The sequence below is a fragment of the Macaca fascicularis genome, chromosome 14, assembly GCF_037993035.2.
Source record: "Macaca fascicularis isolate 582-1 chromosome 14, T2T-MFA8v1.1".
NCBI lineage: Eukaryota > Metazoa > Chordata > Mammalia > Primates > Cercopithecidae > Macaca > Macaca fascicularis.
In genome coordinates, this window is record NC_088388.1 from 111,447,423 (window position 1) to 111,519,511 (window position 72,089).

A 72,089-nucleotide genomic window follows, 5' to 3' on the forward strand; every position below is an offset into this window, starting at 1 on the left:
TGGTCCTAGCTTCCAGCCCTGCGTTGCTAGACTAGACTAGCAGACTTTCCAGAGTGTGTTTTCCTTAGAGTTGATTGAAGCAAAATGCTGGGCACCCATCTAGGATTCACCTAGAAGGAATCAAAGGAGAAAGGTAACAGCGTTTAAAAGTGGGACTTAACCCAGCAATGTAATCTCTTTTAAAAATACCTTCTTCCTGTCATTCTCAGCAAGACGTGGCTCCCACAGAGTCCAGCTTGGGGACTGGGCTATCCAGTGCCTGAAACGGGGGAGGAGGGCGTTTCCAAAAATAAAGCTGACATTTATTGAGTGCCGTGTGTCAGCACTGTATGGAGGGCTTTACACAAATTATCTGAGTTAATCCTCATAGAAATACCATGAAGTATGAGCTATTACTACCCCTGTTTTACAGTTGAGAAAACTCAGGTTTAAAGAGGATAAATAGGCCGGGCGCGGTGGCTCAAGCCTGTAATCCCAGCACTTTGGGAGGCCGAGACGGGCGGATCACGAGGTCAGGAAATTGAGACCATCCTGGCTAACCCGGTGAAACCCCGTCTCTACTAAAAAATACAAAAAACTAGCCGTGCATGGTGGTGGGTGCCTGTAGTCCCAGCTACTTGGGAGGCTGAGGCAGGAGAATGGCATGAACCCGGGAGGCGGAGCTTGCAGTGAGCCGAGATCGCCTCACCGCACTCCAGCCTGGGTGACAGAGCGAGACTCCCTCTCAAAAAAAAAAAAAAAAAAAAAAAAAAAGGAGGATAAATAACTCCAGTAATGGTTAATCAGCCAGTAGCAGAGCTGGGATTTGAATCTTAGCAGCCTGACCTCAAAGTCCATGTTGCTCAATTGTCTCTCTAGGATCTCGAGCTAGAAAGTAACTTGACCTCCCCAACATGAGGCTTACATTCTCCTTGGCTCTTCTAGAGTTCAGTCAAAGTTAGAAAAAGCTATGCTAGGTAGACCTATCTATGCTAGGTCCTGCACACAAATACATAATCTAAACTTCCAGGGGGGCAGCCTCTTCCTTAGTCACACAGCCCATCGTCCTCAGATGCTTCACTCTGAGGTCCAACAAAGTCAGTAAGTGTGAGCAAAGGATGACCAGGGTGTTGAGTTGAGGCTGCAGGCAACACCTCCCTGTAGGGGTGTGAGGCTCTGACTATCTAGAGGAGAAGCAGGAAACTGCCCACATCAGTATGTGGCTCCAGATATCTAGGGAAGAAGGAAAAGAGGGAATCACTGAAAAGGAGATAAATGGAGAACAGAGGGTTGACTGGGAAAGACTGAGGATCCCCCCAGGGATGTCTCAGTGGGTTGGAGGAATGCCCTCAGGCTGGATTAGACTTCTCTCTGGACCCCCTGCCTCCACATGCTTTCTGATTGTGTCTTTGGGTGGTTGCATCCTCTACCGTATGATTGCACATTACACAATAACAAGGGCGAGTTGTGGGATCCTCCCTGTGGTAAGTGCTCAGCACATGTTTGTTTACTGAGATGAATAAATGAGACCTATTCTAGGGACAGCAGGGATTTGGGGAAGTGGAGAGAGATCCAACTTGAGGAAGGAAATCCTTAGAAAAACAAAAGTCTTCTTTGAGATTAGGTTCTGCATCCAGGCTGGGCAGATCTTGGGGAAGTGGAGAGAGATCCAACCTGAGGAAGGAAATCCTTAGAAAAACAAAAGTCCTCTTTGAGATTAGGTTCTGCATCCAGGCTGGGCAGAGGCAGTCCTAGAGAGGTGAACACTTGGCAGGTGGCTATGCTGCCTGCAGGAGGGTCTGCTGCAGAGCCCTTCCCACTCCACGGAGGCTGCTCATGCTCTGTGAGCCCCTGGGTGACAACCTGCCTGGAGCCAGAAGCTGAGACTCTTTCCATTCTTGCTTCCAGGGAAAGAAGTGGGTGAACTCTCTACTCCGGAGTCTGAAAACTGTCAGGAAGGGAGGTATAAGTGGCACCAGGGGTGGAGAAGTATAGAACATCTGGAGTCATCCTGGTATGCTGGAAGAAGCTTCAGTGTCAGAGTCATTCATTCAGCAGATATTTATTGAGCATTTAGGCTATATCAGACACTGTGCTAAGCACAGGGGTGAGTGAGATAGACAGCCCTTGCTTTCATAATGGTTACAACTGGGTGGAGAAGACAACACGTCCACACTTACAATGTAGTCTGAAAGAATTATGTTGGGGTGCTATGGGAGACAGAAGATAGCCACAGAATCCAGATTTGGGGTTGCTGGGTAGTGACATTTAAGCTAAAACTATGAGTAGGAATTGGCTAGGAAAAAGGAAATATTATGGCCTGAATGTGTCTCCCCAAAATTCCTATGTTGAGATCTAACCCTCAATGTGATGGAATTAGGAGGTGGGACTTTTGGGAAGTAATCAAGTCATGAGGGTGGAGCCCTTATAAAAGGGGCCCCAGAGAGCTGCCTTGCCCCCTTCTACCAGGTAAGGTCACTTGAGATGCATGCCCTGTATGAACCGGGAAGTCAAACCTGTTGGCACCTTGATCATCGACTTCCCAGTCTCCAGAACTTGGAGAAATAATTTTCTCCTGTTTATAAGCCACTTGGTTTATGGTCTTATCTCATAGCAGCATGAACTGACTAAGAAAGGCAGCAAGGGAATAGGAAGGTAGTTTCAGACAGAGGGAGTAAAAACCTGACCTATTAAAGGATCCAAAATAGCCCAGTCTAGCTGAATGTGAACTCTCAGTGGTAACAATGGTGAGAGGTGTGTCTGCAAGATCTGGTCAGCCACGATGAGGAGCTTAGGCTGTCTTGATATAAACTGAAAAAAGCTGTGGCTCCATGTTTCTTAGTTTCCGTATAGAGTTGCATTTGGAGAAGAGCAAGCCAATCAACAAATAATTTAAATCTTTATTGAGATCTCTTAAAGAATGCTAAGAAGAATCCATTTCACCCACATACCACTTCTCAGAAATCCCCCCTTTTCCTCCCTAATTGTCTCACTTCCCACAGCTTCCAAATCCCAAACTGTTTCTCAGCCCTCCTTACTTGGTTTCCTTCCTCTCTCTTTTGCCCCTTGCCCCTCGCCCCAGCCCATGCTGTATGAATCTAATGACTGAGTCAGCTTAAAACAACATTAACTCAGAGCTTAAAATGTGAGTTTGATAAACCTTTCTCACCCTAACACCAATTCCTGATTTTATGTGTGTCCAACCAGCCTTGCAAGGGTTGAGTAGGAGGGGCATCTTTGCATTTGGACTTCCTCGAGGCCATCACACACCCTCCTGATGCTTCCACTGTGATCCAGGCAGGGTAGAAATGAAGGTGATCTGGGAAGACATAACTCAAAAGAAACAAAAATCAGAGGCCAGATCCCCTGGTTGAGCCATTAAGCCAAAGGGACTGGGAAGAGACAGTAAATCCAGACATGAGGCCACTGGATAGAAATGGGAAATGACATGAAAGCAAAAAACATTTCAAAATGGAGAAAGGTGGAGCCAGGAAAATCTCCCTGTACGGTGGAGGGTAGCACCAGAATTTTTACAAGGCAACTGCAGCCTCATGACCTGTGATGGAGGGAAAGAAGACTGGTGATGGTAGCCAGTCAGCCAGCCTGCTGAGTGACCCGTGGTTGTACATTTCAATTCCTGCAGACAGAGAAACAAGGGGAGAGAGAAAAGAAGGGGAAAGGAGGTGAAAGAGGGGAAGGGAGGAAGGGAAGAGGGAAGTGGAAGCAGAAGCAGGAATAGAAACCAGGGAACAGAGAGGCAGCTTGTCATTCCAGATTCTACCAGAGTTCCATTACAAACTGATAAAAATCACGAGTTAGGACCTTGGAGAGAGTCCCCCAAACTCAATTGCCTTGGCCACCTTCTCTGATGGCATTTATATGAATACATTGCATTTATTGAGAAGGCCAACTTTTGTTCTACATCATTTCGGGGGGCTTCCCCTCTCCCACTGCCTCCACAAAGGGCTCATAAATGCAAGCCCCAACACCAGCCAGTTTCTCGGTCCTCTCCCCAAGCCCTTGCTGTTGGTGGTCTCCTCGCCTGTTCTTGGCCTCACTGTCCCAGGCTGGGTCTTGGCTCCTGGCTCACTGAGAGCTAGACTTTGCCAACTCCCATCCTTTTTGATTTGGGTGACCCTACTCTTCCTGAGTTTTTAAAGCTCTGGATTCTTGAAGTTTTATGCTCTGACTACTCTTTGGGTTTTGGGAAGCCTCTGTTATTTCAGATGAGAAGACTCCACCATGGCTATGAATCATGGAACCTTCTAGAAATAACCCCTTCTTGGTCCTGTTGGGCCTTATACTTTATACTGGGATGTGCAGATCTGAGCATGGGAAAAATTGGGCTGTAGAAGAAGGCATTTTTTTGGATGAAAAGATCCTTTAAACTTGCTGGCAAGGGGTTGAAACAGTACTTCCACATTCGAACTCAGAGATAACCCTGTGAAGAAGTCATAGTTATCATTCACTGAACACCTACAACAGTCGATTCTTGTTATTTGTAGGAGTTGTGTTCTGTAATGTTTCCGCTAATGGTGAATTAGCCAATAATGAACCATTGCTTCTAGGGGAAGTGCAGACCTGTGAGCCTCTGGTCACATGTTCCTCAACCGATCCATACATAACCTTGTCTTGTGTGTGTTTCTGTTTAAAGTCACCTTATTTGATATACATTGTTGGTTCATTAACATTGAACTCATGACCAATAGCACTAGAACTCACGCCTGAATGAAGTTTACCTAACACACATATATTCTCCCTAAGGCACTTCATAGCCTTCTTGCACATAGGAATTCTAGAAAGTGCCTTAGCATTACACTTGGTGGCCATTTTACATAGTAGAATCAACAACAACAACAACAACAACAACAAAAAAAATTGGTACTAAATAGACCATGAAAAAGATACTTGTTAGGTGAGTGTGGTGGCTCACGTCTGTAACCCCAGCACTTTGGAGAGCTGAGGTGGGTGGATTGCTTGAGCCCTGGACTTTGGGACCAGACTGGGCAACACGATGAGACTTTGTTTCTACAAAAAACTAAACAATTAGCAAGGTGTAGTGGTGAATGCCTGTAGTCCTAGTTATTCAGGATGCTGAGGTAGGAGGATGGCTTTAGCTCAGGAGGTCAAGGCTGCAGTGAGCCATGATTGTGCCACCACTGCACTCTAGCCTGGATGACAGAACCAGACCCTGTCTCAAAAATTAAAAAGGATATTTGTTTACAGTATGAGAGCTGAAACGAGAAGGCAGAGCATCCCCTTGCTCCATCTCAGCTGGGAATGTGCACGTCAGGCTTCTCAAAATTGTCACTGCTCTGTGCATGCTTGCAAATGACCGCAAAAAGTCTTCGGACATTGATTTTGGGGTTATACATAAATGTAAGCGAGGAGGTGAATTTGCAAATATGGAATTGGTGAGTAATGAGGATTGATTTTATGTGCCAGGCGATGCTGGGGAGGTGAGAACCGATGTGACCTGTATTCTGCAGATGTTCTTGGAACTTCTGCATCTGACCCTCCTTTGGGGCTTACTAGGATCCAAGGCCAGAGGGGAGCTTTCTGGCTTCCCAGTCTGTGTTCCAAATGAACCATTTCCAGGGGTTCAGCTCCTCTGAGGGTGGAGGAGTCACCTTCAGCAGGACCCACCTTTGTATTTAAGGTGCAGAACAGCAGCAGCAGCTCTGTTTGTACTGTACAAAGAACAGCCTCTTGTAATTTGGTTCTTTTTGAACAGTTGCTAATAATTTTGCACTCAATTTCCATTTAAATGGAAACATTAACCTCTGGAGCCTGGAAAGGAGCCTAGAAGGGGCTCATAAGTACGGCTCTTATCCCCACGGCTCCGAGTGTCCCAGGGGTCAATCCAAACATACTTATAAATCACTGTCCTCAATAGATGAGGGGTTCACTCCTGTTTTGAAAGACCCTTGCCCTCCCTCCCAGTACAAAGTTCACTTTCTTGTTTACTCACCTTATCCAATGTCTGGAAGTTCTTCCTTAAGTCCAACCTGAAGCTTCTCTGCTGGAACACTCAGCCTTCTTTTTCCTGGATCACGTGCAGAAGAGACATTAGAAACACACCTGAGCTGATAGTGAAGCTCCTAACAAGATGGGCAAGTGACCCTAGGTGGAGGCTGGAACAAAGCCCAGGGATCATCAAAAATAGCATTTTGTCAACCAGCAACAAGGAGAATCCAAATGATCCCACATGAGTCACAAAACATTTTCACAGATATTATTCTGTTTTATTTTTGTAATTCCTCTGTGAAAAAAGTATCTCACTTACCTGATTCTACAGATGAGGCAACTGGGGAATAGAGTTAACCCACATCAATTACAAATTGGCAGGGCTGGGGCCCCAGAGCCCCTAGCCTGCACTCTGCAATGATTGTGAAATTCTGAGAGGCTGGTCAGCTTCTGTGTCAAGAAATAAATGATATTGATGACATAACCTAGAATGCAGTCATTGGGTATCCCTAAATCCTCCAACTTCCTACTCTAAGATATCAATCAAAATTGGTCTTCACTGCCCCCTCACATGTGGCAGAGAACCCATGCTCTTCCCAGTCTTTGTCCTGCATGGCCTGCACCCTAAGACCTTGAATTACTTCTTTTTTTAAAAAAATTATGGGTTCTCGCCTTGCATTTTGTCTCCTGTGTTGGATCTCCCTTTTTGGCAGATATTATCTTCACTTATGGAGAGGACGAGCAGGGGTCTACAGATGTGAAGTGACATCTGCTTGCTGCATGTGGTTGGGTAGCTGGGATGCTGCACAAATGCACTGTTGGGAGAGTGGAAATTCAGCCATGCAGCATTTGCCAAATCAGGAACTATGAGGTGCTACATCCAACCAGAATATTCTCTTATTTATCTGTGCAAAGAGGTGTCTTTTTTTTTTTTTTTTTTTTTTTTTTTTTTTTTTTTTTTTTTTGAGACGGAGTCTTGCTCTGTCACCCAGGCTGGAGTGCAGTGACCGGATCTCGGCTCACTGCAAGCTCCGCCTCCCGGGTTTATGCCATTCTCCTGCCTCAGCCTCCGGAGTAGCTGGGACTACAGGCGCCCGCCACCTCGCCTGGCTAGTTTTTTTGTATTTTTTTTAGTAGAGACGAGGTTTCACCGTGTTAGCCAGGATGGTCTCGATCTCCTGACCTCGTGATCCGCCCGTCTCGGCCTCCCAAAGTGCTGGGATTACAGGCTTGAGCCACTGCGCCCAGCTAGAGGTGTCTTCTATTTGCACAAAGACACCTTTTATAGGCTAGAGGTGGCCCTGAGGAACATATTCAATGTCACACATCCAGAAAGTCTGTAGCCAGAGTGGAAAGCCAGGTCAGCTTCCATCATCTGGTCTCATGTGCCCTTCTTTCTCCTAGTGCTCAGCTCCTGGAATGGGAGAGGAAGACATGGGGAGGTGGAGGTGGAGGGGAGAGGGGAAGGACTGCCTCCCTGTTTTCAACTTTCCAATCACCCTCTTCAGCCTACTTATCTTCTGTTTCCAATAATGAAGCAATCTTTTTGGTCAGCACCCTCCACCCCCATTCTTTTCTACCACTTGCAGTATGGATTCTAAAAATAGCAATAATTAGACAAGTCTGCCCATCATTCCAGGTCTTTCTTGTCTTTGTTTAAATTCTGTTGGTTTTATCTCCTATAATTTCTGACTGATCTGGAGGAGCCTGAGCAGTGTGCAGTGATACGTGTGCAGACTATGATTAAGTGTGGGTGTGTGTGAGCGTGCATGTGTGTATATGTGCATGTGTTCACATATGCATGCTTGTGTGTGTAGATGCATGTATGTATGCATTGTGCACATGTGCAATGTGTGTGCATGTAGTGTGCATGTATATGTGTGTGTGTGTATATATATATATATCTGTGTGTAGTGTGCATGTGTGTGTGGTGCATTTACATGTGTGTAGTGGGTTTTGCAATGAGGAGGAGGCAGAAAGGAGTGTGGACCCATTATCTGTTGTTATGCATTAGTTGTCCCTCTCAGGATCCTTGACACACAGGGACCCTCTCCTGGATGTTGGTGACCCAGTCAGGTACTTTCTGTTTGCTCCTCCAGATTCCCTCTCCAGCCTTCTCAGCTCTACTCCCTTTCCTGGGGCTGACTTGATGGATCACAGCAATGGTTCCTTGCACTCTTGATTTCTATCAAGTATAGCCAAGGAGGAGTGCAGGTGGTCAACTGGAGGAAAAGGGGCATGTAGGGTCAGGGCATTTATTCCCCTGGCCTCTTTCCTGCAGACTTGCCTTGGGCTGGTGGCCTTCCTTGACCATAGCCCCTCTCAAGGAAACCCTCTCTGCAAGCTTATTTCTTTTGGGTTCTGGTCACTGCCCTTTCCTTATTCCTCTGGATTAATGTATTTTCCCTTTCCTCCCATGCCCTGCCTACATTTCTGTAAACAGTCTTTCATTAAAGCCTCCTCAAGTAGTCCTAATTTGAGTGTGCTATGTGTTTTCTGTTGGAATCCGACTGATACAAAATTCTCTTGGTCACTGCCATTGGCTAGTTAGATTGTAACCCATATGATGGTCTCCATTTGTCTCTGTCCTTCAATATCTGTGTCTGGCCCCTACCTCTGTGGAGGAAAAGGTCGGGCAATAAGCTTTACTATTTCTTCAGCTGAGCTCTTTGGTACAGGCTGCTGCTTCTCTGACCAGTGGAGCTGCCATTCTGCTGGGAAGGAGGGCACCCTCTCTCTCCTGCCTGTTGCAAGTATTTCCTCACCTATTTTTCCTAAAGGGTACATCCACTGGATCAGTAAGATGGTTTAAGAAGATTTTTACTCAGGAATCAGGTACTACTACCCTGGTTAATTGTCTACCTCCCGCATTTCCACGCTTAGAGCAAAGCCTTGCTGCCAAGCTCTCTGGAATCTTCCACACCGATGCTGCGGGGCCTTCGGTGGATTTCCAGCCTTGACCACAATGTTACTCCTTTCCTCACTATTTTCTTTTAATCCTTTCTTCCCCTGATGTACTGCTTCCACTTATTTTTCTCCCCAGACATTACCTCTTCCTAAAGAAAGAGCAAAGTCCACGTTCATTTAGCACTTTTTTTTTTTTTGGGTAGGTTTCAGTCTTGGTATTGTAGGGGAGGAAAAGCTTTTTTCTGTACCCTCTTATGTCCTGTACCTGGGGATAGGCAAATTAAACTGACAGAGGACAGATTAGCAAGAGAAAAGAAAGAGCTTATTTATACGCACAAAATGTGTACACATGGACACCCAGTGATGAGTACTCAGTGATGTGTAACTCAAAGGGATGGTTAGAATTTGGAGCTTATATACCTAATTTAGGAGAAAGGGTAGGGAGAGCAAAGGCTTCTATGGGAAGGACAAATGGGTTTCTTTAGGAAAGACAAATGGGTTTTTAGGAGAACAAATAGGAGGTAAAGTTTAAGATAATGTTTGTTTATGCAGGTGTGAGTGGTCTTTCTGTCTTCTTTACGGCCATACAACTCCCCCAGAGAGGAGATTCATGGGAGATTTATTCTTGGTTTCTCTCCTGGGAATAGACTTGCCCCAAAGAGGGAATTTATGGCAGTTCTCATTTCTCAGAAGTATCTCTGTTGAGTCAGATAAGGGGAGTTCTGGGAAGTCTTTCTATATCTGTTGAATCTCAAATATTTTCAGCTTAAAATAATCTTGATGCCAAGTCTGGGATTCTGAGTGGGTTCACACAGTGTACATTGCAGGTTAGTAACTTTTCCCTTTGGCCTGCTTTCTACTGGCTCTGTATGGGAAGGATGGACCCTGGCCTCAGTAGCTACTGGTTCCACAGGCAGATGGGGAAGAAGGGGTGAATTCTGGGCCCATGAATGGAAGTAATGTGGTTGTGGTGGAGGTGCTGGGAGAAGAAGGTCCATTTTGAGTAATGGCTTGTTTTTCCCTGCTAATGTCTTCTAAGTTAAACACGTCTCCCTACAATAGGGATTAACTTCCTTCCACAACCTTCACTTGGGAAATTATATTCTCCTTAGCAACTTAATTTCATCTTTATTTCTTGTGAAAATTTTCCTCCTCCTGTTTTGCATTACGTGGCAAAGCTCCTTTATATTTCATGATAATTAAGGGTGTTGTTCCTGAATCCCTTCTTCCGAATTCTAGAGTGGAGAAATACATTTTACTCCACTATAAGGGCCAGAGGGCAGAGGGCCTGTGAAGTGAGAACACTTTTGTAATGGTCAATTTTATGTGTCAACTTGACTAGGCTCAGTTGTGTAGTCAAACACCAGTCTAGATATTGCTATGAGGGAAGTTTTCAGATGTGAATAACATTTAAATCAGCAGACTTTGAATAAAGCAGATTATCTTCCACAATGTGGGTGGGTGTCATCTCATCAGCTGATAGACAGGCCTTAAGAGCAAAGACTGAAGCTTCTGGAAGAGGAAGCAATTTGGTCTCAAGATTGCAACAAAGAAACCCTTCCTGAGGTTCCAAACTGCTGCTGCCTGGAGGAATTCAGGCTCAGGCTGCAACATCAGCTTTTATCTATGTCTTCAGGCTGCTAACCAGCTCTACAACTTTGGACTTTACAGCCACCAGAATTGTGTGAGTTAATTCCTTAAAATAAATCTCTCTCTCTCTCTATCTATATCCCATTGGTCTGTTTCTCTGGAGAACACTGACTAATATCCTCTTACTGTCCATTGCCTTTCTCAAAAGTGTTCACAGGGTGTGTGTTTCTGCCAAGTCACCTGTCCTAGGAACAGAGAGCTTCAGTTAAGTCTCAAGAGCCCGGGAGAAGACAAAGGGATAAAGTGAGCAGGTATGTGTGGGTAAATTCATAACTAAACTTCATACTCCTAAAGATGTAACAACGGTCACCAAAGTAACTTGGAATACCTGGAGGGCAGAGTCACACCCTGTGTATCCTGTCTTGACTTTCAGGAGTCCTCAAATCAGAGTGAGTGGTGGTAAGGAAGAAAGTGGGTGAAAACAGCAAAGATTAGGGGAGCGTCTGGAGTTGGCTGGAGGCTCGGAGGGGATGCACAGCAGAACACTCAGGGCCTTTCCCTACTGGGAGGAGTGTGACAGACAGGAGCCCTGCAACTGTTGCAACCGCAATCGGAAACAATGAGCAATCTGGGAAAGAGCACTGGAGAGGGAGCTAGTAGTCTGGGTTCCTCACCCAGTCCTCACATGACATTTGGATCTTTTCTCTCTCTCTCTCTCTCTCTCTGCAGGGGCTTGCACAGCTCTGCACACCCAGCAGACACTGACAACTGCTACCCAGCTCCAGCTACTTAGAACAAGGGAATAGAAGCTTTTGATTTGTGCTTTCTTATGTTATCACAGACCAAAGGAACTCAATGTAATTTTTTTTAAAAAAACATCTGATTTAGCAAATCCCAAGCAATAGTCACCAGCTAGCCTTCCTCAGTTGGGATAAGGCCTTACTAGGTTCTGGTCAGAGAAAAAATGAGACCCAGAGGAGAGAGAAGGTTTACAGTATGGCAGTTTGCCCACATCTGCAGCCTGGAAGGAGTTAGGAAAATTCAGCAGGCTGGGAAGACTTGGAGACTATCGATTTTTACAGAGAGTTAGCAAAATGCTGTGCATACTTTATTATTCATGATGACTTTTTCACAAGTTCATGCCTCATTCTGGTGTATCCTCTTCTGTCCTGCTTTCTTCTGCACTCATTGTGGAAATCAGTGGGGGTATGGTTCCAAAGGAATGAAAGAGAGGATCAAAGTAGCTTGAGACACAGCTCTTTGGTTGACTGAGGCTAAGCCAGAACTAAAAAGAGGATGCTTTCCTTGGTCTAATCCTAACAAATCTATGATAACATTTTATTACCAATGGAGGGTGTCCAGGTTCCTGGCGTCTTGAACGAAGAATTGGGCAAAACACACAAAGTAAGGAAAGAATGAAGCAACAAAAGCAGAGATTTATTGAAAATGAAAGTATGCTCCTCAGGGCGGGAGTGGGCCTGAGCATAGGGACTCAAGAGCCCTGTTACAGACTTTTTGGGGGTTTAAATACCCTCTATAGGTTTCCACTGGTTACTTGGTGTATGCCCTATGTAAATGAAGAGGATATTTCCTGTCATAGCTGAAGTATTTCCATTTGATTTAGTTCTAGGAAATCCTTAGGTTTCCTGCCTTCCAGACCCTATCCTATCCTACCTCGATTTGATTTGGATTTGTTCCTCTTTAGGAATTCACCCATGTACATTGAGCACCTAGAACACTGTCAGGCACATGGCAAATGCTCAATAAACATTTGCTGAAGTAATGTCCGAAGTCTGGTGAGGAGTGTAGGAGGAGGCACGGGGAAGATGTGCAGCTTGCTCCCTGTGTGTACCTTGGCCGAGTCTCTGAACTTGCTCAGTCCTCGTTTTCGTTTTCTGTGGGTGTGATGAGAATGACTAGTATCTAAATGCTAGTCATGAAAGATGAGAATGATGATGAGAATGATAGCATCTAAACTATAGAACTCAATCCATGGTAATTCTACTTTCTTTCCCTTTTCTTGGGAAGAGGGTAGAACACTAATATCATAATTGACTTCAAACAAGCTGTTACCCTATCTATACCATAAAATGTAAGCATCAGTAAATGTTAAATGAAATGTGTGAAGGAAAAAATGAGTAGGTGAGAAGGGGCCTTATAAATCTTGTAATGCAAGAGTTTGAAAATATTTTTCTTTTAAAGCAGGAGAAGTCCCTTATTAAACAAAAGCTCACATGGAAGCCCAGGATATAAAACTACCAAAACCACATCTGTTGTGACTGAAGTGGGTGGTGGGGGGGCATGACCTTGGGGCATTTACAGTTCTGTTGTCTCTTTTTAGGGCTTCACTCTCCCCGCCCAACTCCCCCCGCACCCATCACACCCTCTCTGGCCTTGGGCTGTGGTTTGCTAGTAAATGTTTAACAACTGACTCTGGGGTTGGGAGTCCTGATTTGTAGCATTTTCACATTTCCGTGGTGTGAATATTTCCACTGCTTTAAGCTACTATGTGGCAAGACTGAAGGTAGAGTTGGGACTCTGCTCAGAATTATATGCACCATTATATAGTTATTTCACCAAACCTACAATTGCTGTAAACAACCTCAAGGATATTAAGAATTTGATGTAGTAAATTAATTGAGTGGTAAATTCTGAATATTTATTACCTTTGTTTTTAATATAATTTATCTAATTATAAGTTTATATGCCTGTAATTTAATTTTTTATAATGACTTCAATTAAGAACAAGAGAGCAAAATTTTCAAAAATTGAGCAACTGGCTTTTAGGAGCTAGTATCAGCTGGGTCCAGCATACCACTGCCTCTGGGACATCTGTTTTGAAACCTCGGGTTCCAAAGAATATGCTTTAAATGATTGATGTATAACTCCTAACATTAGAGGGCAGGAAAAATGAGAGGTTATGACTTTATGAGGGTCATAGAACTAGTAGTTACTTTACTCTAGAGCTAGACATTATTCCTTTTCCTGTGGTAGAGAACCTACTCTTCTTGCCTTCTGAGATGTGCAATTAAACTACATTTCACAACTCCTCTTGCATCTAGGTGAACTTCTTGGCTGAACTCTGGCAAATGGGTTTTGACTACAAATGATGTGCACCACTTCTAGACTTGTCTAGTTACAAAACATCTTGTGTGATCCTCTGTGCTCTTTCCTGATCCCCAGCCATGTAGAAGAAGCCAAGTGAAGGGCTGTGGGGACCTAGAAGACGGAGTTGTCACACAATGGAAGAATCCCAGATCTCTGAGTCACCATTTGGACAAGAATTTACCAGGACAGGTGCCTGAACAGGAACCCTGGACTTTGTGTGAGTGAGAAACAAACTTTTATTGTGTTAAGCCACTGAGATTTTGGGTTGGTTTTTAGAGCAGCTGGTGTTGCTTACACTGACTAATACATCTTGAAAGTAAATGATGCAAAACAATTCTACTTATTCACAGGGAGTGGTATTTATAAGGGAAAAGAATAATAGGGTGGCATCAATGTGGAGTCCTGATAAGTAAGCAACAACAAGGAAGGAGCCCCACGTAGGGAAGAACAATTGTTCTGAGAGACTGTTAATCACAAACAACCTGCTAGCCCCACATCCTGTTCCCAAATACTTTGCTCAGTATGTAGCCCCAGCAGCATGACTGTCTGCATGTAGACCCTCCAGCATGACCCTATAAAATTTCCCTCCAGCTACGGCCTCTTGGCAGACAGTCCCTTCTCTGCTGTGCTGCCCACTGCTTTCTTACAACGTTATTTTTGTACTTTCTCAAATAAATCTGCCTTTCTTTACCCACAATTGTCTTGAAAAATTATTTTACTGTTCGTGATGCCGGTCCCAGCCAGTTGCACCCACAAGAGTCAGCGGTAGGGGGAGGAATTAAGTCATCCAAAGGATGAAAAACTCTGGAGTGTAATCAAAGAGCACAGGAGAGCAATCGAGCAGACTAATTAGAGTCTGGGGGATCTTGCATGAAATGACTGTGGGCGAGAAAAATAACAATGATATTAACACAGATGATTGTAGTGGTCAGGAATCTTCAGGTACAAATAACAGACACCAATTTGAGTCAGCTTATGCTTGGAAAAGGACTGTTATTTTAGGTACACAGGAGCATCTCACGGAGGCCAATGGCCAGAACACAGCTTCTGAAGGGTCTGGAATCAGGACCTGGGAATCACAGGGACCCTGTCACTGTTTCTTGTCTCCATCTTCATGTCTGCTTTGTTGCAGACCATCTTATCAGTGACCACTTCCCGCCCCATAGTGAGTGAAAGGTGGCTATCTCCCAGCTCCTAGATTCAATGTTAAAAGCTTAGCCAGCCACAGACTGAACTGCATCTCTCTTTGGCCTAATTCCACACACAACAAATTAGCTCTCTTTAGATCAGAATTCCAGAGTCCATAAAGAGACACTCTAGTTGGCCCAGATTGGTCAGGTGTCCACCCTGGTCTAATGTGCTATGGCCAGAAGGTCAAGTATACAGTATGAACATGGCTGCAAGGGGCCTTCCCTCTAGACAAAGGGAGCCAATTCCCCAAGAAAGTGAGATCATTGTTGACTCAAGGTGGCTCCTGAATATTTCTATAGGCAGAAACATCCCACTAGGAAGAGGGAGGAAGGGGCAGGGCTGTATATGCACAGTTCCTCTCCCAAATCCACCAGTCAGGTAACTGACTCCATTTCCTTGTGGAGGGGTCAGGGATGGAGGAAAGAAGGTCAGAGTGTTACTCTGGAGAGCTTCCTCCATCCAGAGGGAACCATCATGAATGGGATAGATGGGTTCCACCTTCTTTCAATAATGTTTAGAAAGTGTCAACCACAGTCCTGACACAGAGTGAAGAGTCAGTGTAGGTCAGATCCCTTTCTCCCCCTGCCCCACCTCCAATATTCTCTCTTCTTATCACTTGATTTCTTGCCACTGACAGTGATAGTGCCATATGGAGCCACATTGAAGCCTGAGGTGAAAGGGAAAATAAATTACAGTAATCTGGTCCTGTCTTGATTTTGTTCTTCATGAAGTACTTGCATTGATTTTGACTCTTAAAATATGGTATTAACATATTCTTTGTCTTGATTACTGAGTATTTGGCACCCTCTTACATTTTGTGCCTAAGTCAAGTGCCTTGCTCACTTCAGCCTGGTACCAGCCCTGCTTGCCAGAGGCAGTTGAAAAGGACCCCAGGATACATTTCCTTCCACAATAACTAGCCCTTCCTGAATCTCTGATTTAAGGTTTAGTTTAATATGGTTTTGAAAAATAAAAAAAATTTTTTCACTTACGTGTACAGGTGATGCAGGATATTTCCCTGACCCCTTTGCAAGACTCGTGACAGGGGTACCTTGTGTACTTAGCCTGCAGCATTCAACTCCTCGTGGGAGGGAGTGGATGAGTGTACAAGGTGGGAACTGGAGTGCACGAGCACTGGAACCAGCTGGCCACTTCCGCACCGGTGGGGGTGAGCTCCACTCACTCAGACCTGCTGTGTTCCCCCCGTCGTGGGAGGGAGCATGCAGATGAGCAGGTGCCGGAGCTTGGGAGAGTGTTTTTGGGCACTGGCAGGACCAAACTCTGTGTGGGCCCAGCAGCAACATCTAGTGGGGTGTTCATGACCCCTAAATCCCCAGAGGGCATGTTACAGTGCTCCTTTAGCTCTGCCATCCACGGACAGCTTAAGTGTTAACAACTCAGTTGGCCCTTTTGTATTTGCACACTTGGCTTCTGAGCTCTTCCAATGTCCGGGAAAAATGAGGTTGCACAAACGAATTGAAGGATGATAAATGTGGGGGATTTTATTGCTGATAAAAGTGGCTCTCAGCTGGAAGGGGAGCTGAAAAGGGGGTGGGGCAGGAAGGAAATCTTCTCCTGAACTCCAGCCATCTTCAGCCAGATTCTTCTCCACTGTTACACCATCAAGCTGTCCCGCTGCAGTCAAGCAGCTTCTCTCTAATGTCCAGCCATAGTCCCCAGTGTCCAGCCATAGTCCCCAGTGTCCAGCTGCTTCTCCTCTCTTCCAGCTGAGTCTGAGGTTTTTATAGGCACAGGATGACGGGGGCAGTGGGGAGTGGTGGGCCATGGGTTTAGGAAAAGGCAACATTCGAGCAGGAAAACAGGGATGTCAGTTCTCACTTTGGGCTGTGGTTTCAGGCTTGAGGGTGGGGTTTTGTTGGGGACCTGCCCTTTTCTGCCTAGAATTTCTCTGCCTCCTGTCCTTATCACATGCATAGTGTCACAGAAGTTATCCAAGTTTCCTTGCTTCTACAAGGGAAAATGGCAATGAGAGGGAGGAAGGGATACATTTTGCTTTAGAAATGTATTTTTAATTTTTTAAGGACAGTCTAATTAAGATGACTTCTTTACTACAAAAGCAATACTTGTTCACTATAAAAAATTAGAAAATACAGATAAAGCAGGAAACAGAAACTATAAACTGTAGGGGAGAAAAAATAATTTCTTTTCTTTATCTTTTTTGGTTCTAAGTTGAGATACTCTCCTGAAAACAAAAGTCAGACTAACAAAAGAAAAACAAGCAGAAGTTTATTAACATGTACTATACTCATCACACAGAAGAGGCCTCAGTTCAAAACTCTTTTTCTCTCTCAAGGCAGTGGCTTTAGAGGCCTTGCTTAAATAGTGTTTTAACAAAGAGCCATAAATTCTATTCAATGACAAGACAAAGAGGAGAGTATCTTCAGGCTTCCAAAAGGCACGAAAATGTGGGAAGGTAGATTTACGGTAAGAGTAAAGTCAGCTCACAGATCCTCTGGCAGCTGCTGTCTCTGAGATCTGCTTCTGAGCTGATAAGCAAATGTAGGGAAGGGGCCTACTTGTGGGTGGGGAAGGCAGGGAGGAGGAGCAAAGCGTGCCCTGCATTTCAACCTTTTTTGGCTCAACAGTCTTCAGCATTTTAGAGAGAAATATTTTGATTTCCTTCAAAACATTAATAACTCACCATTCCATGAATACATACCTTAGCGTTTATCTTTTTGATTGATATATGTAGATTTTACAAAAACAGTATGGTTTTGAATAATATTTGTGGTCTTCTTTTTCCATTTAAAATACATTGCGAATCAATGTCTAAGTTTAAGTAAATACTTCTCTACATCATTATTTTTAGGGGTTCACATTTTGACTGTGTCACACTATTTGACCAACTTCCTATTGCTGGACATGGAATCTGTTTCCAAGTTTTCATGACTATAAACACTGCTGAGCCAAACATCCTAGCTGTGTAATCTTTTGGCACGTGTCTAATTGCTTCCCTAGGATGAATTCCTAGAGCAGGACTTGCTGGGTCCAAGCGAATGCACTCACGTAGAGGTTTTTTTCAAAAATACTTACTGGCAAGGTACCGTCTAAAAACCTGTGCTGATTTATACTCTCACAATGTGTATGAGTCCCAGTGTCCATCAATTTAAAGCCCAAACCAGAGGCCTGAGCAGAAAGTGAGGCAGATATAACTAAACCCATACAACCTGGACATGACTGTAATACTCTCATCTTATGGTAAAATCAGTGGCATCTTTAAAGGTGCCTGTACTGGAATACTGGAAATGCTACAGAGAAGGATTTCAGACAAAGTTTAAGACAAGAAGCCGGAAACCCATAAGTAAAGTTACAAGGAAGATGATCTTCTCTTTCTTTCTCATGATAGCAGTGAGCTCTGATCCACTAAGGGGGACAAAGGGCCCTTCCCCATTTATTCCAACTCTCATCACTGTCCAAGCTTTTTCTAGATTTCTAACCCTTTTTTCAAGTTTTAGACATTCAATTCCCTTGTCTCCCCTAAGGAGCATTTAGACAATGAGAATCATCAAATGGTAATATCTTCTTTTTGTGAGGGTTGAGGAAGACGTTTCTTTTTAGATTTGCTACCTGCTACTTTCCCAAGTCTCAGGTATATACATTCCACAAGTTATCATCACCATTATTGCCAAGAAGCCTCCTGCTGGTGAAGCACCCTTTCAGATGACTTTCCTTTTGTCTCAAAGACTCCTGGGAGGTAGCTTGCTTTTTGTCCCTTTTCAATAGCTGCCACAGCTGATTTTACATCTTGGGGATTTCCTTCTCTGAGTAGAGGATATTTAAAAAAATCTAATTATTGTTGTGATTATCTTACCTTGGCAGTTAAGATGAGCAAAGTGAAGATGTTTCACTTCGTGCATTCTGTGCATGGAGATCTTTTCTGTAGACATCTTTTCCCCCTTGGGAAAAGACAGAAGTGAAGGCCTTTCCATTGTTCAAGGTTCAAGTAATGGCTCCACATGTACTGTGAGCTCAAAACAATGTTCTGTGGATCATGTGACCCAACATATGAATGTTTTGGTCTACTGAGCATCCCAAGAAGTAAAATAATAGTTGGAGTTTGAGGAAGGGGCATAGAAAAGGCCCAGACCCAGGTCAGGTGCTTGGGTGGCTAGACTCACCTGGTGTTAGGCTTGTCCAACCTTGTCAGAATGAGGATGTGGGATCCAGTGCTTCTCTGGTCCTCATCAGCCTCTTACATCAGGTCAGTGTGAGTCTTTTTTTTTTTTTTTTTTTTTTAACTCGGGGGCCCAGAATAGACAGTAGAGCCTGGGAGACTGGTGCCTTTTCCATCTTACTTTTTGGTCCATCCATGCCATAAATGGACTTCTTTTTCAATTGCTTCATGTCTTCACGTTTCAGAGTGTTCAGCTCAGATAAACCATTGGAGAGGACCAAGAGACTGTACATGATTGACATGAGTCCACTGAAGTCATCCTCCACCCAGTAGTACCCTCTAAGATGATCTCAGGAGGATGTGGTCTTTCTGGCTCCCTGTTTCCTTACTGTTTCTGAAGTATATAAATGTTTCTCACTTTAAGATATTATATATATCTTATAATATCTAATAAGATATATATATCTTATTAGATATCTTATTGTAAGATAAGATTTTATAATCTTAAGATTAGATAAGATTAGATATATATAGTAAGATAGATATCATATATTATATATTATACATTATAATAACTATATTATGTATCTTATAATAATAAATATTATATATATTATATATATTATAATAAATATATATATATATATATATATATATATATATATATATATATATATATATATTTTGAGACAGAGTCTCGCTCTGTCCCCAGGCTGGAGTGCAGTGGTGTGATCTCAGCTCACTGCAGCCTCTGACTCCCTGGTTCAAGTGATTCTTCTGCCTCAGCCTCCTGAGTAGCTGGGACTACAGGCATGCACCACCACACCCAGCTAATTTTTGTATTTTTAGTAGAGACAGGGTTTCACCATGTTGGCCAGGATAGTCTCGATCTACTTTAAGATATTTTAAAACCACTAGTTAACAGAAAGAAAGAAGCTGTGTAATAAAATTAGCAAACATGTGCCAGGTAAGATGAGGCAATTACCTGAAGTTCTCATGTGATCTATCTAGAAGTGTTGATGGGGCTGGCTTGTTGTTCAGAACCCCTCCTTTGATTCACTTCCTAGAGCGCCAAGAGCAAGAAGCTCTAGCTCCATTTATTTCCAGGTCTCTGGGTGTGGAGCCCCTCAGTTCCCCCTTTCCTAGGCCAGGAGTCCCTCCCCTTCCTCTCAGAGCCCTGGAGACCCATTTAGGCAGAGCATCAGGTATACATCATTCTCAAGGGAAGAATAAGAGACAGGGGATGGCTGTCTTTTTCCTAGTACTCGGAAAACAGTGAGTGAGTGGATAGAATTTCTCTACTTTAATTCATTCTCTTAAGCCTTTGATACCAGATATGCCACTTATGGAAGCTAAAATCTAGTTTTAGATGGTGTCTGATATTGTAAAACAATTTTATGTTGAGCTATTTTAAGTTTAATATGTCCATATTTCATGATGCTCCATAAAGAGTACCATGCCTGAGAGTTGTTCAGCCATAAAGAACAAGTTTGAGTAATGCTGAAACAGGTCATATGGACGCTTCTTATCTCAAGTGAGGCATTTACATCTTGGAAAGATGGCGGATTCATGTGAAGGTATGTACACATCTTCCACTTGCCTCTAACAGAGCATAAGCTAAGCAGAGGGATGAGCCATTCAACACCTGGGCCCCTCTTCTTGATCTTCTTAAGTCCAGCCATGCTTTTTTTCTGTTTTTTTTTTTCTGTGGTCCTCCTCATTCCTATGACCATACTCTGCCTTGCAGGCAATAGAAACTATACCACTTTGCAAATCTCAATTTCAAACACATTATTTTCCAACCTACCAATTGTTCTACCTTCCTTGCACCGATACCTCCTCTTTTACAAATCTTTGCCTTCTTGGAGATCCTTAATCCTTTGACCCCACTCATTCCTCATTTCCACCAGCACCTGCTTAGCTTTACTTCCTAGTCCAGCCCAAATTCTATAGTTTTTCATGACAGTTCCTTACCAAATACCTTCAGTTCCTGTGCTCTTCTCTCCTTTCATTAAACTTTTGTCTTGTGAAACTCCTGTAGGGCTTCTAAGTGCAACTTTCCTTCTCCATGCCTGTTTCTGAGCAGCAGAGCACTAATGGAGAAAGCCACAAAACAAAGTTTTTTTTAAAAGAAATTAATTCATGATGACACATTTCAGTTGGGGAATCATAGCTGCCTAGCAACTCTACTGTGTTCTAATAGACTTATTCATCATTTTCCAACATAATCATTTCACATCTTTTCCTCCCTCTTCAAATTCCATATTCCCTTATCAGCACTCATTCTCCATGGGTGACCTCAATCCTTTCCGAAGAAATAGAAGCTACTGGATGCTAATTCCCTATTGATCCTACAAATCCACCTGCATCAGCAACCATTTCCTCCTTCTCTCTCTTATAATGGAGAAATTATTAATTTCTTCCCTATTAAAAGTCAATTCTCAGATGCTCTGGTTCTGCCTCCTTCTACATTCTTAAAGATTGTGTTTCTTGGTTATGCCCTGTCTCTACTGTGTCATTAATTTCTTCCACTCTACTGAATCATTTGCATCATACAAACGTGTTCTAGCATCTCCTGACTTATGAAACATCAAGAATATAGTAACCTTCCCTCAACCCTGTGCAATTCACCCAGTGTTTCCTTTTTGTTTTTCCTTCTTCTTTTTTTTTTTGGTGGGTAGGGGAGGGAGTTGTTTGTCTTGGTCTCATACCTCATATTTACAACTCAATTCGTTCCCATCTGGCTGCTTCCACACTCTACTGAGACTGCTTTTCTAAAGGTCACTGATGACTTTCCAGTGGCCAAATCAGTCCTCCTCTTGACCTCTCAGCAGAATTTGACACTGTTGTTTATATTTCCTTCTTGAAACATGAAACTCTTTGTGAATGCTGTGACTTCTTGGCTCCTGTGTTTGTTTTCTTTTTCTACCCCGTGATCCACTCCTAGTTTTGTTTGCTGGGTTCTCCTCCTCTAAACGCTGGACTTCCTTGAGGCTAGATCATGAGACCTCCTTTCCCTTATCTACATTCTCTTTCTAGATATTCTCATTCCTGTGACTTTAAAATGCCACATAGGTACTGACAATTGTCAGATTTGTCTCTCCAGCCCAGCCCTATCATCTGAACTCCAGACTTTCATATCCAAATATCTACTTCACATCTCCTCCGGAATGTCCCACTGACATCTTGAGTTAACAAGTCCAAAAGAGAACTCTTCACTCCCACCTCTTCACTCAAAACCTCTCTTGCCTTGCCTGCTCTGTCTCAATAAATGTCACTGCCACTCATCCAATTACCTAAATTAGAACTCTAGAAATTGTTCTTGATTCTTTCCTTTCTCTAACTCCTACCTTTCTAATCCAACAGCAAATTCTGTCAATTATACCTCCAAAATAGATTCTGCATTCATTTCCCATTTTCTACTGCCTTCACCAATCCACACTGCCATCACTTTCCAACAGAATGATTGAAATACTCTTCTAACTAGGCTTCCTGTTTCAACTTTACCCCTTGTATTCCCCAAACAGCAATACAAATGACCTTCCTAAAATATCTGTTAGATCATGCCACCTACCTGTATAAAATCCTTTAATGCAGTGTGAGTAAACCCAGCTCTTTCCCCTGCCTAACACAATACTATACCATCTGCCCTTACTTTCACCTCTTTAGGAATGGGATTCCCAATTCTGTTTGTTCCAGTGAATCTGACTTTATTTAAATACTCTATAGATTCTTCGTTCTCTGGGTGTGGCCCACTGTTCCAGATGGTCAGCCTGAAATGATCTTCCATGATTTCTTTCCAATGAGAGCTTCTCACAGAGGCCTTCTTTAACTATAGTATCTAAAGAACATACCCTCTTTCCTTCCATTGTCTACCTTACTTAGTCTTTTATTTCTTTGTTTCATTAGCATAATGCAGAAGGGTATTTTTGGTTGTTTGTTTTCTATAATTTTTACTAGAATTTATATTCTATGAGGACAGGAGTCATGTCTTCTGTGTTTTCATTGTGCCCCTATGCCTGGGGTAGTACCTAACTTTCAGGTATATAATTGTAGAATGTATGGATGAATAAATAGTGAATGTTAAATAAAGATATAACACCCAGCCCATTCAATAGACTTAATGGATCTTAGTTTACCTTCTCCTCAGTTCATGTGTACCTCCTCCTTTCTGGGATATAACAGGGTAACCCATTATGAAACTAAACATATTAAACAAACTATTTCTGTGCAAGATGAGCGACCAGTTAAGGTTCTTATTTTCTAGGATTGGTCTTGCCTTTCTTCAAATCCAACAGTCACTGTAGAGTAGGCAACAGGGTTTAATAAAGAAAAAAGGGCTATGAAGAGAGGAGCCCAGGAATGAATCCCTGCAGTCCTACTCTTGAGCTGTGCAACCTTGGGCAAGACATAGTCCTCTCTGATCATTCGTTTTTTGTTTTTTTTTTTCCATTTGTAAAATGCGGAGAGTGATATCTCTTTTGTCTACTTCAAAGGGTTATAGTGGCAACTAGGTGGGATAATGTAAGTAAAAGACCTTGTCAATTGTAAAGTGTTGAACTAATGATTTCTAAGAGTTTCACCAAACTCTTTTTGTCAGGAAGTCAACCATGACTTTCAGATCCCTCCAAGGAATGATTTAAAGGTGCCTTTCTATAGTGCTTGACCTCTGCTAGGCTAGGGCTAGCTTAAGTCCTGTGAGCTCTTCCCACCCCACCTCCAGTTCCTACTTGTACCTTTCCCATAGAGAACATGTCAGTTGCTCTTTCTCCATAAAGCACAGTTCTGTCTGGTGGGACAGATAGCACGTGGGGCTCACCAGCCATTGCTGCAGAACCAATGGATGATATTTCCTGTTTGGGTCGGTCAAGGCTGATGGTCTGGAGCAGCCAGCCAAACCTGCTGTTCAGCATGCCCCTGCCACCCACAGCCCCTGCTGGAGGGGAACTGGAGCTGTGAAAACTTAGCTCCCACTTCCACCCGTCTTGCCCTTTGTGATAGCTGAACAGGTACTCCAGCTGGCTTGGCTACTACCAATCTTAGCTTCCACAAGAAGAGAGTCTTTCGGCTCTTACGGAGCCCACTGCTCAGGAGTGAGCTGGGTCACGATGCTGTACAAAGCAGTTTCTCCAGTTCCCCAGCTTGGGAGTGTTTGGCCCCAGGGTGCATTCTGGTGATCCCCTCTCACCTGTAGGTTTTCAGACAGCTTCATGGCCATGGGTGTCCCCCAGCCTTCCCCAGGTCTCAGGACTTGGCTTATGTCATCTTTCTGCTTTCAGTCCCACCCTGTCCTTCTCTCTCCTCTCTTGTCTTTCTCTGTCTTAACCTTCTGTCACCCAGACGGTGGGGATTGTTAATGGGTCCTCTTATTCACGAGTCTCCACATTCTGTCTGATAGACTACTGCAGTGGCTGCTCAGTGTGGGTGTTGAGTGCCGGGAAGGTTGTGTCTCCCAGGTGGGGCAAGAGCTCTTTGCTCCCCGTGCTGTGATTCAGTCGTGCCCCTATATTCTCTCAGCTGAAGGCTCTTCTGCATTGCCCAAGAGATCAATTTTATATTCCTTATCCAAGCACTCAAGGTTTCCTTCCTAATGTGGCTCTAAGTGTTCTCCCTAGGCTTTCTTCCTCCCATGCCCCAAGTCCCTGCTGGGGCCTCTCTGCTCTACTCTGTTCACTAGATACATTTTCTTTTCCCGCCTCAGTCCTCCCATGCTCCAAGGCTTACTCAAAAGTTTCTTCATTAATTTGACCCATGACGCTCTCTCTTTGCTCTCAAGGCCAAGCATCTCTCATCTGCACAGCACAGAGTAGCATCTTCTTTGCTGTTTTGCTTCATTATCCTTGTGTTCCTTGTGCACTATGTTTTTTCATTCCTATTAGATTTTAGGCTCCTTAAGGTTGGGATGGTATCTTTGCTTAGTGGTCAGGAGCGTATTTTGAGACCAAGACAAATTTGAGTGCAAATTGCATCTCTTCCTCTTATCAGTTATGTCATCATTAGCAAGTTACTTAACTTCTCTGGGCCTCTGTTTCTTTATAAAATGGAGATGATAATAGACCTTACCTTTTAAGGTAAAAAAAAAATGAGAAAGGAAGAGGTAATGTATGTAATGTATTTAGCACAATACCTGGCATATAATAAGTGTTCAATAAATGATACTAATAATAGTTATTTTTAAAAAGTCTTCTTTATCCCACAGCACCCATCCCAGAGCCAAGTGTAGAGCTGATGCTCATCCAACAATTGTGGATTATCTAGCAATCTATATAGATTAATTCATACCAAGGGTTAAGAAGGAAGGAGCAGAACCGTGAACAGGCTTGCCCAGGGTGCCACACAGTGTAGCTGGTGTCAGTGCCCAGGTCTAAGAGTGCTCATGAGCTGTGGAATGGGTCATTTATCCCTGGTTTGGCCTGGAGGAGGGTCTGGCATCTGCTTCAGGCCTTTGCTATCCTAGTTCCTGGTACTAGGAGGACTACGTGCAACTGTATCTCTGCATCCATTAATTGTAGCCATTTTACACCTACACAAGATGATCCCCTAAGACACCAAATTATGCCATCCCCTTGTCTTAAAAATGATCACAAGGCCAGGCACAGTGGCTCACACCTGTAATCCTAGCACTTTGGGAGGCCGAGGTGGGTGGATTACCTGAGGTCAGGAGTTTGAGATCAGCCTGGCCAACAGGTTGAAACCCCGTTTCTACTAAAAATACAAAAAATTAGCTGGGCATGGTGGCAGGTGCCTGTAATCCCGGCCACTTGGGAGGCTGAGGCGGAAGAATCACTTGAACCCGGGAGGCGGAGGTAGCAGTGAGCCGAGATCGCGCCATTGCACTCCAGCCTGGGCAACAAAAGTGAAACTCTATCTCAAAACAAACAAAATGACCATAGCATGAGGCCTCGAGATGATGGAGAGCTGACCCTTTTCTCACCTCGTGTGCACCGTCTGTCTCTGTGGGTGTCCTCAAAGCTCCCAGGACCGTGCCATGCTAGTAGCAGCTTCCGTCGCTCTGGGCCCAGCTCTAGAGGTGCTCTCAGGTCAGAGTACTGCAGACAGAACTCAGAAAACTTTGCAAAAGCAGCAGGGAAGAGGGGACGGGCAGCTTCTGGGAGAGAGGGAGTTGGAGCCTGACAAATGGAGATACCTTGTGTGAGATCAGCAAAAGAGAAGACACAGACACTTGACCTGGTTTGGAATTATTGCAAATCCATCAGGCTCTGTGCAAATTGAGACCATAATTCAGATTGTTCATATCATCACCAGCATCCCCATTTCCATTAAGCCCTGCCGTTCGTCTCTCCTGGGCCTGGCTCTGTCCAGCAGCTAATTGAAGGGGTCAAGCTAGCACTAAATCAACAAGCCAGTCCAGAGAGGTCAGCCCCCACCCCAGTCCTTCCAACTCAGAGGCTGTGGTTAACCTTGAACGGAATCTTATCTCCTCCTCAGCCTCAGAAGCAGCTTCAGTGGAAAGATGCTTGTTAACAGGGTGTGGTGAAAAGGGTACTGGACTAGAGGCTGGAAGAAGTGGGTTTGAACCCCAACTCTGCATCTCACTAGCTCTGTGACCTTCAGCAAGTTATAGAAACTGCTGAAACCTTGGGTTTCTCATCTGTAAAACGAGAAAGATAAAAGGCATACCTGCTCTATCTACCTCAAAGAGTGATATTAGGCAAATGCTGAAACATAGGCAAAGATGCTTTGAGGTTTATAGAAGACTATGCAAATGTAGGTGCTTGTGGGTGCTTTCCTACATGGCCTCCAGGGTGTGTGCCCAGTGGATACCCAGCATCTGTCCAGCTTCTGTTCAGGCTGGCCTTGTCCCAGGTTTGGGGCTCTGTCTCCCTGTGCATCATGTCCCTTCAAGTAGGAGACTCAGAAAAAGCATTAGGTACCAATAGGGCTGGCAGCCAATGATGCGAGGCTGAGCTCTGGGCCCTCTCCCTTGGCCCTACTCACATGGAAAGGGAAGCAGAAAAGGACTTTTATTGAGCACTTACTTGACAGGCCCCTCCCTGGCTATTCTTCCTGCACACATACACTCTCCTTAGAAAATACCTCCAGGTAGCTATCATTATCTCCAGCTTTCAGAGGAAGAAAGTAGGTCATAAAGAAATTAACTCACTTGCCCATGGTCACCTAGCCAGTGAGTGGGGGATCTGAATTGGATTCATTCTGTCTGCCTCAAAGCCTACCTCTTCCGACCTCACCTGCTGACTCTCAACAGACCTTTCTGTACTTTGTCCTGGGGCAGAGTCAGGGCCGGGGACCAAGTGGTCACCCTCAGGGAGCAGGATTCCTTGCCGCAGAGGTAGGGGAATGCTAAGCACAGGTGAGGATTTCCACCTCTTTTGGAGACAGAGGGCAGCAAGACATCCTGGGGATTGTCCTGCACCTGTAAGCTCAGGTCTCGGTCCTGCCTGGGGTCAGCCCCCATGCTCGCCCTCTCCCACCTCAGCCCCCTCTCTGTGGGTATACCCATCTTGTTCCCCCCACACACAGCCCACCCGGGCTCTGACCCAACAAAGAGCTAGGTGCAGGGCACTGTGCTCCAGCCCTTGTTCTCTAGCCCCGGACCACAGGGTGTGTCCCCATCACTCACCAGGGAGCCAGTGCCAGCCTCATGGCCTCAGAGCAACACAAACCACCCACTGTGGCTGGGGCTCCTCTCCCAAGCCGGGATAATTATTTCAATGGAATATTTTAAAGAGTCCTTTTCTAAATTAAACTACTAATAAATGGGATAGTAGCCGAGAGGGAAGAAAGGTCTCTGCTTAACATTGAAATAGAAATTAACCAGAAGGGGGAAAATAATGTCCTGAGAGGTTATCAGGAGGCAATTTGAATCCTGTTCCCCTGTGGATGGAGTCATCTGAAGTCTAGCTGGGTCTGCCTGCTGTGAGGACCTCAGATGCTAAGGGGAAAATGAAGTCAGCTGCCACAGAGGCCCCAACTCCCAGCTATGAGAAAAACGCTGGAAGGTGGACTTCATTTTCCATGTTTTATTCAAGACTTTTTTTTCCAGATATGCCTCGTGCTCAGGCTCTGAGTTACCACAAAAGCATCCAAACCCAGCCTGTGACATTCACCCCCGTTCCTACCACCTCCCTTGCTGAGGAAGGTCCTTTGACTCCTCCTCCAGAGGGAAAGAATAAAAAATCAGAACCCAAATGGCTATGGAAAGGGCCCTCTCCACTCTTTCAGCTGGGATGGGTCATGGCCCACTGTGGGGGCTCTGGTTCCAGGACTGACTCAGGGCTTCTTCAGCTTCCATCTGGCCATCTGACCGGGGTGGCATTCCAGGGGAAGTGACATAGCCTCCTGCCACTAGCGGGGAAGGGCCATCTGGTGAACAGCTGCCTCTGGTTGTCTGAGACACCTCGTTAAGGTGGCATTGGCAGCCGCCTGCAGAGGCACAATTTGTAGTGTAGCTTGCCCTGGTCTTGCTTCTGCCCATCCAGGGTGCTGGCTACTTCCTCTGCTCCTGGGGAGTTGGCCCCAGTCCACCAGGACCTCCTTTCAGCGGAATGTTCTCCTCCAGTTCCCCTTCCACGTGCTGACTAAGTGTGTGCCTCACCCTCAGCATACAAAGGTTTGCTGGCTGGTAGGCCAGACTCTCAGGGCCCCTCAACCTTCTGGCTGCTCAGGTGTGACCCCTGCTGGTGGGAGTTGAGCTGGCCTGGGGGGGAACTTTTCTGGGCCTGGTCGCTGTAGCTTTCAGAGTCTGTTTCCGGCAGGAGCTGGCTCTGCTGTGTTTGTGTACATTTGTTCTTTTTTTTTTTTTAAAGCTTGAATATTTTATTTCAACTGAGCAGTATGTGACTTTTTTTTTTTTAAATTTATTTATTATTATTATACTTTAAGTTGTAGGGTACATGTGCATAACGTGCAGGTTTGTTACATATGTATACTTGTGCCATGTTGGTGTGCTGCACCCATCAACTTGTCATTTACATCAGGTATAACTCCCAATGCAATCCCTCCCCCCTCCCCCCTCCCCATGACAGGCCCCTGTGTGTGATGTTCCCCTTCCTGAGTCCAAGTGATCTCATTGTTCAGTTCCCACCTATGAGTAAGAACATGCGGTGTTTGGTTTTCTGTTCTTGTGATAGATTGCTAAGAATGATGGTTTCCAGCTGCATCCATGTCCCTACAAAGGACACAAACTCATCCTTTTTTATGGCTGCATAGTATTCCATGGTGTATATGTGCCACATTTTCTTAATCCAATCTGTCACTGATGCACATTTGGGTTGATTCCAAGTACATTTGTTCTATCAGTAGACACTGGGGATTCCCGAGAAAGCTCCAAAGGCAGCTGTAGCCACAGTGGAGAGATAGCCATCCTGCCCTCTGCCAGGCTGGCCTCAGGGCAGTCATTCACACAGACCCCTCCAGTCCACAATCAGGGCTCCTTTAAGAAAGGCAGACTCTATACATCAAACCACAGCACCTTGTGCTCATCAAATCGTGTGATAGGTAGAGAGGAATGCCCAGTCCTAGCCTTCCTGTGGGACATTCCTTCTGATTGACACCAAGGCGTGATGACGGTGGAAATTCACTGGATTCATTGTCTCCATGGGTACGTTTTTTCATGGAGAAGGGCCTGAAGCCAGCAATGATTTATCCTAACTCCAGAGCAAAGAGTTGGTTCCAGTGGCAAGCCTGCAATGGAGTGATGATTCTAGATAGGGATGGGCCAGAGCCTTTCTGAGAACACCGACGGTAGCAGACGACACCACTTACGGAGTGTTTACTGCGTGCCAGGCATGCTCGTTTGAAATGATCTGCTAGTAAGCATCTTGCTGTTCTGCATTTGAATTCCGACCTGTCACCTGGTAGCTGCGGTCTTTGGGCAAGCCTCTTACCCTCTCTGAACCTTAAGTCCTTCTGGAGGTAAAAAGACATACTTTACAGAGAAATTGAGATGATTACATTTATATGATCCTTGTATGTGCTAATCGCAAAGGCACAAGACTCCTTGTCCAGTGATTAGCACATATTCAACATTCAATAAATGGTAGTAGTTCTTTCATTGCATCCATTTCCTTTTTTTTTTTTTTTTTGAGCATGATTTTGTGAGGCTAAGTGAAAAAAATATAGGGTATTAGTGCTTTGCAAATTGGAAGGGGAACATGCAATGTGTTTATTATTGATGTGATTTCTCACCCTAGGCAGTAGCAAACTTCTCCTCTCACTGTAACCTCGACCCCCAGCAGGGCAGCTCTCCCACCTTCTGAGTCTAGACCCCATCTAGGAGATGAGAGGGAGAACACATCACGCTCAGGAGCCAGACAGGCCGTGCAGCAGTACCATCCAATGTTGTTACCTCCCAGAATCATCCCCGGATTCGTCTTTAACTCCTGTGATGGTGTCTCATCGGATAAGCCAAACTGATTAGCCACATGAGAAAGTTTTTTATTCCCAAAGTTCAGAAAGCAGTCTCCACATTGCTTCTCTGTGCCTTTCTTTGTGAGAGGAAAGGAATTAGAGTGGATCGTATCAAGGTGAAAGTCAGTCCCATTCTCTCCCTACTTCCCTGAGAGCCAGCCTGGACCTGCTCAGAGGAACACTGTCTTCTTATAATTGCATTTCCTTTCTGTCCTCTAAAAGCTTTTGTGCACCATTCCTTCACCCATTCACAGTAACACACTCTTTGGTTGGCCTTCTTTTCTCATTTCCTTTGCTTTATTTGGTAGCTGTTCTCATTTTTTTTTTGCAGACTCTACTCAAATACATTTGATATAAAGGAAAAAACTTAGGACTTAGCATCAGGAAACTCAGTTCTGACACTAGCAGGGCGATTTTGGTAAAATCACTTAACTCCTTTGTGCCTCTGTTTCTTTCATTTGGTAAAATGGGATTAATAGTCAAATTACATAACAGATATTAAACTGCCTTGTAAATGATAAGCGCCATATAAAACTAGTTACGAGTCAAGTCTCACAGCCTCTGAGTTCCTTCTTGGCCCGGGTCTTTTTCTTCCTAGCTACTCAATACGAGGAAGACAGAGAAAAGCTAGCATGTAGTTAGAGACCAAATAACCAAAAAACAACCACTAAGTGCCAGGTGCATTTATATGTAGTATTCATTTAATACATTTTGTCTTTGTTATGGAAATTTAAAAAACTTGCCTCAGTTTAATGTTATTTGTTCAACACCACACAATGATTAATCGGAGGATTTGAATTCAAATCTGTCTGATGCAAGAAGCGAGGCTTTTCTGCTTGTGGTAGGAGGCTAAATAACGGCCTCTTGCAAATATGTCCATATCTTCATTTCCGGGACCTGTGAATGTCACCTTATATGGCAAAAGCGACTTTGCAGATGTGACTAAGTTGCAGATCTTGAGATGGGGACATTATTCTGGATTATTGTGTGGGACAGATGTCACCACAAGGGTCCTTATAAAAGAGAAGGTGCTATGAAGACAGTAACAGAGAGAGATGGAGAAAGCGACCACGAGCCAAGAAATGCAAGAAATATAGCTGTGGTAGCTTGAAAAGCAAGGACATGGATTCTCATCTGGAGTCTCCAGAAGGAACCAGCCTTGCTGATACCTTGCCTTTAGACCAGTGAAACTGATTTCCAACTTCTCGCTTCCAGAATTATAAGAGAATAAATCTGTCGTTTTAAGCCCCAAGTTTGTGGTAATTTGTTCTTGCAGCCGCAGGCAATAAATACACCATTCTATCACGCTGTGCCCTTCACCATTTCATATTCTCTTTGCCACCTAAAAGGCCCAAGTTATAGCTTTTCCTAAGCTCTCCCATGTCCTAGGGTGACAGACTGGCCTTCCCAGTCAAAGCAATTGGCTGGCAAATACTTAACAGATACCTACTAGGAGAACCAGCCTGTGTAAGGCATTGTGAAAGATGGCAAGAAAGGGTCTTCAAGGAGAATATTAGTTATCTGTGGTGCAACTCTAAAATGCAGTGGCTCAAAACTGTCAACATTTTATTACCTCCCACGGTTCTGTGGCTCAGGAAGCCAAGTGGTTCTGGTTCAGAGTCTCTCATAGGGCCTCAGTCAAGATGCTAGCCAGGGCTGCGGTTATCTGGAGGCTCGTCTGCGGCTGGAGGATCTACTTTCAAGATGGAAAAAAAAGGTCTAGGATTTAGCATTTTAAAGTGTCTGACATTTCTTTCATTCTATAGTAAGTGATTCATGCAGTTGTTGGCAGACCTCAAGGGCTGTTCCTTGGCAGGAGGCTTCGGTTCCTCACCATATGGGCCTCTCCATTAGGCTGAGTGTCCTCATGGCACGGGCGGCCATCTTCTCCCCGAGTAAAAGATCACACAGAGTTGGGTCGGGGGAGGAAATAGGAAGTACCATGTTTTTATGATCTACTCTAGGAGTCACATGCTGTCACAGCCGCCACATTCTAATTGTTAGAATCAAATCACTAAGTCCAGCCCACATTCAAGCGACGAGGAAGAGAATTAGGCTCCACTTTTTGAAGAGACAAGGATTTGTGAACATATTTTAAAATCACCACAGGAGTTTTTGGTAGAGATGAGGGACCTGAATATTCCCACACTAGCGAACAACACAGGTCAGTCTCTAATGACAAGCAGAACTGAACTGTCTCTGGAGTGAGGATGCGGAAAATGAAGGTGAGGACTCCAGTGGTCAGGGAAGTTCTCTGGGAGCCAGGCATGGAAGAATGGGTAGGACGTTAAGAAAAACAGACACCACTTCTAAAACACAATGAGAAGCAAATGGTGATAATGGGGAAGGTGTAGTTGAAAAACAATGGGCCAGGCGCGGTGGCTCATGCCTCTAATCCTAGCACTTTGAGAGGCCGAGGTGGGCGGATCACGAGGTCAAGAAATCAAGATCATCCTGGCCAGCATGGTGAAACCCCATCTCTACTGAAAATACAAAAATTAGCTGGGTGTGGTGGCACGCGCCTGTAGTCCCAGCTACTCAAGAGACCGAGGCAGGAGAATCGCTTGAACTCGGGAGGCAGAGGTTGCAGTGAGCCGAGATCTTGGCACTGCACTCCAGCCTGGAGATAGAACAAGACTCTGTCTCAAAGGGAAAAAAAAAAAAGGAAAACAATGAACTTGGGCATCTGATAGACCTGGCTTGAACTTCACCTTTACTACTTACTTGAACTCGTGCTGATATTCATGATTAAAGGCAACTGTTTAGGAAACTGCCTGTAGTGCATTCTGTTGTACTGGTTGGGCCATTCTCAGCTAAATCTTCTCGTCCTTATGAAAGAATCTATTGAGAATTTAAGGTACAGAGACTGGTATAATTTCAGTCAAATTCTGATTCTGAAGTGAGTAGCCTTGTACACAGTATACCTGACAGCATGGTAGTGATGGTAACAGTTTTGATGAAGTTTAATTCCTGCCTCTGTATCTACAAGTTACCCTTCCATGTCAAAGGGGCATCTCTCTGATTTTTCCATATCTAGTCAGCCCACCTTGAGTAACTTTATTTTTTTTGAGAAGACAATTTTGCATGCTTTTGAACACAGGGTCCAGATAGTAATCTGCACATTTTATCTTAATAGGCAGATCTTGTTATAAAGCACCTTCTCTAATCCCTCTAATCCTTAATTATGGTCAAGGCTATATTTAACATTTAACTCTACTGCAGTCTCATCATTGTTTCTGCACCAAACTCAGGAACACGGCTACATGCTCATTTTCTTGACTTTGGACTACAACACCATCTGAGTTTTCTGCTTTAGAGAAATGAATGAAAATTCAGACCTGGAGATAGTTGGTGCCACGACATGGAGTGAAGTCTAATGGTTGTGTTCAGGGTGAGGTTATGTGGGAAGCCCTTGCTGATGGGAATACACGTTGCAGATTCACATCCACTCTCCCCTATGTCTAACCCAGACCCTGTGCAAGTTGGGGTCACGAGCCACTGGTAATGTTTCTATTTAGAGGACCATAGTAAGCTTGGGTTGGATGACATTCTCTCTACACGTGGTTTTGGAATAAAGAAAGGTGAAAAGGCCTCCAGAATGTTTTCCTTTTTCATTCTCACCTCCAACTCCTGTAATCACCAGCACAACAGGAACTGTTTTTTTTTTTTTTTGAGACAGAGTTTCGCTCTTGTTGCCCAGGCTGGAGTACAATGGCACGGTCTCGGCTTACCACAACCTCCACCTCCTGGGTCCAAGTGATTCTCCTGTCTCAGCCTCCCGAGTAGCTGGGATTACAAGCATGTGCCACCACGCCCGGCTAACTCACACCTATAATCCCAGCACTTTGGGTGGCCAAGGTGGGCGGATCACCTGAGGTTGGGAGTTCGAGACCAGCCTGACCAACATGGAGAAACCCCATCTCTACTAAAAATACAAAATTAGCAGGAACTTTATCGGGAGACTTTAAGCCCTGGAAGTTCTATCATGCCACTTTAAAGGGCTCTGGACATCTGTTGGTTAAACACTTGGGATATCTGGTTTGTATTGACTCTCGTGGTCTCTCTGCTCTCCTTAGCTTAGATGCATGGATGGAGTCATGTATTCTGCAATGCAGAGTGATGCATTCTGTGATACAGTCCCAAGATTCTTCCTGGGTTTTGTGGCAGATGCTGTCAAAGCCTCACCCATATCCTCTGGTACTTACCTGTGTTCCAGCCAGACTTCCATGGTGAGCACCTAGGATACTTTGCCTGTCAGCTTTCTCTGGTTACCAGAGCCCACTCTGTCCCTTACAGCTGGCTGGAAGTGCCAGTAAGTGAGTAGACATAGACCCCAGTTTCCTTGACCCTTAGGGGAGACAGGCCTGACACATGTGTTCTACACTGATCCCAGAGCTCCCCAGCAAGATTGAGCTCCACTTGTTACTCCTGTATGCCACCTTACCCTATATTGATTTTCTTTCCACTTCTCCCATCTCCCTTCCCCACTCCCCTGCTGATGTTTCCTGGGATTGCCTCCCAAACAAACTACTTGCAAGAGGAACCCAAACCAAGACAGACTCCAATGACTGAGTGCCAGCCAGCCACTCTGTGAGGTACCAATGGCACCACCTGTGTCCTGGAGGGCCACACAGCATAATGATAAGATCACAGCCTCTGGAGCCCTCTGCCCAGGGTTCAAAGGCTCAGGGTCACCATCTGGTAGTTGCGTGGCCATGGACAGGTTACTTAACACTCTTTGTCTCGTTTCTTCATTTGTAAGATAAAGTAATAGTCCCAGTCTCATAGTGTTGTTGTGAATATTAATTGAAATATCCCTCTAGCACTCATAATGTCTGGCATATAGTAAACCATGCATATAACAAGAATTACCGTGATTATCTCCATCAGTGGCACCACCCTTCCCACAGCTCTTCAATTCTGCAATCTCAAGGTTGTTCTTAACACCCCTCTCTCTCCTGCAAGCTGCATAACCAAGTCTGGCCAAGTCCGTTTTCTCAGTATTTCTCACGTTCACCTGTTACTCTCTGATATAGTTTGGAAATGTGTCCTCACCTGAATCTCATGTTGAATTGTAATTTCTAGTATTGGAGGTGGGAGGTGATAGGATCATGGGAGTGGATTTCTCTTGAATGGTTTAGTAGCATCTTCATGGTAGCAAATGACTTCTCATGAGATCTGGTCATTTAGAAGTGTTGTACTGCCCCAACCCCGAGTTGCTCCTGCTTTTGCCATGTGACATGCCTGCTCCCTCTTTGCCTTCCACCATAATTGGAAGCTTCAGAGGCCTCCCCAGAAGCAGATGCTGCTGTACTTCCTGTACAGCTTGCAGAAACATGAGCCAATTAAACCTCTTTTCTTATAAATACCCAGAACCGGGTCTTTCTTTCTTTTCTTTCCTTCCTTTCCTTCCTTTCCTTCTTCCTTTCCTTCTTTCCTTCTTTCCTTCTTTCTCTTTCTTTCTCTTTCTTTTCTTTTCTTTTCTTTTCTTTTCTTTTCTTTTCTTTTCTTTTCTTTTCTTTTCTTTTCTTTTCTTTTCTTTCTTGATAGAGTCTCACTCTGTCGCCTAGGCTGGAATGCAGTGGTGTGATCTCAGCTCACTGCAGCTCGACCTCCCACCTCAGCCTCCTCCTGAGTATTTGGGACTACAGGTGAATGCCATCACGCCTGGCTAATTTTTGTATTTTTAGTAGAGATGAAGTTTCACCATGTTGGCCGGGCTGGTCTTGAACTGCTGGCCTCAAGTGATCTGCCCTCCTGTAATTGCTGGAATTACAGCCACCACACCTAGCCTCAGGTATTTCTTTACAGCAATGCAAGAATGGCGTAACATACTCTCCTTACCTTCTGCTGCTACCTGAGCTCTCTCCTGGATTGCCGTGACAGCCTCCTAACTGGTCTCTTTACCTCCACAGTGTCCTCTAATCAGTCATTCTCTGTGCTGCAACTGAGTGATCATTCTGAAAAGGAGATTTCCCCATACCACTTTTCTTCCTAAACCCATTCAAAGACTTCCCGTTTCCCAGAGGAGAAATTCCAAGTGCCTCCCCCTTGACATAAAGGACCCCACTAGACCCTCCTTGACCTGACCCCTGCTGGTCCCTTCAGCCCTACCTCTACTTAGTCTACTTTGCACATACAGCTAGTCACATTCAACTGCTTCTAGCTTCTCACACACACCAGGTCATTTCACATGTTTGTGTCTTTGCTCCTCTTGGTTGTGCTGCCTGTAATACATTTCCCATCTTTCTTCATTTGGACATAATTTATTTTCTGAAGTCAGTTTAGATGTCTTCTCCTCCAGAAGGCCTTCCTTAGATGCCCAGGCTGGGTCTAATGATCCTCCCCTCTGCACCTGTAGCACTTTGTACACTCTGAAATTGACACTTGCCACTCCACAAAAATATTAACGGTTTGTCTCTCCAGGTAGATGGCAAACTTATAAGACAGAATCTGAGTCTAATTTGTCTTTGTAGCTCCAGAATCCAGCCCAGTATTTGGCACATAATCTGTATTCAACAGATATATTTTTGCAGTGAACTGATATGCAGGGTGACATGGTTTAGATCTGTGTCCCTGCCAAATCTCATGTTGAAATATAATCCCCAGTGTTGGAAGTGGAGCCTGGTGGGAGGTGTTTGGATCATGGGGGCAGATCTCTCATGAATGGCTTAGTGCCATCCTCTTGGTGATGATTGGGTTCACACCAGATCTAGTTGATATAAAGTGTGTGGCACCTCCCACTCTCTCTCTTGCTCCTGCTCTGGCCATGTGATGTGCCTATTCCTGTTTCTCTTTCCACCATGAGTTAAAGCTCCCTGAGGCATCCCCAGAAGCCAAGCAGGTGCCGATGCCATGCTTGTATAGCCTGCAGAGCTGTAAGCCAATTAAACCTCTTTTGTTTACAAATTACTCAGTCTCAAGTATTTCTTTACAGCAGTGTAAGAATGGATTAACACACAAGGAGACAGAAAAGCTTGCAGAACAGGCAGTATATAGACAGGGCTTAAAAGTGGCTGCTAAAATGGGACTGGACCAGTGCCTGTGAGCTCAAACACAAGTTCACATACTTTCCTCAAAGCAGGCCTAGCATCCACCCACCTCCCTGGGGTTCCAGTTTGGTTCTCAGTAGTTTTTGGCTCATAGCATCTTTTGTTGTTCTCTACACTGCAGAGATATTTGCTATCACTTTGTTGTCGGACCCAGGAAACATTGTCTGGCTCCCGGAGGTCAGTGATCCATGGCCTCACGGTACACAAACAGATTGTTTGTGAGCTGGGGCTTGCTGGAGAGTATGTGGATAAATAAGAGAAACCCAAATCAGGCTGTCTCTCTGGCTGCTGAGCACACTGTTTATTGTTCCAGCCTCAGGGTTTGGAAATGTAAACCTTGGGCTGACTTTTCACTCCTCTGGCTTCACCACAGGGTTCAGAAATCCACTGTGGCCACAAAGGATGTTTTGGAAGAGCTTTCTCTCTTTAGCTGTCTCTGCAGTTTTGGGATGCTGGAAGCCATTTGCTTTTCTGATTGCAGAACATTTTTCCTGGAGTGAGGGAGGGAAAGTCCAGGGTCTGATTGGTGAGGCCGCCGGGGCAGAACTGGGTCACTTGCACCTGGGATGCCTGCAACATGTGGGCTGGCTGGTTAAACCACTGGAGAGGACAGGCCCCCCTCTCTCAGGTATGGTGCTGGCCTTTAGTCCTGGTCTTTCCCACAGTTGGGGCCCTTACCTGATTGTTGGTGCCAGCTCAGACCCTGGGAGTCTGGTATTATGGTTTCTCATTTCCAGAAAGACCCTGGGAGTCTGGTATTATGGTTTCTCATTTCCAGAAATGTTTATTTGGGGTCATTGATGTCAGGTATGGGGAGATAAAATATGGTTCCTTAGGAATTCATGGTCTAGCTGGAAAGAGAGATAAGAAAATAATGAGGAGTGGTCAGTGCCCTAACAAGGCTAGGAGAAGATTCCTCGAGAGCACAAAGGGGAGAGAATGAGTAACTTAGCTTGTCTGGGGAGGTGGGTGACCTGGACCAAATGCTAAAGCAGGAAAAGGAATTCTCCAGGAGGGCAAACCCTCTATGGTGCCAACCATCCAGCTTACATTGGCACTCACTAAACAGCAGCAATCCACCCCCAGTAATACTCAGCAACGCTTAAGAGGTGAGAATTTCCCTATTATTCCTTCACTTACAACTCAAAGCATTCATAGTCCACCAAAATTACTTTCTCTTTCTTCACTATTTTAACTGCTGAGAAGATACAGTTAAAATCAGTTTAAGTTGGTCCTCAGCTTTTAACACATCAGATCCATCATTAGCAAGGACTAGAATTTTACCCAGAAGCTGCCAGGCCCAATAGTCTCTGATACAAAAGCTGCATTTGTTCCTCCTGACTCCTGAAGGCTGGAACATCAGCAGGGCTGGAAACAGAAAACAGAAGCCCGACATTTTAAAAACCTTTGCAGCATGGTGGAGCTGCTCTTTAAATACCGAAATGCACATGCTTAAAGACTAGAAGCCATGGCTGCATGCAGACTGTGTCAGAAGGAGCTGGAAAAGCCAACCGGGGCTGTAATTAACAGGATCTGTAATTGTGGCATAAATAAGAGCCCAGGCACTGACAACTATTGTTATTGAAATGTCATGTTTTGAATGCAAAAATACAGTTAAAATGTAGGGAAGCTGGGTGATAGTAATGTATGCAAATACACTTTAATTAAAGCTCAGCAACCACTGGCTTAAAGTAAAGAACTTGATTTAAATACTTAAACAAATATTATAATGGCTCCTATGACAGGTGACATAAATGGTAAATGACACTGCAAACACTACCAGGAAAGATCTACTCCCAGACCTCTCTATGTGTACGATGTTGGCTGAAGAAAAGCAGAAGTTCCCAGAGTGGGAATTCTCCAAACTGATCTCTGGGATATCTGGGGTTTGTGGGAACTTAGGCCCTGGGTATTAAGGCCTCTTGAGGGCAGGTCTAAGAGGGTACGAATGGAGCAATGACCACAGTTGACTGAAATGACCTGTTGACCAGCTGCCTCCTCTATCAGACCTTTAGCTATCTGAGGGTGGCAGTTATGTTGATTATCGTCACTGATTCATAGTTCTTTTCCTAGCCCCTGGCTCTGTGCCCTGCACATGGTTAGTGCTCACTATATATTTGTCGAGATGAACTTTTCTGTATTTTTACCCCTGGAACAATATTTAGTGAGGAAATTTGACAACTGCTGATGGATCTCAAGGTCCAAGCCCTCTCTGGCACCTTGACAAATGCTGCTTCTTAAATGTGCAGCCAGTATCTATGTCTCTGTCTCTCCTCTGGCTGGAATCCCAGCAGTCTACCTTCTCGGCAAAGAGAACAAATCAGTGTTGCACCTTCCAGTGGAGGATGTGCGCTCATTAACGGATGTCTTAATTACATATAAATTGGTAAGGGTGGGTCTTGAAAGGCTTGGGTTCTTGCTCTGACATTCAGTATTGTGAAATTCAGAAATGCTTATGGGAAGTAGTACAGATTATTATTTTCTAGTAAGCAAGGATCATTTCAATGAGGGTAGAAGAAGTGCAAACAAATAAATGTTTAGAGTTGCTGGAAGATGTGGAAATAGAGAGTCAATCTATACAATTTACTAATTCATAATGCTAAAGATATAAATATGTAGTGAGTCTTGTAAGATAAAATATAGTAATTTTGTGTCATATTCAGAGTGGGATAAGAGAAACCATGCTTTGGAGAAGATAATCATTTGTGATCCCACCTATTCTTTAGTGATTTTTTTCAAAGACGAAATAATGTAGAGCTACATGAATGGTCCTAACTTACTGTAGATGGATTTAGTAGCTGTTAGTAGGCGTTGTTAATGGTCATTAGCAGAGAGTTGATACAATTTATAGAGTACTTACCATACACTAGGCATTTAGCTGACACCACCTCATTTTATCTCCATAACAACTCGGCATGGTAGATATTATTATTCCCTTGTAATTAATTAAAAAACAAACTGTGGATCAAAAGATTAGGTGACTTTTCAAGGTCTTATAGCTAGTACATAGTAAAGACAGGTTTAAAAAAAACCCCTCCACCTGATAATCTCTGTCTTCCAATTGGTTTGTTTAGACCACTTATAGTTAATGTAATTATTGATATGGTGGGATTGAGGTTTACTAGTTTATTTTTCATTTTTGTTTGTTCCTTCTATTTTCTGTTCCCTTATTACCTCTTTAATTACTTCTTTTGAAATATTTAAGTTTTTTAAATATTCCATTTTAACTTATCTGCTGGCTTTTTGACTATTTCTCTTTGTATTATTTTTAATAATTACTCTAAGGATTACAATATACATACCTAACCTTGCACAATCTATTTAGAGTTAATATTTTATGACTTCAAGTAAAATGGAGAAAACTTAGAAACATACTGGTCTCTTTATCCTCTCATCCTCTCACTTTACGTTAAAGTTGTTATATATATGTGTCATCCCTACATACATTGAAAATCCCACCAAACAATGTATAATTTCTGCTTTCAACAGGCACATGTTTTAAAGGCATTAAGAGATGACAAATAATGTTTTATATTTATCCAGATATTTACCATTTCTGTTGCTCTTCTTTCTTCCCTAAAGATACAAGTTTTTCTCTGGTTTCTTTTTCCTCTAGAATTTCCTTTAAGATTTCTCTTAGAGCACGTCTGATGGTTATGGATTTTCTCACTTTTTCATTTATCTGAGAATGTCTTTATTTCATCTTCATTTATAATGAATATTTTTGCTCACTATAGAATTCTAGACTAAGAATTATTTTTCTTTTAATGCTTTCAGAGTATAGTCCCATTGCCTTCTGATCTTAACAGTTTCTAATGAGAAATGCATGGTATTTCAACTCACTGTCTCCTTATATATAATGTGACGTTTTTCTCTAGCTACTTTCAGAATATTTTTAATCTTTGATTTTCAGTAGTTTGACTATCATATGTCTGGCATATTCTTCTTTAAATTTATCTTTTTTCAGACTTGCCGAGCTTTCAGAAGCTGTAAATGTATGTTTTCCACCAAATTTGGGAAGATTTTACTCATAATTTCTTCAAGTACTCTTTCTCTTCTCCTCATGGGACAACAATGCTCTCTTCATATTATCCCACAGGTCTCTGAGGATCGTTTTGTTTGTTTTAATTTTTGTTTCTATTTCTCAGAGACAATTTCTAATGCTATCTTCAAGTCCTATTGAGACTATCTAGTGAACATTTTAAAATTTCAGATGTTTTACTTTTTAGTTTTAAATTTTCCATTTGGTTCTTTTTATGGTTTCTATATCTCTGGTGAAATATAGAAATAGACTGCTGAAAACTTTTTTCATTCTTTTCAAGTTTTCTTCAAACCTCATACAAGATGGTTATAATATCTGCTTTAAAGTCTTTGATAATCTCTAGTAATTTTGGATTACATCCTGGATAGTATAAATACTATGTTGTGCATACTCTGTATTCTATTAAAATCCTCTAAAGAATCTTGATTTTTGTTGTTATTTTAGTCTGAACCAGTTGGGGTCAGATTGTAAGTTTTGTCTTACCTTCTGTGGATAATGATACACATCTTAGTTCAGTTCTCAAAACCTTTGCTAGGCCACTTTCTGTCTCATGCCTGCACAGCTCAGGGGTTCTTTGACCATGTGTGTGTTATAGATAGAATTAGAAGGTTTTATTCTCCAAGGTTTTCTTCTATGATATTTCTCTCACATTTTCCAGCCTCCAGGAGGACCCCCTTTTCCCAGTTTCTCTTGCCAGAAAAATGGTGTTTCCATCAAAGTTTTGACTGCAGGTGCCACGGTGGGGTACTGCTGCGTGTGTGCAGCCATGCTCAGGTCAATGCGGTGAGAGAGAACGCAGGGTAGGCGGCCTCAGGAAGTCACTCCCATATGGCTTGCTGCTCTAGGTGTTAACACGCCTTCACAATCTGAATCTGTTTGTTTTGTTTACTTTCAGAGTCCTAGGATAGTTGCTTTTTCTATTTTGTCTAGAGTTTTGAGTTGTAATTAATGGGAGGGATTTACTGGGCTTACTCTACCTTGTAATGTCCTCACTGTAAATGTAGGGTTTGAACTCAAGACTGACCATAAGACTTCTGTTTTTGTTGTTTTTTGTTTTGCCACGCATCGCGCAACTTTTTCTTCTTATGCTCTTAAATACATGACCGTCAAATTGGCCATAAAATTATCCATGAAGCTGCCTTTGCCTTACCCACAGCTGCACATGGTGTTACTGATTCAGTGAAGGAGGTAAAGCCAGCCGAGGTGAGCAGTTAGTTTATCTTTACGATAGGAAAAAAAAAAACCTTAATTACAGGATGATCTGCCCACTTAATCAACACTTGGCCTCTTTTGTGGAGAGCAACTCTTCTCCTAACTCACTCCAAGTTAAATAAAATTGTCCTGAGAATCCTTGATTTGTTTGTGTGTCATGCCTGTGGCCAGAGCCTGGGAGAACCTGAGGAAAAAAGAAAGAAAAAAGAGAAAGTAGAGAAATTACAGAACAGAGTACAAACAAAACCTTCCTTTCAGATCTCGTTCTGTAAAAGGAGCACAAGAAATGCAAACAAGTGAAGTAAATTCCCCCAAGAGAAATGAATTTAATTAGACAACAATTGCTGCCGCACCCCCTCCAAAATCTGAAAAATAATTAATACCAGTACACTGAGCCTCAAATGCACATGTGCGAAATATGGGGCTGTGGCAGACAGATGAGTGAGCATGAGAGAGGAGAGGGTCCTACATATTTATAGTCTGAGTTTCAGGGCAAGGCTCCATTTTGTGTGTGAGTGTGTACTTGTGTGCGTGTCGGATTTTTTTCCTCTCACAATTCCATACAGAATAGTTCTGAACTACACATATTTTACTATTTCAATTAGCAAAGATTAGTATTTGTTTTTCTTTCTTTCTAAGCACCGAGGCAGTAATTATGCCCATGATGAGAGAGTTTTGTGGGGCACTTTCTCATTTGCAGGCACTCCCTGAACAAAATACAATAATAAGCCATAATGAAATAAAGTTGGTTCACTGGAGAAGACTGGCCTCTCCAAACAGACAGGCTATTAAAGGTAGATTGTGAAAGAGGATTAGCAAGCAACCGTCATAAATGTATCATCAGGCAAATTAGCAAAGCATTTACTACTCAATGGTGGGAGAAAGTCCTTTCCAATAACTTTCCCTAATGCCACAATAATTGGGGAAATATCTGCCTGCACAGCTGTGTGGCTCATTATCCGATCGGGTACTCAGCTCTGCTATACAGGACTAGGCACTTGCTCTAGAAAGGATTTCCATGGGGCCCTGATTAGGTGTGAGCATCCCAGATAGCTGTGCACTCCTTATCCCCATGGCTCTCAGGGCACTACCAAAGTTTATAGAGGAAAGTGGAAAGGAGTGTGGTTAAGAGTATCTTCTTTAGGGGTATGTTTACAGAGCTTTCAGAAGCCAGCTCATTTGGTTTTTGAGATCTGGAGAATACAGCTTATCCGTGAGGAGCAAGGTTTGGGGATATACTTATTTTGTTAATCTGCAAATAGTTAGATAATTATTATTACCTGCAGATAATAATCTACATCTCTCTTTACAGTCTGTAAAGCACTTCCACAGGCATCCATTCATTTGATCTTTACAACAATATTGGGGGTAGATGATTATTCTCATTTTACAGCTTGATAAACTAAAGCTCCCATAGGAATAAGAAACTTGTTTGAGATTAAACAGTGAGTTAAATGGCAGAGTCTGGGATTTTTCACTCTTGCTCTTTCCATAACTGAAAACACACCTGTTAGCAGCATCCCATCCATTGCTTAGCTAGTCTCTCAGAGTGAAGACCTGCGCAGGTCATGTTGCCTCCACAGCCTGCAAGCTCCAGTCAGTCGATGATTGAACCGAACACTTTTCCTCTCCTGTACCACACCCAGCACCTACCCTGGTTCTTGTGTTTTCATGTAGAGGATCTGTCATGAATATGGATTGATTTAAGACTGGTGTGTAGGATGGAAATCAGGGCCACTAACATTGAGTACAGTGCCTGTACATGGTAGGTTCTCTATATTTGAGGAATGAATGAATAAACACATTAAAAAGCAGCCACGTGGGGCAAGTATGAAGTAAGAAGCGTGGGATGAGGTAGGAGGAGAAGTAAGAGTGAAGGTCAGCACAAGCAAGGGGGCCATAAAACATGAACACAGGCTTTGGGAGGAAGTTTCAGCATATGAAAAGAGTTCAAGTTTCAGGCTCTCTATGTGATATGACTGGGAAAATTGAACAATAATGGATCCTTCCATTTAAGAAAAAGATGTTGGGAGTAGCCCCTCCATACGTTGTGTGGCCACCTGTAACTCCTTGAGTTTTGGACCTAGATGTCTTAGAAGTGATCTCAGATCAATTATCTCATGTCCACTTCCGGTCTCCAGTATCTTGATGTCCTGAGTGCTAATTTGTCTGCTGGTACAGTGACAGATTTAAAAACAAAGACCCCAAGAAATAAGGACCATGGAAACTCCGCTAGAAGGCACTTGGATTCAGTGCATTCTCTCCCTGTTTATGAAGAAAGGAGTCAAAGGCAGTTCCCTCAGATATTCTAGGCTTTTTATCTACCCAAGTGAAACCTTAAATCTCTGAGGCATCCTGAACTTTGGTAATTTACGGGGAATAACACCTTAAGAGGCCAAGACATTTTCCACAGCTGCTGTGCAGAGGTTCCATTTAAAAATACAAGAACTCCTTGGCCACATAGTATCAAAATAATGAGCACTGCCTACAAATTGCTAGCTTAACCAGGTTTCCTGAATTACCTGGGACCTCAGCCTAGGTGGGGCCACAACCCAGGACAATAGACCCAACCATGCCCCCTGCTCCTTGTTTCCACAGCTCTACAACCCTCTCAGCTATTGTCTTATGCTTTCTCCTCAGCCTCTGCATACTTATTCCCACTCACAGTCTCTTCCAGTGCTTTCCATTGTTCACTCTGGAGCCTTCATTCAGTCCTAACTCCCTATATTTTGGGGCTCTTTTCTCTATCTTCTGGCCATAACTAAAATGTGGTTCCTCCCCCAAAGATGATGCTGTCTTTCCACTGCATGGACCCTGTGGTGGTTTGAATGTTTGTATTTCTCCAAAATTAGTGTTGAAAATTAATTCTCAATGCAATAGTATTAAAAGGTGGAGCCTTTAGGAAGTGACTGGGTCATGAGGTTTCCACTCTCGTGAACGGGATTAGTGCCCTCATAAAAGGGCTTGAGAGTCTGCTTGGGCTTTCCTTTCCTTCCACGATGTGAGGACAGAGCAAGAGGCACCATCTATGAAGTAGAGGGCAAGCACTCACTGGACACCGAATTTGCTGGTGCCTTGATTTTGGACTTTCCAGAACTGTAAGAGATAAATTTCTATTATTTATGAATTTTCCAGTCTAACGTCTTTTGTTACAGCATCCCAAGACTGAGACCCCAGAAGAGGTGCTGACACTCTCTTGGCTTCGTCATTGCCATTTTTAGACCCTTATCTCAGGCAATAGCCTCAGTCCTTTGTGGCTGGGGTCATGAGACTAAATCACTTTTTATTCCTCCCAAGTGTTTTCACCTACAGATTTTTACCATCACACAGTGTATTGACTATTTTCTTATTTTCTGAATTCTAAATGCTCTGGCATTTGGGGCTTTGATCCTGGAGAGACTGCCCTTCCAGTCCTAGTTAATTGCTAGGGATAGCAAATGAATACACCTTTGATATACAAACCAACCAATCTAGGGCCCACACTTCCAACCATCTCCTTTATCAAACTCTCACGTACTAAGACAATATTCTCCTTGTTTGAAATCATCCCAGGGCCAGGTACCGAACAACTTGGGACCACCCCGATGGCCCAGAGACCCTCAGAATTATTCAAACCATCCAATCCTAAGTGTACTTGGCGTGTTGATGCTGCTTCACCCATTTCTTCCCACAGAAGCCCCAGGAGAGGCTCTGGACATGCTCTTCCTTCTCCTTCTTCTGCCCCCTGACTGTCCCTGCCCCTTCCCCATGTGGCCCTGCAAGGCGCGTTGTGTCTCCTGTTTCTAGGAATCTGCAGGTATAGATTTCCTTCTTCACAACAATCATTTCCACATCTGCAGTCTTACCACACCGCATTAAAACAAATCCTGTTACATTTTTAACACATACACACTCACCCATGCTTCAAGTCTTTCCTAGTCCTTGCTTCTACCTCATCTGCTACCCTCATCGTGAGGAACTTTAAATCCTGTGAGAGAATGAATAGATGAATGAATGAATTACTGACTTGACTCTGACCTGCACCAGACAAGCCACGTCACCTGTCCTGTCTGAGACTGTTTTCTCCTCTGTGGAACTGGAACAACAATGCCCATGCTGTAAAATGGGGACAAGGAATAGGTGAACAAATAGACAAATCACCCAGAACCTGGAACTGGGCATAGGCAGGGTGAGTATTTGTTCCCTTTCTTCGTTTCCCCTTCATTACTCAATGATGGTGGGTGAATCACTGGCAAGAATCTGAGAATTTTTTTTTTTTTTTTTTTTTTTTTTTTTTGAGACGGAGTCTCGCTGTGTCTCCCAGGCTGGAGTGCAGTGGCGCGATCTCGGCTCACTGCAAGCTCCGCCTCCCGGGTTCACGCCATTCTCCTGCCTCAGCCTCCCGAGTAGCTGGGACTACAGGCGCCCGCCACCTCGCCCGGCTAGATTTTTGTAGTTTTTAGTAGAGACGGGGTTTCACCGTGTTAGCCAGGATGGTCTTGATCTCCTGACCTCGTGATCCGCCCGTCTCGGCCTCCCAAAGTGCTGAGATTACAGGCTTGAGCCACCGCGCCCGGCCGAATCTGAGAATTTTTTTATTTGCCTCAGTTTCCAACGGTCAGTCACTATACCCCCAAACCTCCCCCACTTTTTTTGAGACAGAGTTTTGCTCTTGTTGCCTAGGCATGAGTGCAATGGCATGACCTCAGCTCACTGCAACTTCTGCCTCTCAGGTTCAAGCGATTCTCCTGCCTCAACCTCCAGAGTAGCTGGGATTACAGGCACCCACCACCACAGCCACCTATTTTTTTTTTTTAAATTTTAGCAGAGATGGGGTTTCACCATGTTGGCCAGGATGGTCTCAAACTCCTGACCTCAGACAATTTGCCGGCCTCAGCCTCCCAAAGTGTTGAGATTATAGGTGTGAGCCACCATGCCCGGCCTAATTTTTTGTATTTTTAGTAGAGATTGGGTTTCACCATGTTGGCCAGGCTGATCTCGAACTCTTGACTTTAGGTGATCCACTCGCCTCAGCCTCCCAAAGTGCTAGGATTACAGGTGTGAACCACTGCAGTCGGCCAAAATCTTTTTTTTTTTTTTTTTTTTTTGGTTTATTTGAGACAAAGTCTCGCCCTGTCACCCAGGCTGGAGTGCAGTGGCGCTATCTGGGCTCACTGCAACCTCCGCCTCTCAGGTTCAAGCGATTCTTCTGCTTCAGCCTCCCAAGTAGCTGGTATTATAGGCACACACCACCACACCCGGCTAATTTTTGTATTTTTAGTAGAGACAGGGTTTCACCATGTTGGCCAGGCTGGTCTCGAACTCCTGACCTCAGATGATCTGCCCACCTCAGCCTCCCAAAGTGCTGGGATTACAGGCATGAGCCATTGCAACTGGCTATTTCTCCTCTAATGGTAGACTATTGGGAAGAAAAGAGGCAGTGAAAACAGACATCAGTGAAAAGAGATACTGATTTAGGGGGCTCAAGGTCCAACCCGGATCCTCAGAAATTGTTACAGGTTTCCACAGCCTCCCCTGCCCTCATCTGAAGGGTGTAGCAAGGAAGTCCTGCACGTATCCTCAGGCTTGTGACTTCCCGGATGGACTCCAGGTCACCTGGGCCTACGCCAGGAGGGCCCACCGCTGGTGGGAAGCGTTTCTCCACAGATCTCAGAAGATCAGGAAGGATGAAAATAAAATCTCCCCAGCACTCCCTTTCTTTGGAGCGGGATCGTTTGTCAGCCACAGTATAAAAGTTACAATGCAGGTCTCTCCTTTGATTGGGTGGCCCCACCACCCTCACAGGGACTTGAGGAGAGGAGGGTTGTCTCACTGTCCTCTGTGCTGTATGGTCCAGGTTCAGGTCCTTGACTGCTTAGGTATTCAACCTCTGCCCCATTTCTGGTTGGGGAGCCAGCCTTGAGGACATGACTGGGTGTTACAGCTGTTGACATGCCAGTGGCTACAGCCATTGCTGAGAATGGCTTTGAATCCAACAGTTGCCCATCAATCAGCCAATGGTACCATGTGCACAGTGCCACTCAGGTTGTTGTAAGGAATAGAGAAGGAAAGGAAGCGTGGATATCACCCCTTCCTTCATCAGTTTCTAGTCTCTATGAGGAGATAGATTTAGTAGATCGAAGAGCAATATGTTGCATATGTAAAGGCATGGTACATGCTCTCCACGCAAATCATGGTACATACTCTTCACACAAATCATGGTACATGCTCTCTATGCAGTCGTATCTGGAGTAGAGGAGGCATGTAAAGGAATTACAGAACAAAGACTCAGGCAGGGGCTGAGGAGGAGAGGGCCTTGAGGAGGAAGAGGACATTCCAGGGCGGAGCACAGTCTGGGGGAAGGGACAATCATGCTCACTGAGAGTTGGCCACGAGTCAGGCATGGCACAAGTGCGTTCACACTCTTCTGCCAGCCTCATAAAGGCCTTAAGAGGTGAGGTTTCATTATTCTCATCCATGCTTTCCAATGAGGAAGTAAAAGCACAGAGAAAACTACTTAAGGTTATGTGGCTAAGACGTAGCTGCAGGCAACTGGCTTCAGAGTCCACGCTCACAACCCTTTATATAATTGCAGATGAGGGATCTCCATCTTGGCTGCCCATTTAAATCACCAAAGATGCTTTTACAGAAAACCAAGCCCAGGCCCCAATTCTAGAGACTGATTTAATTGGCGTAAGGTAAAGAGGAGGCATGGGTATTTTAATAAAGCACTCCGAATTTTTCAAATGTGAAGCCAGAGTTGAGCATCACTCTTTGTGACATTATGTGAGCATCAGTTGTGCAGGCGAGTAGTGGGAGGTAAGTCAGGTGGGCTGGGTATGGCCAGGTGATAGAGACATGTGAATGTCAGCAGAAAGAAGAGGAAGAGAAAAGGGAACTTACCCACATTCGGCATCCTTGCTGAATGACTACTATAGGCCTGTCACCAGCACTGTTATTTCATTTAATCACCCCAAGGTAAGTATTATTCTAATTTTACAAAGGAGGAGACTTAGTAGGAGATTACATAGCTTGCCCTTGTCTGATGGTGAGTAGCAAAACTAGGACTTAGATCCATGTCTGTTTAATAGTACCAGAGGTACTATGTAACCTACTTGTATATAACCTATTACATTGGTTATAGAACCATAATCTGTGTACTATACATCACACATGATAATGAGTAATGAGAAACATTATAGGTTTTATTGCATGTGGTAGGTATTAGGATAGTCAGTGTTATGCTGCAGAAATCAGCAACCCCTAATTATCAGGGCCTTAAATAATGAAGGTTAATTTTACATTTTATATCCCTTGTGGGTTACCAGGGGTGTCTGCTCACCCTGTTCACTCAGGATCCAGGCTAATCTGAAATATTGGTGGTCACTGTGCCAGACAGAAAGAGCTCTGGGGGGGTCTCACATCAGCAATGAAATGTTCACGCCCAGAACTGATGTCTATTGTGTCTTCTCACAACTCACAGAACAAAACTAGTCATGCACGTGCCTATCATTGGTCTCTAAAGGGAGAACCAGAAATATTCAGAAATCATCTTAGTGACTGTCAGAGGGTAGTCCAAAGACAGTGGTGTTTTAGAAAGTTGGCCCGGAAGTGGTACACAACAGGGATGAGATAGGGAGATTGGAGGCAGCAGACTGGTTATGTTGATTGACCACGGGTATTTCAGGGCGAAGGGCTCTTGCACTTGGTATCAATAGTGAGAGTGGAGAGAAGGGGATTTCTCTACCAGAGCTGACATAGGATTTGCTGACGTTGGATTTAGAGTGACCCGAGAGTCAAATCTGACTCAGGCAGGGCCAACTGGGGCAAAATACTCAAGAGGCCACATTCCAGGCCTTACTGTTACTCACCCTCTTGTTTTAGATCCTCCTCACCTGTAATGCTTTCCTCTCAAGCATAACTCCAGAAAGTATCTGCACTTCACAATGTGATGGCAGACTCTCTCATCCTCAAAATTTATTAGCTGAGAACTATTATTAAGACTTAAAGAGCGATTCTAAGGATGTTTGCATTTTAATAACATTGAAGTCTTTGAAAACTAAGTTAATAAATATCCAGTAATAGGCCTTGAGGCCACAAGTGAAGAAACAGTTATTTAATGAGAACTAACTATTGCCAGTCCCCATTTGATGGACTGGGGCTGCGGCAGTGAACAACTGACAAAGTCATTGCCCTCACAGAGCGAATATTCTCTAGTAGAGGAGATAACAAATAAATAAGTGACAGCAAAAATGGTAAGTGCCATGGAGAAAAATAAAGCAATATAAGGGAATGAGGAGGTGCTGGTGCACATGTGTGTGTGTGTGAATGGGTGTGGGTGTGTATAGGTGTGGGTCATCTTCCAATGATACTGCCATTGCCAACAACATGAAATTCCTTTTAGAGAATGCCTTTCAGAGCTCAGTTTTTCATGGATGAAGATGTAGAAATTTTCCTGTTTTGTCTCTGATATTTCTGGAAGCAAATCACATACATTACCTGATTGATCCAGCTGAGAATTCCAAACCAGCCAGTGGAGCAGCTTGGGATACCCTAGGAGGGTGCCTGTAAGGCACTTGGCCAGGGGACATCCTCAGGTGACAGTGCAGCTTTCTGCTCAGCCCCGCATCCTTTTCCTGTCTCCTCCCTGCCCTGACCCCCACTGGTGAAGAGACAGCAGGCTACCCAGTCTGATGGGACAACTGTCTAAACAGGTGCCTCACTCTGTCTCTCAGCAGCCTTGTCAGGCTGTCAGAGTGATTCACTCCCAGGGATAAAAAAGAACAGTGGAATCGCCAGCATTCCAAATGGCCTAACATTTGCAGAAGCCCTGGCCTCAGGACCTGCCCACTGGTTGCCACTTCAACCTCAAAGGAAAGCCAAATAAATAAGCCCGAGCACACATTTATTGGTCTCCCGGAGAAGGCCGTTTCCCCATGGAGCAAATGCTCTTAGCACAGGCATTCGAATCCCTATATTTTATTTTTAAAAAACAGCATCGCCACCCCAGCTAGGTCATGCATCTTCCCTTAGAGCTGAACAAAGGCAGTGAGTGGCTTCCCTTCTCTGCCTGTGCTTATCATTCTCCTGGGCTGGTGGCAAGGTCCACTGCTCAAACGGTTAATATTTTTTCTGACACAGCAGTGACTGTGTTTGGAATTTCAAATGGAAGGGTTCTACATTTCAGAGGGAAACTTGGGAGATCAGCCAGGTCATTCATCTGCCAGATTCTGTGCTTGCAATAACAGAGTAGGGGGGAGGGGAGGAGGTAGAGGGAAAGAGAAACTTTCCGAGACAAAATCCAAGAAGAAGAAAACTAAATGCATTATGGCCTATTGGCAAGAACAATAAACGAGGCTTAGGTGACCTGCATTCTCCCCAGCTCTACTGCGAATGAGTGAGTGACTTGAGGCAAGTCCGTGTTGTTCCTGTTTCTCCATTTCCTTATCTATTTAAACATGGTTTTCTGTATAGGTTAGATGTGAGGGTTAAATGTTGTAATAGATGTCAAATTTCTTCCACCAGATTGGGGGGAAAGTGCTTTTCTGGTGTAAGGCATCATTATCAATACTTTTGTGGAATCTTACCATTCAAGAATTAGAGGCTCAATCGCCAAGGTTTAATTCCAAGGAAAACCTTTGGATTAGATGAGTAAATTCTTGGCAGAAAGAGATTATGATTTACATAGAATCATAGAATAATAGGAACCAAGAGACCTTAGAGGTCATTCTGTCCCGTTTCCCATCCAAAGGCAAAATCCCTTCTATAAAACCCTCTGTGTTCCCACAGCAGCTTGTAACATTATACACAAAATCATTTGCTTTTGTGAGTGCTTTAGATCCACAAGCTATGTCTTTGCTTTTCCTTTTTAATCAAAGTTCCCTAGAACAAGAGGAGAGCACCTAGTAGGTACTCAATAAATACCATGTTGAAGAAATGATGGTCTGAACATTCCTGGCAGATGCTGCTTCAAACCCTGCATTAAAAGTCCCAGCAATGAGGTGCTCCCTGCTTGGTAAAGCAGCTCATTTCATTCTTGGCAGCTATGGTTATCAGAACATTCTTCCATACCAAAGCTGGAATAGAACTCCCCAAATTTTACCCTCCTTTGGTGCTGCCTTCTGGGGCTCTATGGAAGACTTCGCCCCCTTAGCCCCACAACATTTCTTGCTTCCTAAAGCACTCTTCATTTTGGTCTTTTCTCTGAATGGACTATAATTTGTTAATGCCTATCTTAACTCATGATGCCCGGAATAGTCCAAATGTGATCCTGCTGGCACATGACTCAGAGAAACAATGAGTACTAGTTTATTATTACTATGTCATTGGTATCTTGAAGGTCACTTTGCATCTGTTGGAGCTCATTTCATTTCTTTAAACCCACAAAACAACCCTGTGAGATGAGGATCATTATCCCTGTTTTATTTATGAAGAAACTGAGGCTCAGTGAATTAATTCAACTTGCCTATGGACTCACTGACAGAAAAGGGCAGAGCTGGGTCTTATTCTCAGCTCTATCAGGCAGTCTTCCGTCCCATTCCTCTATTCGTTAATTACTTAGTAAATATCTACTGTGTGCCAGGCTCTGCACTTGGCTCTGGGGATGAAATGACCTTAATGTTGGTTCCCTTTAAAATACCAAGCTGCCCTCTGTGACCCAAGAATATAATTCTTGTCCAGGGGAAAGCTGTGTTAACATACCACTTTGCAAACACCATCATTTTAACCATATCACGTTATAATTGCGTGTGTGTGTGTGTGTGTGTGTGTGTGTGTGTGTGCCTGCCATTTCCCCCCATTACGCTGGGCTTTGGTGTTCGTCTTGGTTCCCACACCACCCTAGCATTAGAAAAGGTGTTCAATATGGTGCCTGGCATATAGGTGCTAAATAAATATTTGTTGAATGCATGAGATACTTATTTGCTAAATCAAGGAAAATCAGCCACAAACGAGAGAAGAGGAGGATCCCTTTCCAGCTGGCCAGAAAATCAAATCATCCCTGGCCATTGTTTGGGTGACCAACATGCCTGAAACCACATTGTGTCCAGTGAGACTATGACTTTCTCTGACCTGGGACATAATTCCATGAATGCGGCCTCTGAGGTTTTCTCAGCTCTAGAGCTGGGCAATTGTAGCACCCTTCTGAATCATACTGAGCTTGTGGCCCCTCTGAAATCCCCAGATGTTTTCTACTTAAACTGTTATCAAGGCAGAGGACTTTCATAATGTGCACTGCCTCAGGGCCTAAATTTGTGACTTTGTGACTGTCTTTGTTAAATTTAATCTATCATGTCTAGCCCTTACTCTGAGAGTGGATTTTGCACTAGTTGCCTGGTATTGTGTCACCCACAAACGTGATTAGAGTGCTTTCTGATTCTTCTGTCATTCAAGTAATTGATAAAACTGTTGGACAGAGAAGGGCCAAGGACAGAGTCCTGAGGCACATTGCCAGAGCCGGGTCTTCAGGGTAATCTTCAATCAACATTTTCTAAATAGCACTCTAAATAACTAAGACTTGACCTAACCCTATTATTATATTGGTGATATTTTTAGCTTGACTACAAGAGTATTGTAGGAGTCATTGCCAAATTTCTTACTGAAATCTACAGACTTCCCAAAAGAAAATAAATTAATTTGGCTTGGAGATTTTGAATGAAATAAGCCAGAGAGAATGGGATCACCACTTTATAAGGAAATCATCTCCTTAATGATCCAGTCTGGACTTCTGTTGAAATTCAACACTGAGCTTTTGTTTCTGGAGTTTCTGTTTACCCTTTTTGTGGGAGTTCAAAATAACATTCTCCTGTTTTAGTCACTGGACTATGTCACAACCCAGTAAAACTATAGACCTTACATACAAAATTATGCTTATATTTTCAAGAACCTCAAGCCAAAAACTCTTGGTTAAGTCTATCAAAGAGAATTATCTTCAAATTGGAAAGGATAAAACAAGCATTTTCAATGAGAATTTGAAGCTTCAAAAGCACCTCGTTGCCTGAGAATTTAAAGGTGTAATCCAAATATTGCTATTGATATACTCCTAGAAACCCAGAGAATGAATCAAAACATCAATTCTGAGTACCAGCACTGCTTCTTCCTTGTCCTGCTTTCTCTAGATGAAACTCAACACAGGCAAGCCACAATAAAAATCGCACTCATACAGCGCAATCACCCCTTCTTTTAGGGAAAGCCTGAGCACACTTGTGGGGTTCAGATAAAGATCTTGTTTATACTGAATCACAATTAGGACATGCCATAGATTGGATTATTGCACAGAAATATTCACTCTCCTCCATCATCCCTTGGGTTATAGTGTATTTCCCTACTCCACAGACATCAGGCTTGGATGTATGCCCTGCCTTGGCCTCATAGCAGGTAGAGTCCTGTCTTTTAATATGGGCTCCAATACATGACTGCTTTGGCCAGTGGATGATTAGGAGATAGGATAAAGCAGAGGCTCACGTGATTGGGCTTGGCCTTTCCTCTTCTGCTGTGGTCATGAGAAAAACATTCTTGGAGTAGCTGATGGGTCCATAGAGGATGAGAAACACACAGAACATTGTCTCCAGCTGACCCACAGACCTGTGGCCAATTTCAGCCTAGACCACCTGACCCCAGCTGAGCCCAGATATGTGAGAAAGAAATCTCACGTGCTGTGGGTATTTTGTTATGCAGCATTATTGTAGCAATACAGGGCACACCATTTGTATCCCTTAGACTGTCTGCCACAGTGCTGAGTGCTTAGCAGGTGCTGAATAAAAATCTTTTGCACTGAACCAAATTGAAAATGTGCCTGTTGTCTCTGGCAGCTTCAGAGCAAGGCTTTTGCTGAAGGCCCCGACTTGTAACATAATCTTTTGAGCACAGGTCCACAGCTCTGAATCTCAGTTCTTCTGAGGTGGTTAAATATTTACATACACCCACGCCCACACACATGTATTAACTGTCCATCAGGACCTAGCCTACAGCTTCCTTTGCCTGGGAGGGCTGAGCTATTTTGAAACCAAACCAATTAAGAACAGCAAGGCCCTGAGGCTGAAAAAAGACCCAGCAACCACAGATCCTCAAAATGTACAGCTCTGGGACCAAACTGACACATGTGGGCAAGACATGGACTCAATTTGGACAAAGCAGTACCTGCGTGTCATATGCAAATATATATATGGCATGATTTTTCTGAGAGAAGGCATTTGAGTACTGTTGGTGATGACTGTGGCTGGAAGATAGAGATAGACTTAACGTCACCCCACGCCTGAGAGTGACTGCTAGGTATATGGGGGCAGAGGGAGAGTACATTTCTGTTCTGTAATAATTCTGCTAGTACCTAATAATAATAACCAATAATACCTAGCAATACACTAACAATACTACCTAATACCTATCAAGCACTTGTATGCCAAGCCTTTTATGTGTATCATCTCATTAAATCCTTACAATAACCCTCTGAAATAGGAATGATTATTGCCATTATTTTACAATAATGGGGAAACAAGGACTCAGAGAAGTTAAGGGACTTGCCCAAGGTCACACAGCCAGTATGTGAAGAAGCTGGAGTTCAAAGCTAAGTCAGACCAAGTAGACAAAGGCAAATAGTATACAATCCCTGCCCTCAGGGAACTCACATTTTAATTGGTAGATTAACTCATAAATTATAACTAAAGGGTATTTTGAAAATTTATAATTATTAGTCTGGGAGTGGGGCACAGGAAGAAATCATAAAGTGGGGAAATAGGGAATCTTGGTAGCTGAAGCTTGTCTCCTGAGCTGTGATGGAGGAGAGTTTGCAAGTTTGAGGGAGGAGGTAGGGTGGGTTTGGATCATTAGTGGAGAATAGGATTAGGAGGAAGAAGATGGGGACAGGAGCCAGGAGGTGCTGCTGCACGGGCTAGGCCGGGAGGAGAGGACCTAGTTGTGCTCCTTGTGGGAGTGGACCTGGAGGACATAGATGGGCCAGGTGAATTAGTGAGGTTATGTGCTTCACTGTGTGAGACACGCAAAAACCTCCATCTTCTTCCCTGTGACATTTTTCTGTAAAGTCTACAAAAAAGTCGCAACATCTGAGTGTAGCTGATTACTTACGATAAAGTGAAGGAGCTGAGGTCAAGCCCAAGGGTGTGACAAGAGAATCACAGCCTGGAGTTAGAGTGGAGCTGCTCTGAACGCACATGGGCATCTTTGGGCTCCGTAGGAACCGATGCATCCCTGGCCTGATTCAACCAGCACAAGGTGTGGTCAGCTAAGGCAGAACCTTTTTGTGAAGAAAAAGGCTCCTTTCTTGCAGGTGGGTTTAGCCCCAGGGCAGGGAGCACAGTGTGGCAAGCAGTGGGAGGGCTGGACTTCTGGGCCCTCACCCCCTCTGCTGGCTGTCTTTGGACAGGTATTAACTGCAGTAAGATCTGCAGGGGCCCAGACATTTGTCTGACACAGGACAGCAGACATCTGGGTTATAAGGTTGTGATGATGCTGAGAGGGGTGGAGTTGGGTAGAGGTGTGGCCAGGTGGCCTCCAGGCCTAGGAGAGGGAAATGTGTTCTGCCTGGCCAGGAGGGCTCTCAGGTTGAAAAGATCTTCTGTTAAAGCCGAAGCCTGGGGAATGAGTAGAATCTCATCAGAGAGATGATAGAGACAAGGTCCTTTCTGCTCCCTGGAAAGTAAACATAAGTATGAGTTTAGAACACTATAGGTGGCTGATAGCATCATGAACTGCAAACATTAGCTCTCTACAAAAATTCTCCATAAGAAAGGAAGACCTCCATGCTTGTCACGCATTGCAGCTTCAAAGCAAGTCTTCTAGTTCTCCTTCTAGTTAAGCTAATCGTCTTAACTTCTCCTACACAGAAGATGCCAGTGAACTCACTGGTCATCTGTAACTGGTGTGTGAGATGGGTAGGCAGGAGCAGAGGATGCCTGGAGATAAGGGTGGGAAGGAAGTTTGAGCAAAATGTAAAGGAGTTATAAAGAGGTGTGGGTAAGGTTCCTATTACAAGGTTACTGGGGACAGTTAGTTATCATCAGCTCTCACACCAATTGGTACATCTATTGAGCTACTCTGTCTCTTAGCAAGGCACTCACAGAGCAGGATGCAGGACAGGTGAGCTAGGATATAAGGCTTGGAGAGGGGACTCTTCTTTAGGAGGACCAAGCTGGCTGGGGCGGCAGAGAGGAGTCCAGAAACACAATGGGCAACTAGTAGTCAGGGAATAGGGAGGGACGATAAGCTTCATTCACCAATTCTCATTTTCAAATACTATGTGGTAAACAGCTACCATGTGCCGGGTATGATGCTAGGCCTTGGAGTACAAATGGATACTTGTTTTCTCCTCTGTCTACTTCAATTAATTTTCTAGGTCTGGCCCTGATAGATACCCACCACTTTGCCTATCTTGACTGTACCAGAATTCCTGATTCCGTTTTCAGAATTCAGAATTCAGAACTGACATGCTAGCATCTCTCTTTTCTCTCTGGAACACAGTGGGTCTGGAGTAGGAGAGTTCCCTAAGGAAGCAGGGACAGTCAGTGAGCGAGGAGAAACAGGCTGGGCCGAATGGGAGTTGTGTCCAGTCAACTGGAAAGAACAATGGAATATGGAGATTGATAGCTTGCATTAGCTCTGAATTCTTAAGGAAAATGCAACCTATAGCAGAGCTATAATAACATATATCATCTCTTCCCTGGGAAGGAGAAGCAGTTGCACCTTCCTACCTATTAATCACATCTTCCATTAATCAGGATAACTCACCATAATTGTGATTACAGTTGGGAATCAATTAATGTTCACCTTAAAATAAAGTGTAGAGAGGAGAGCAATTAACGTAATAGAGTTAGAGCATCAAAATGACACAAATGTTATTGACAATTATGAATCACATCTTGCAGTTTTCGGGTCCTCTGCTTTTTCATGGAGGGGTTTACAGTGGAGGAGGGGAAGCAGTATCAGATCTTCCAGGTGAAAACGTGAGGTCTGGCTCTTCTCATTACTATCCACTAAAGCGACATGCCAGTGGTTTCCAAGCCATCTTTTGCCTCCTTTTACTGCCTCCAGTTCCATTGGTGGCTCCATGGGGACCACACTTCTCTAGGCTACCTCTGTCTACGTGATTAACTGACTGCTAGCCTGAATTCTTAAGGAAAATGCATCCTACAGCTGATTAACAAGCCTCCAGGACAAAAAGGAACAGTCCCAAAGAAGAACCAAGTTTCCCTGTTGTTAGAGAGCCTGATATATCTCAGGCTTGGCCTAGCTTTTTTTTTTTCCAAAATAAAAGTCTGTGGTCTTTCAGACATGGACCATTTGGCTGTTTGTTTGATGGTGTCATCTGGAAGGGATTTATAATATGAAATAGATTTAATATAACCTAAACAGAAAAACAATTCATATTGAACTTTTTAAGGAAGCACTTCTCGCATCTGTTTATGCTCTTTTCCCCCTTGTAACAACCCTGAGAGGGAGGTAGGATGAGGTTATTATTTTCTTTCTTTTGTCTTTTTCAGATGTAGAAAGCAAAGTATGAGTGAGTGAAGGACTTGCTAAGTTCACACAGTGAGTTACAGGCAGGCTGGAGCCCAGGTAGGCTGTCTTATCATTAGGTCTGCTGTACAAAAATTGTTTTAACACATCTTACCTGATGGGCGCTCAAGTCATATTCAAGCTGAAACAATCTCCTTTTCTGAATGAAATGTTCCTTGGGAAACACTCCAGAAGATGGTAAAAGATCCTGAGTTCAGTCCACCCCAGGCCTTTAACACACGTCTGCCAAAACTTGAGGAAATCTTGCAAAGGACAATTTAGACTTGAAGGATTCAAATTCAGTTGGAAGAGATATCAGGGGTAATCAAACCCACTGGTTCATTTTCCAGATGAGGAAACTGAAGCCTGGAGTGGTAGGGGGAGTGAGGAGTGATTGGGGTCAATTTCCAGCTTTGGACAGAAACCTCATAGCCTCACTGGGCAAAGGGGATGGGATTGGGTTGTAATCTAAGAGAAACTGAAGCTGCAATAACTGAAAAAGAAATATTTGCAGGCTTTACCCAAATGCTTTGTGTAGATTTGGTCTGTGTCTTTATGTGGTTGTTGATTCAAATGTTTTGAGTCCTGCCAAATTTCCCATTTATCTTAAAGATGAATTTATACACATTTGCTGATTCTTTAAGTAGCTAATCTTTCATTTTTTAAACTCTCTGAAAATTCCAGATTAGCATCTGAAAGTGAACATCTATAGATATGTGTCTGTTGGGGGAACAGCAATTGCAGGTAAACGGAAGCTGTGACATAAGTGAAGTTCTGGGGTCTGGACCTAGCCCCTTTTTTCTTCCCTACCCAGAAAAGGTCATTTCATAGCCATTGCCCAGGGGTCAAGCCCTGGGGGCTGCCTGGACAGGGTGGCACAGCCCTATATGAGAATGGCTGTAGGGGCTGAGATTTCTGTTTGCTAGCTGAGGGTTTCTTCCCTCCACCCCAACCATGCCCAGGGACCAGTCTGGCTACTGCAGCAGCTGGCATGGACCTCTCGGAATACAGCAGTAAGGCTGTTATCCGTAGTCTTCACACTGAGCCCCTTTGTATGTCTCAGAATGTCAGTTTTGATTCAATTGCCAAATAAACTTCAGAACATTGATGACCCATAGGCAGAGTTTTTTCTTTTTTCTCTTTTCTCTTTTAATCTCTGTCAGAAAAGAGAAATTGCGCACAGGGATATTCCAGGGTGATTGATCTATAATCCTACCTACAGGCCACCCTGAGATCTGCTGCCCTAATTAAGCATGGCTTCTTTTAAGATCAATGTCCAACATCCTGCCCATTAGTCATTAGAACTTCAAAGGCCTCCAAATCCACTAGATGGCAGTAGTCAGTTAATCATGTAGACAGGGGTAAACTAGAGAAGCGTGGTCCCCATGGAGCAGCCAAGCTCTAGGATTTATAATCAAGTCCAGAACGTCTGAATATAAAGATACCCTCTCCCCTCCTCCATGCCTCGGGGATTACTCTTGCTCTTTTAATTATTCTTTAAAATAACAGCTACTTTGGGCTAGGCCGTTTATGATCCACACATGACTACGGCAGAAAAGACATAGAGACCTCACCCAAAAGCTACAGCTGGGGGAGTGGTGTTTGAACTGTCCCTTGCTGAGTCAAGATGAAGTGCATTCAGCTTCTAGCTCCTACTACTAGGAAGAGATTTCTCCATTGTCCTTTTAAGTCACAGCTCTCCAGGCTTTGAGGCCTTCAAATCAGGGACCTCAGCCAGACCCTGAACCCCAGACCACAATTTACCACACAACTGTGCTGAGCTCTAACCAAGCACTAATATTAATTTATGGGACCACAAAGCTATTACAAAGTTCATATTCTATTTTTTTTTTCTGGAAAAAAAGAAAACACCTATTGAAAAACAAGTCTGAACTGGAACCAAGCCTACATATTTCCTAGAACGATTGAATTGGGACTTGAGAATGTTCTGTGAACCTGAGTTGAACTGAATGTATATTTCATAGGCCTGGTGCCCTAGTTGAGACCCAGTTCTTTAAAAGACCCTTTATTTTAGCTGGAGTTGCTTCTAACTCTGTGCTGGTCCCCCGTTTTGGAGAGCCTCAGAACTGGGTTGCTTGGTCTGTGCCCTCAAGGCAGCCTTTCGTATGGAGATACCCCCAGCTCCTTCTGTAAGCTCCTTATTAGGCTGTTTTCTCTCATTGGTCTTGATCATTTCTGAAGCAGCCAGAGAGTCTGATGGTTGGATCTGAGATTTATATAGGACACTTGGCTAAAATATAAACAGTGGTTTAGAGAAAGGGAATCTGCTTTGTGTCAACAGTAATGTGAGGCTGGGGGGCCTCCAGCAAGCTGAATTCGATGTTTATCCACTGAATAAAGTCACTACATCATCTGGCCCTGTCTGACTGGAGGGGCCCTGGCGGGAGAGCAGCAGACTCCCTGCCAACTCTGTAATCTGTTTCTGAACCTGAGGGAGGCCTCTTGGCCTGCCTTTCTCTTCCTACCCCACCTCACCTGGGGGGCAGAAGGAGAGAAGGGACCACTGAATCAGATGTCATAAGCATCAATTTCTACTTTTAGGTGAGTCGATCGCTGTGTTGGCAGCCACTTCATTTAATCCATGTGACAGCCCTCTGAGGACTTTAGGTGGATCCAGGCTTTGTGGGGTCTGAAGCTTGTACAATTAGAGGGAGGTGGCTTTAAGAAAAAGAAAAAAAAAATTACAAACACAAAAGTGAATCTTGATTCAGAATGACACAAAATGAATCTCACATGTGCAAAATGACTACAGCCCTAGGAAGTCAGGTCTCTTTTGAGATCTCTTCAAGCAGTTTACCAGAAATGCTTATATAGAAATGCTTCCACACATGCGCGCGCGTGCACACACACACACACACATACACACACACACGCTCCATCCCCGTCAGCCAGACTTCCCCTTCCCCCAGAACACTCTTCCACACAGAAACTCCCCACACTCCCAAGACCATGAGGTGAAGGGGATGGGAGGCTTAAGCTTTGCCAGGCAAATCTGCTCTGCAAGTAGTGTGATGACCACCATTTTGCTCTGGTGACGCTGACTGAGGCATTATAGACCGGTACAGGACACAGCCCTGATAAGGTGTGAAGCTGAAATTTGAAATCAGAACTTCTGTTTCTAATCCCTAATGTGCTTCCCACAGCAGGCTGCAGTCTCCCTCTATGCTGCCACACTACTCTGGGACTCTGTTGGTCTGGCCTGAAACACACTCTGGAGGGCCAGTTTTGGTCTGAGGGACAAATCCTACAATCCTCTCCCTTATCCTGAGGCCAAGGAGAAGCCCTAAGGAGAGGAGAGTGGCAGTCCTTTCTGGGGGAGATGAATCGTTCCGGCTGTTGCAACTCCTTTCCCTCGAATGCTCGCTACATTCTTGGTTGTTGACTCCTGTACCCGAAAAGGGCTTCACATCTTCTGCAAGGGACTAGCTCTCTGAGGGATGGGCTCTGTGAGAGAGGGTCTCTCAGGAGGGGCTGTCTGAGGAAGTGACTCTGTTTGAGAGGAGCTCTTGGATGAAGGGACTCTCCGAGGGAGGGGCTTTTCTGGGAGGGACTCTCTGAGGAAGGGACTGTCTTGAGGGGGCCTCTCTTTAAGAGGGAGTGTCTGAGGAAGGGGCTTTCTGAGGAAGGTGCTCCCTGAGAGGGGCTGTCTAAGAGAGGGGCTGTCTTTGGGAGGGGCTTTCTAAAGAATGTGCTCCCTGAGGGAGGCTGTCTTTGGGAGGGGCTGTCTGAGGAAGGGGCTGTCTGAGGGGGCCTCTCTTTGAGGAGAACTGTCTGAGGGAGGGGCTGTCTGAGGGAGGTACTCCCTGAGGGAGGCTATCTAAGTGAGGGGCTGTCTTTGGGAGCGGCTCTCTGAAGGATGCTCTTGCTGAGGGAGGCTATCTTTGAGAAGGACTGTCTGAAGGAGGAGCTCTCTTGGCCTGTCCTGTCCTGACAGACCCACAGGACTAAGTGTGTCTTTGTTATGACTTTGTATCCAGGCCTCCCTTCTGGAGGCCTTTCTCTACTCTCACCTCTGATTGCCCTTCCTCTGAACCCTGTCTTCTTACTCCCTCCTCCCTTACCCAATAAAATCTTTCCCTCTGAGCAAGGATCTATTGTTAGTCATTTGTGTCTTAGGGTGAATTTAAGTCATTTGGTTTGTTCCTCCAGGATGAGTTGTAATTCTCCATTAAGGAACAAAAGCCCTAAGCCTTCAAAGGAATGGGAGGCAGGGGAGTAGATGAGGGATGTGACCTGACTTGGGGATGGGAATGGAGGGATTTCCCACAATTTTGAAATTATATCTCAGAGGCAGCTGTTATACTTTTTTTATTTGTAAGGAAAGAAAGACAGAAAATTTAAATGGATTGGCCATCTACCAAGGTCCTGTGCTAGATAATTTCAGAAATATTACCTTATTTAATCCTCACAGCAACCGTGAGGTAGATATTACCATACTGTTTTAGTGGATGACCTGGCTGAGGTTAGAGACAGTTACAGGGTCACCCAAGACAGAAAGAACGGTTTTTTTGGTAAGCACCTGTCTTGTGCCTGGCACTCCATTATTTCTTCTCCCAAGTGTCTCATTTATTCTTACAGCACTGCTAAGTGTGTAGTATTAGCTCCTGTTTTTAAATGGGAAAGTTGAGAATCAGAGTAGTGAAGTGGCTTTTCCAAGGTCCCAGGAATGTGGGAAATTACCTTAATGCAAAGTGGCCTCTACATATTCTACTAGATAAGTTCTGTCAGAGGTCTCAGAACAGAAGGATTCATAGGCCAAATTAAAGTGCTTAAACTCACAGTTTACTAAATCTGTTGAAAACCCAAAGCAAGAGCAAGGGGAGAGGGATAGGGTAGGTTAGCTCACTTAGGATGGGGGCTGGCAGATGGAAGGACCATACTCCTTGGATCCTGGGGTATATAAGCTTGTGTATCCTCCCTCTCTCTGCTGCATCAGCCTTCCCTGCTGATGATGTGGTTATGAGGATCACAACTGAGATTTGAGTAAGAAGGCCAAATACACACAAAAGGTCTATTGGGCCAAAGCATAATTTTGCTCTGTGATAGGAGGAATACAAAGACTAGAACAAGTATGCTTAGCTATAACTATTGCCAATTAGGCATCCGAACAGTCAAGAATGTATTTGCATTTCTTTTTTTTTTTTTTTTTTTTTTTGGAGACAGAGTCTTACTCTGTCGCCCCGGCTGGTGTGCAATCTTGGCTCACTGCAAACTCCGCCTCCAGGATTCAAGCAATTCTCCTGCCTCAGCCTCCCAAGTAGTGGGGATTACAGGTCCTCGTCGCCATGCCTGGCTAATTTTTTTTATTTTTAGTAGAGAAGGGGTTTCGTCATGTTGGCCAGGCTGGTCTCGAACTCCTGACCTCAGGTGATCCACCAACTCGGCCTCCCAAAGTGCTGGGATTAGAGGTGTGAGCCACAGCACCCAACCTTATTTGCATTTCTTATACAGAGCACCTGGGGCCAAAATGGAACCAGGTGGGTGTCAGTCAATGGGTAGCTGATTTAGAGTTGATAAAGCTTTTAGCCCAGAGATGGCATGATTACGACTTGTTATCTCTATGACTTTCTATCTATAGATAGTAGATAACACTCTGATTTGTTTTATTGTATGTCCCATTTACTGTATATATCTTTAGGATGTCTTACAGGTTACTAACTCATTATCTATAATTAGCCTATCTTACGAATTCTGCCTGTCTCACAAGCTGCTTACTCACTCATCATCTACACTTCACACATCCTGTGGGTTTTGCCTATACCTCATAAGCTGCTTGTTTGCCTTCTATCTATGCTAGCGTTAGTTATCCATTGCTATATAGTAAAATACTCCAACACTTAGCAGCTTAAAATAACAATTCACATTTTCCATCTATCATAGTTTCTGTGGGTCAGGAATTTGGGAGTAGTTTGACTGGGTGGTTCTGGCTCAGAGTCTCTCATGAGGTTGCAGTCACAACGTCACCCAGGGCTGCTGTCATCTGAAAGCTTAACTGGGACTGGGGGATTTGCTTGTCTTGGATGTGGCTGGCAAGTTGGAGCTGGTAATTGCAGGAGCACCACATGAACTGCTCTGTAGGGCTGCTTGGGTATCCTCATGGCACGGCAGCTGTCTTCCCCAAGGGCAAGTAGTCCGAAGGAGAGCAATGTATGATCTAGCCTCCAAAGTCACACATCATCATTTCTGCAGTATCTTATTGGTTATGCAGAACATCCCTGCCCAGCCTGGGAGAGGAATATACCAGGGGGTCAAGGAGCTAGGACCACTGGGATCATCTTGGGGGCTGGCTTCCACAATGAATCCAAAATTACCTGATGCTTGTTATATCCTTCTTATAAGTTTCATCCATCCAGTTTGCTTTCTTGATTCTATAACAGAATTTTGGCTATCCCAAAATAATACAGCAAACTCACATTACTTTGCAGCTAGTAGGTGGTAGAGAGACCCATCTGCTTCCAAACCTTTTCACTTCCCCAGGCTGCCTCCTTGGGAGACTGGCTGTATCTCATGCCCTAAGCTCTGAGCAGATTTTCAAATATTAAATTACAGCTATTAATAACAAGAAAAGCAACTATAACAGCGATCATAATCATCATCATCATCATCACTGAAGCATGCTGCTCAGTAGAAACATTATGTACAAGGCCCTCACAGAGCTACCCTGGGGGGGAACTGAGAAGAGCTCTGGGCTAGTGGCTTAATAGGAGAAGGAGGTGGTTGTTTCCTGTAGAAGCTACTTTCATCCCTTGGACATGGGACTCGACTTAACAGCACCTAGAAGTCCTTTAAACTGAAGATGTGAGACACCATAGAGCCTCTTACATCTGGACAAGCATCTCAATCTAACTTGCATTTCAATTTACCATCCTCATAAATCCTGACCTCTTGCTTTTGGTTGTAATATTGTCCCATGTGTTCATCTCTGTTTTGCCTCCCTTTATGGTATTATATTTGCTTCTAATTAGTGGCATCTCCTTTCTGGGGCCATGCAGCAAGGTCATTATTAATTCATGCCTGCTTTTCCCAGAGGTTCTGGTCTTGGTCTTTGCCAAGAACAGCAGTTGTTTTGTCCTTACTGATGCACATGTTCTATGACCAGTCATATAGAAAGGTTGCACTCAGGTTGTGTCTGACTTTGCCATGGCCTTCCAGGATTGCTTATAATGGGCTAAACTGTTCTAAAATTGCTCCAGTTATAAGCAATCTCGTTCTCATGTTAGTACATGGCATTTCTTCACGTCGCGGCTACCAGGGCTCTTCCTTTGGGTTGAGAAGCCCTTACGTACCACTAGGTTGGGATATGCATAAAATTAGGTCTTTATTTGTTCATAACTTCTTTTGAATCTTCCTCTCTCCCAAAGGAGAGGGAGTGGAATGAGTCTTTTCACATGGGGTTCATTTGAAGTTTTACCATTGTTGCCCTTCAATTCTTGGTACAGTTAATGAAAAAGAACAGTGATTTTAGAGCCTCATTGTTTACTAGAGATGGCCAATTGATGTTGTTTTACTTTCTGTGATGGTTAATGTTATGTGTCAACTCGACTGGGCCATGTGGTGCCCAGACATTTGGTCAAACACTATTCTGGGTTTTTCTGTGAGGGTGTTTTTGGATGAGATTGACATTCAAATCAGTAGACTGAATAAAGCAAATTTTCCTTTCTAATGTGGATGAACCTTATTCAATAGATTGAAGCCTGAATAGAAGGCCTTTGAACTGAGAAACTGGCTTTTTTTCTGCTTTTGGACTTGAACTGAAACATTGACTTTCTTGTGTCTGAAGCCTACTGGCCCTCAGACACAAACTATACTATTAGTTTTTCAGGGTCTTAGATCTACTGGACTTTGGAGTGGAATAAACCATCGGCCCTCTTGGGTCTCCAGCTTGCCCACTCACCCCACAGATATCAGGATTTGCCAGCCTTCATAATCATGTGAGCCAATTCCTTATAACAAACACATCCTATTGGTCCTGTTTCTCTAGAAAACCCTGTATAATACACAGACCTCTTATTTGATCCCTGATATCATCTCCATGATCGGGCAAATCATAGCAGGTCCACTCCAGTGATATGCTGCCATTTATTTAACTGAGACAGCCTTCACTATTTCTTCCCACCCCAACCACTAGCAATGGTATATCTTTGCTTGGTAATCTCTCCAGTACATGTTCACTGTCCTGCCCTTTGTCACCCTGTAGTGCAATGAAAACATTTGTCTCTCAATCTAACTCCCACTCTATTTCAGGAGTTGTCCTGAGGCAGTATATTGATGTGTCCTTGTTCAGGGACCATTTGATGACCTTCATGAGTGCATCTCCCAAGGACAGATAAGGAGATGGCTTCTTGGAGGATGGCTTCTTTGGCAGTCTAAAGTCCAGGTTCCCAGCTCCACTGTCTGGGCCCTTGTCAAGGTGCTGGGGATGATGCTTTCAGGACTCTAGACAAAAGTGCCATGGCAGGTGTCCTTTTATACGTAGGAGATTCAGCACCTACTGATATTGTTTGATGGTACATTTTCATTTCTAATCTCAGCCTCTTGCAGATACCCAATTCACCAGGTTTCACATATACCTTCTACCTTTGAGTGGAGGTCCAAGCAACAAGAGGTGTTGAGTTGGAGCAGAGGCTGGTGCGGTGAGATGTGTTTTGGTATCCTATTACTCTGACTGCATGTTACACTGCAGCAGCTTCTATGGCACCCATGTAGACACACATGCCTTCTGGAGCTTCTGGTAGTTTGTTTCTTCCAGGCTCCAGAAATGATCCCTGGACTTCTGAGCAAGCAAACTGCTGCTATCAGTCTTTATTTAGATGGTCTCCTATGGAAAATCAACTTTTAGCTGCTTATAGAGATCGCATTAAAATCAAGCATCTATGTGATGACCATCTATGTAAGAAAAATATCGAAACCACATGTACCCTAAATTTTTACTTCAATTATGTTCTATCTAGAATAAAACAATCTTGCCCGTGCCACAGACAACTGTATTTATGTGGATGTGGTATATCTGGACAGTAGCATCTCCTTGTAGATACCTTCTACTTCTATGTGGTGGTGATGAGCTCTCCCCTAACTAGGAGTATGGTGACCTCAGGCATGCTGGTTCTAATTTCCCTTTACCTTATAGCTAGCCATGACTTTTAAGTGAGCGAGGAAGTCACCTGCCTGGATTCATTGATGGCTCAGTGTGATACAAGTAACTGAATAGAGCATGGGGGCAACTATGCATTATCCAGCCCTGAGAGATTTCCACAGGAGTACATGAGACGGGTCCCTCATTCTAGTAGGATGAGGTAGGGGCTCTATATATGGTTATTACCAAGGTTATCTACTTGTACATTCCCTGCCTCTCCTGCTAAATGACTTTTGGATTATGGATAATGGCCTCATTCACTGGTCTTCTCAGTGGGGAGACATTTCTCATTAAGACCAAACTGCTTTGGCTGAGGCACCTGTGGAAAGAGATTAAGCCGATTGGATAGGGTCAGCATCTAAATCTATTATGATGCTAATCACCAGAAAGGCTCTTCCTCTTGCTATGTGGATACCATGGCTGAAGTTGTTTTATTCTCAGTCCTGACCCTTGTGTCCCTAGCACAGGTAGGCAGTGGCAGTAACTGCCAGGGATCCCCTCTTCCTAGATGTTATGCAAATCCCTTTTCTTTTGCACCAGCTATCAGCAATACGGGCTTTTTGAGAGTCCCTTTTGTATGACTGTATCAGTTAGATGTTGGCCTGTTAACTATATGAGACTCTTTCCTTTTCGTTACAGCAAAAAAAATGTATGCTGACCCTGGAGGACTGTTACTCTGGGGTTGAGATTCCTTTCTGTTTCGTTTGTTTGTTGAGGAGGCAGCAGCTCCCTCTGTTTTTAGAGATATGGCATGTCACATCATGGCCCTGTTGCTTCTGCCCAGTACTGAGCATGAGAGATGGACACTCAGTGGACTTTCTACCTTACCTACCACTCCTGGTGGGGGTTGGGGCAGTCAGGTGTCACTGAAATATGGAGTGGCCTTTCAAGAACCAACCATGTCCCCTTTCTGACTCTTTTTCTCTCTGTGTCCCATCTTGCCCACGTAGTAAAAGTCCTGAGTGGCCACCCCCTTTGTGGCTTGGTTTCTTTAGACACTGAGGTGTGCAGGGTCTGGGCTGAAGAGTGGAGAATTGGGATCATGTTTTTGTAATCTTGTCTTTGACCCACATTTGTATCTATAGCTATGACCTCTCAATAGCCTCTTGGTAGGAATCCCGAGCCTAGAAATGCTACCATAATTTCCCTACATGATACATATATTAACCTTTTCTGCTTCTTCCTTTTAGGGATATCTCTCCATATTCCACTCTACTCATCCTTCTGTTTTTTGTATTTTGAATATGAGATTGTGTATTTTTATTTTTCTATGATTTTTACCTTTTCTGCTGTTTCTGTGAATTTAGTAAAGGGGGAGATCTTATCATGTACTCAGTCTGCCATCAAGAATGAACAGGAAGCCAGCTTCCCCTTTCGAACTCAATTCTCCTTTCTTCATTGTGTAGATCAGCTTATCTCCCTACCCCCTACTCAGATCTGAGCTCCTGTTTATATATGCAAAGAATCATTGATGTGCTCTACTAAACTAAACAGTAGATTATATATTCCAACTCTTCTCTTTGGCAGCCTGGGATAACTGGCAGAAGGTTTAAAATTTCCATCTTTCCCTCCATCTTCCCCCATTAATCTCAGCCAGGGGAAGGAAGCTATATAGATTTATATCCTCTCTAATATAAATTATGTCTTCCTAAAAAGGCAGATGTAATTGTTTTAAGTAATATTTTTTTCTCTATTATAATTGTAAGTAACAATTGTGGAGTACTTACGTACCAAGAATCATGTAAAGTAAATTGACAAACATTAGTTCAGTTAATTCTTTTTTTTTTTTTTTTTTTTTTTTTTTTTTTTTTTGAGACGGAGTCTCGCTCTGTCGCCCAGGCTGGAGTGCAGTGGCGCGATCTCGGCTCACTGCAAGCTCCGCCTCCCGGGTTCACGCCATTCTCCTGCCTCAGCCTCCCGAGTAGCTGGGACTACAGGCGCCCACAACCGCGCCCGGCTAATTTTTTTGTATTTTTAGTAGAGACAGGGTTTCACCGTGGTCTCGATCTCCTGACCTTGTGATCCGCCCGCCTCGGCCTCCCAAAGTGCTGGGATTACAGCTAAACAGTAGATTATACAACATCCTGAATGTCAGTGTTTCATCTATGTATACAAGTGAGAAAACAGGGACTGAGAGAGGATAAGTAGTTGACTGGCATCTCACAGCTACTGAAGGGCAGAACTGGAATTCAAATTAATGCTTTGTCTGATTTTAGAGTAAACTTTTTCTATAAAGACCCTGATAGTAAATATTTAGGCTTTGCGGGCCATGTAAGGAAGGTCTCTTGCTCATATCCTTTAATACATCTTTAAAAATGCAAAACTGATTCTTACCTGGTAGACTATCAGAAACAAGCCATACCAACAATTATATGAAAAAAACCTCAACATCACTGATTGTTAGAGAAACGCACATCCAAACCACAATAAGATACCATCTCATATCAGTCAGAATGGCTGTTATTAAAAAGTCAAAAAATAACAGATGCTGGTGAGGTTGTGAAGAAAAAGGAATGCTTATACACTGTTGTAAGGAGTGTAAATTAGTTCAACCATTGTGGAAAACAGTGTGGTGATTCCTCAAAAACCTAAAGACAGAAATACCATCTGACCCAGCAATCCCATTACTGGGTATATACCCAAAGGAATAGAAATTATTCTATCATAAAGACACATGAAGCCCGGGTGCAGTGGCTCACGACTGTAATCCCAACACTTTGGAAGGCTGAGGCAGGCGAATCATGAGGTCAGGAGTTCAAGACCAGCCTGGCCAACGTGGTGGAACCCCATCTCTACTAAAAATACAAAAAATAAATAAATAAAATAATTAGCTGGGCATAGTGATGGGCATCTGTAATCTCAACTACTTGGGAGGCTGAGGCAGCAGAATTGGTTGAACCCCGGAGGCGGAGGTTGCAGTGAGTCAAGATCATACCACTGCCCTGCAGCCTGAGTGACAGAGTGAGACTTCATCTCAAAAAAAAAAAAAAAAAAGAAAAGAAAAGAAAAGACACATGCACAGGTATGTTCATTGCAGCACTATTCACAATAACAAAGGCATGGAATCAACCTACATGCCCATCAATGATAGACTGAATAAAGAACATGTAGTAGATATACACCATGGAATACTATGTAGCCATAAAAAAGAGTGAGATCCTGTTCTCTGCAGGGACATGGATGAAACTGGAGGCTATTACCCTTAGCAAACTAACACAGGAATAGAAAACCAAATACTATGTGTTCTCACTTAAAATAAGTGGGAGCTAAATGATGAGAACACATGGACACGTAGAGGGGAACAACACACAATGGGGCCTGTTGGAGAGTGGAAGGAGGGAGAAGATCAGGAAAAATAACTAATGAGTGCTAGGTTTAATATCTGGATGATGAAATAATCTGTACAACAAAGCCCCATGATACAAGTTCATCTATGTGAGAAACCTGCACATACACCCCTGAACGAAGAAGAAGAAGAAGAAGAAGAAGAAGAGGAAGGGGAAAAGGAAGAGGAAGAGGAAGAGGAAGAAGAAGAAGAAGAGGAGGAGGAGGAGGAAGGGGAAGAGGAAGAGGATGAAGAAGAAAAAGAAGAGGAGGAGGAGTAGAAGGAGGAGGGGGAAGAGAGGGAAGAGGAGGAGGGGGAGGAGGAGGAGGGGGAGGAGGGGAGGAGGAGGGGAGGAGAAGAGGAGAAGAGGAAAAGAAGAAAAGAAGAAGAACAAAAAGAAAAGAAACAGGCCCTGGGCCACATTTGACCTGTGGGCCATGGTTTGCCAACCCCTGTTCTAGAGCATCTGCTTTAACCACCATAGCCAGGAGGGGGTGACCAGACAGGGAACAATTCCACCTTGCTCTCCCCGTGTCAGCACCATGAATACC

At 44.0% G+C, this 72,089-nt stretch overlaps 2 long non-coding RNA genes across 2 annotated transcripts; one reads left to right on the forward strand and one right to left on the reverse strand.

Annotated features, from left to right (window-relative positions):
* Positions 1-10,368: 10,368 nt before the first annotated feature.
* On the forward strand, positions 10,369-14,242 carry LOC107127438 (uncharacterized). The gene is made up of 3 exons (XR_006692139.2): positions 10,369-10,537; positions 10,652-10,754; positions 13,627-14,242. It is a non-coding gene; the product is annotated as an uncharacterized lncRNA (long non-coding RNA).
* A 1,987-nt stretch (positions 14,243-16,229) lies between these two features.
* LOC135967121 (uncharacterized) lies at positions 16,230-28,465 on the reverse strand. Its single transcript, XR_010580997.1, has 3 exons — positions 25,812-28,465; positions 20,852-20,970; positions 16,230-19,271 (listed from the first exon to the last, which is right to left on the reverse strand). It is a non-coding gene; the product is annotated as an uncharacterized lncRNA (long non-coding RNA).
* Between the last annotated feature and the right edge of the window lie 43,624 nt (positions 28,466-72,089).